The following is a 72,089-nucleotide window of genomic DNA, read 5'->3' as shown; positions in this document are numbered from 1 at the left end:
TGAACACTGGAGCGGCTAAATGTCAAAGTGCTTTTGTTTTCTGTTGGTATATTGACTGTGCTGTTGGTTCCTTTTCCAATTGTTTCTGTTGCACGATCATTATTCAATAAACCTTTAAAATACAGTTTGCTTCCTTGAGTTTTTGTGTGTGTATAGTAATAACATTCCTGTGTCAGGTAAAGCAAGCTATGTTTCCCTAGGTTATGCTCAAGGAATCTAATGCGTACATATGTGACTTTTCGTGCACAGAAAGGCTGGAGTGTAAATTGTCTGGCGAGTTGGTGTGATTTATCAAGTGTAATGTTCATTATACCAAGACATGTACAACGCCTTAGTAACTAGTTTACAGGTGTAAGCAGTTACCTCCCATTCCTGGCAAACGATTTGTCCCATTCATCTTTTGAAGAAGCCTAGGGGAAAGAGAAGCCTTTTCACACCTTCCAAATACTCCGATTCTCCTTGATATGACGTGGGAGATGAGACGTGAGAATTACGTTGAATATTTAAAGATATACATACAGTAAGAAAGTAATGCAGATCGTGTGAAGAAACTGTCAGTCAAATACAAGCATACGATCTTCAGCTCTACAAGAAGTAAAGCACCTATTTTCCAACCACATACAAGACAATGATTGTGCATAGATCGGCGGGTATATCAGCTCACCACCGGGTAGGCACTCTTGAAGGTGCAGCATATATTTCACCCACGTAGACCTGATAGAGCATTCATGAATATAAGAATAGCTGATAGACAATTCTACCTTTAACACGTGACATTATCCACTCACGAGAATCTGAAAGGATAAGGGCGAGAAGTTTAATAGATGTCTAAGTCCATTACATGCGTGTTGTCTCCATTATCTTCTATTTTATCTTGACTGGTTGCATGAACCTGACCAAAAGTACATTCACGAGAAAGTAAGAGTGACGTTTAACATTACAAACGGATATGGTTTATTCAGACATCAAATTCACAAGGTCAATAGCCGACGTACACAAAGAAAGCCATACCAGATGTGTGCTCGTAGGCTAAATGTACGAAACTTAGTATACTGTTTGTCAAGACGTAGATTGCGTAGTATAATACAAGATGTCATCATTAGATCCTACTGGTTCATGTCCACTCCGATACGAGAGCAAAAGACTCCTTGTATTTCAATTCAGCTTGGCGATTGCATGTTTGAAAATCCGTCATGTTTGCATGGGGTCAAGAGATGGATTGTTTGTATAATGGAGACGGATGTCTGGAATGACTGTAAACACTAACACGTTAGGGTGGTGTCAATCAGTCATGGCAAATCCACAAGCAATTAACTCCGATGTGTTTGGAAATTAATCTTTCAATCGCCATTCATGATACCAGCACTGACCAAAACAGTACAGGCAAATATTTTACCTGGTCGGGTAGAACCAAAAGTAGTGCTCGCCTAATTAACCCTTGACCACATCATTAACGGTGCTTAATCTCCAAGCAAAAGCATTCAATCACGGGACACTATTGGATGTTTGCTCAGCGGAGACGAATGTCTGGGATGGCTGTGAACACAGACATGTTAGGATGCTGTCAATCACTTGTCTTTGTTAATTACCCTGTATACACAACAAGCAGACTACTGTATAAAAGCGACCATGACCGTAGCCAGGCCATAGATCGAATTCGAAGGACCAGCTGACAGCTGCAGTTTGCTCCCCATAGTCTGGATACTAAATGCATATAAGCATTGGATTACAAACCAATCCTGCTCTTCTTGATAAACCATCAAGCGTGTATACCGATTTCCACATCGACTCATCGGGTGACATTTTTCACAATGAAGAGGGCTTCTGAGGTTGTGTATACCAGTGTCACTCCCTTTAGCTTGGACGTCCAGTCCAAGCCTATTCCTTCAGCGACGATGACATCGAATGTGATACAGATACTGAAATGCAATACTCCCTCCGAAGTCTCCAGTCCAGTTTGGCTCAACTTGGTAGTCCACTTCCTTCTGTGCAATTTAAGAAGATGCGACGACTGACACACACGCACCAGCCCTTCGTTAGAAACATCAAAACGCGAATATCGCTCAGCTTGAGAGAAGAAGAAGAGGCTGAACTCCGAAGAAAAGAACGTGTCATTTCCAAAGTTGAAAGGTGTCTCTTGACGTCTGGCGCTCATCTTTGCGAAGCTGAAGCTCCAGCTAAAAGACGTCGGTTAGACAGCAAAGTTAACATTTGGACAAATGTTACCTCCAGACGCTTCTCTCTGCGAAGACGGAACAAACTCCAAAAGACAATCACCAGAGATTCTTCAAAAGAAAGAGTCTCCTTTCCACAGAAGATTCTTGCATTTCTCCGAAAATAAAACAGACAAAAGTCGGTCTGTTACAACAAATGTTTTCATCCTGCCAGAGCTCCAGTAAACAAGAGACTTTCCAAATATTGAACACTGGAGCGGCTAAATGTCAAAGTGCTTTTGTTTTCTGTTGGTATATTGACTGTGCTGTTGGTTCCTTTTCCAATTGTTTCTGTTGCACGATCATTATTCAATAAACCTTTAAAATACAGTTTGCTTCCTTGAGTTTTTGTGTGTGTATAGTAATAACATTCCTGTGTCAGGTAAAGCAAGCTATGTTTCCCTAGGTTATGCTCAAGGAATCTAATGCGTACATATGTGACTTTTCGTGCACAGAAAGGCTGGAGTGTAAATTGTCTGGCGAGTTGGTGTGATTTATCAAGTGTAATGTTCATTATACCAAGACATGTACAACGCCTTAGTAACTAGTTTACAGGTGTAAGCAGTTACCTCCCATTCCTGGCAAACGATTTGTCCCATTCATCTTTTGAAGAAGCCTAGGGGAAAGAGAAGCCTTTTCACACCTTCCAAATACTCCGATTCTCCTTGATATGACGTGGGAGATGAGACGTGAGAATTACGTTGAATATTTAAAGATATACATACAGTAAGAAAGTAATGCAGATCGTGTGAAGAAACTGTCAGTCAAATACAAGCATACGATCTTCAGCTCTACAAGAAGTAAAGCACCTATTTTCCAACCACATACAAGACAATGATTGTGCATAGATCGGCGGGTATATCAGCTCACCACCGGGTAGGCACTCTTGAAGGTGCAGCATATATTTCACCCACGTAGACCTGATAGAGCATTCATGAATATAAGAATAGCTGATAGACAATTCTACCTTTAACACGTGACATTATCCACTCACGAGAATCTGAAAGGATAAGGGCGAGAAGTTTAATAGATGTCTAAGTCCATTACATGCGTGTTGTCTCCATTATCTTCTATTTTATCTTGACTGGTTGCATGAACCTGACCAAAAGTACATTCACGAGAAAGTAAGAGTGACGTTTAACATTACAAACGGATATGGTTTATTCAGACATCAAATTCACAAGGTCAAGAGCCGACGTACACAAAGAAAGCCATACCAGATGTGTGCTCGTAGGCTAAATGTACGAAACTTAGTATACTGTTTGTCAAGACGTAGATTGCGTAGTATAATACAAGATGTCATCATTAGATCCTACTGGTTCATGTCCACTCCGATACGAGAGCAAAAGACTCCTTGTATTTCAATTCAGCTTGGCGATTGCATGTTTGAAAATCCGTCATGTTTGCATGGGGTCAAGAGATGGATTGTTTGTATAATGGAGACGGATGTCTGGAATGACTGTAAACACTAACACGTTAGGGTGGTGTCAATCAGTCATGGCAAATCCACAAGCAATTAACTCCGATGTGTTTGGAAATTAATCTTTCAATCGCCATTCATGATACCAGCACTGACCAAAACAGTACAGGCAAATATTTTACCTGGTCGGGTAGAACCAAAAGTAGTGCTCGCCTAATTAACCCTTGACCACATCATTAACGGTGCTTAATCTCCAAGCAAAAGCATTCAATCACGGGACACTATTGGATGTTTGCTCAGCGGAGACGAATGTCTGGGATGGCTGTGAACACAGACATGTTAGGATGCTGTCAATCACTTGTCTTTGTTAATTACCCTGTATACACAACAAGCAGACTACTGTATAAAAGCGACCATGACCGTAGCCAGGCCATAGATCGAATTCGAAGGACCAGCTGACAGCTGCAGTTTGCTCCCCATAGTCTGGATACTAAATGCATATAAGCATTGGATTACAAACCAATCCTGCTCTTCTTGATAAACCATCAAGCGTGTATACCGATTTCCACATCGACTCATCGGGTGACATTTTTCACAATGAAGAGGGCTTCTGAGGTTGTGTATACCAGTGTCACTCCCTTTAGCTTGGACGTCCAGTCCAAGCCTATTCCTTCAGCGACGATGACATCGAATGTGATACAGATACTGAAATGCAATACTCCCTCCGAAGTCTCCAGTCCAGTTTGGCTCAACTTGGTAGTCCACTTCCTTCTGTGCAATTTAAGAAGATGCGACGACTGACACACACGCACCAGCCCTTCGTTAGAAACATCAAAACGCGAATATCGCTCAGCTTGAGAGAAGAAGAAGAGGCTGAACTCCGAAGAAAAGAACGTGTCATTTCCAAAGTTGAAAGGTGTCTCTTGACGTCTGGCGCTCATCTTTGCGAAGCTGAAGCTCCAGCTAAAAGACGTCGGTTAGACAGCAAAGTTAACATTTGGACAAATGTTACCTCCAGACGCTTCTCTCTGCGAAGACGGAACAAACTCCAAAAGACAATCACCAGAGATTCTTCAAAAGAAAGAGTCTCCTTTCCACAGAAGATTCTTGCATTTCTCCGAAAATAAAACAGACAAAAGTCGGTCTGTTACAACAAATGTTTTCATCCTGCCAGAGCTCCAGTAAACAAGAGACTTTCCAAATATTGAACACTGGAGCGGCTAAATGTCAAAGTGCTTTTGTTTTCTGTTGGTATATTGACTGTGCTGTTGGTTCCTTTTCCAATTGTTTCTGTTGCACGATCATTATTCAATAAACCTTTAAAATACAGTTTGCTTCCTTGAGTTTTTGTGTGTGTATAGTAATAACATTCCTGTGTCAGGTAAAGCAAGCTATGTTTCCCTAGGTTATGCTCAAGGAATCTAATGCGTACATATGTGACTTTTCGTGCACAGAAAGGCTGGAGTGTAAATTGTCTGGCGAGTTGGTGTGATTTATCAAGTGTAATGTTCATTATACCAAGACATGTACAACGCCTTAGTAACTAGTTTACAGGTGTAAGCAGTTACCTCCCATTCCTGGCAAACGATTTGTCCCATTCATCTTTTGAAGAAGCCTAGGGGAAAGAGAAGCCTTTTCACACCTTCCAAATACTCCGATTCTCCTTGATATGACGTGGGAGATGAGACGTGAGAATTACGTTGAATATTTAAAGATATACATACAGTAAGAAAGTAATGCAGATCGTGTGAAGAAACTGTCAGTCAAATACAAGCATACGATCTTCAGCTCTACAAGAAGTAAAGCACCTATTTTCCAACCACATACAAGACAATGATTGTGCATAGATCGGCGGGTATATCAGCTCACCACCGGGTAGGCACTCTTGAAGGTGCAGCATATATTTCACCCACGTAGACCTGATAGAGCATTCATGAATATAAGAATAGCTGATAGACAATTCTACCTTTAACACGTGACATTATCCACTCACGAGAATCTGAAAGGATAAGGGCGAGAAGTTTAATAGATGTCTAAGTCCATTACATGCGTGTTGTCTCCATTATCTTCTATTTTATCTTGACTGGTTGCATGAACCTGACCAAAAGTACATTCACGAGAAAGTAAGAGTGACGTTTAACATTACAAACGGATATGGTTTATTCAGACATCAAATTCACAAGGTCAATAGCCGACGTACACAAAGAAAGCCATACCAGATGTGTGCTCGTAGGCTAAATGTACGAAACTTAGTATACTGTTTGTCAAGACGTAGATTGCGTAGTATAATACAAGATGTCATCATTAGATCCTACTGGTTCATGTCCACTCCGATACGAGAGCAAAAGACTCCTTGTATTTCAATTCAGCTTGGCGATTGCATGTTTGAAAATCCGTCATGTTTGCATGGGGTCAAGAGATGGATTGTTTGTATAATGGAGACGGATGTCTGGAATGACTGTAAACACTAACACGTTAGGGTGGTGTCAATCAGTCATGGCAAATCCACAAGCAATTAACTCCGATGTGTTTGGAAATTAATCTTTCAATCGCCATTCATGATACCAGCACTGACCAAAACAGTACAGGCAAATATTTTACCTGGTCGGGTAGAACCAAAAGTAGTGCTCGCCTAATTAACCCTTGACCACATCATTAACGGTGCTTAATCTCCAAGCAAAAGCATTCAATCACGGGACACTATTGGATGTTTGCTCAGCGGAGACGAATGTCTGGGATGGCTGTGAACACAGACATGTTAGGATGCTGTCAATCACTTGTCTTTGTTAATTACCCTGTATACACAACAAGCAGACTACTGTATAAAAGCGACTATGACCGTAGTCAGGCCATAGATCGAATTCGAAGGACCAGCTGACAGCTGCAGTTTGCTCCCCATAGTCTGGATACTAAATGCATATAAGCATTGGATTACAAACCAATCCTGCTCTTCTTGATAAACCATCAAGCGTGTATACCGATTTCCACATCGACTCATCGGGTGACATTTTTCACAATGAAGAGGGCTTCTGAGGTTGTGTATACCAGTGTCACTCCCTTTAGCTTGGACGTCCAGTCCAAGCCTACCTTCAACTTCTCCCAGGGCACCAAACTTGTTGAATATTCCTTCAGCGACGATGACATCGAATGTGATACAGATACTGAAATGCAATACTCCCTCCGAAGTCTCCAGTCCAGTTTGGCTCAACTTGGTAGTCCACTTCCTTCTGTGCAATTTAAGAAGATGCGACGACTGACACACACGCACCAGCCCTTCGTTAGAAACATCAAAACGCGAATATCGCTCAGCTTGAGAGAAGAAGAAGAGGCTGAACTCCGAAGAAAAGAACGTGTCATTTCCAAAGTTGAAAGGTGTCTCTTGACGTCTGGCGCTCATCTTTGCGAAGCTGAAGCTCCAGCTAAAAGACGTCGGTTAGACAGCAAAGTTAACATTTGGACAAATGTTACCTCCAGACGCTTCTCTCTGCGAAGACGGAACAAACTCCAAAAGACAATCACCAGAGATTCTTCAAAAGAAAGAGTCTCCTTTCCACAGAAGATTCTTGCATTTCTCCGAAAATAAAACAGACAAAAGTCGGTCTGTTACAACAAATGTTTTCATCCTGCCAGAGCTCCAGTAAACAAGAGACTTTCCAAATATTGAACACTGGAGCGGCTAAATGTCAAAGTGCTTTTGTTTTCTGTTGGTATATTGACTGTGCTGTTGGTTCCTTTTCCAATTGTTTCTGTTGCACGATCATTATTCAATAAACCTTTAAAATACAGTTTGCTTCCTTGAGTTTTTGTGTGTGTATAGTAATAACATTCCTGTGTCAGGTAAAGCAAGCTATGTTTCCCTAGGTTATGCTCAAGGAATCTAATGCGTACATATGTGACTTTTCGTGCACAGAAAGGCTGGAATGTAAATTGTCTGGCGAGTTGGTGTGATTTATCAAGTGTAATGTTCATTATACCAAGACATGTACAACGCCTTAGTAACTAGTTTACAGGTGTAAGCAGTTACCTCCCATTCCTGGCAAACGATTTGTCCCATTCATCTTTTGAAGAAGCCTAGGGGAAAGAGAAGCCTTTTCACACCTTCCAAATACTCCGATTCTCCTTGATATGACGTGGGAGATGAGACGTGAGAATTACGTTGAATATTTAAAGATATACATACAGTAAGAAAGTAATGCAGATCGTGTGAAGAAACTGTCAGTCAAATACAAGCATACGATCTTCAGCTCTACAAGAAGTAAAGCACCTATTTTCCAACCACATACAAGACAATGATTGTGCATAGATCGGCGGGTATATCAGCTCACCACCGGGTAGGCACTCTTGAAGGTGCAGCATATATTTCACCCACGTAGACCTGATAGAGCATTCATGAATATAAGAATAGCTGATAGACAATTCTACCTTTAACACGTGACATTATCCACTCACGAGAATCTGAAAGGATAAGGGCGAGAAGTTTAATAGATGTCTAAGTCCATTACATGCGTGTTGTCTCCATTATCTTCTATTTTATCTTGACTGGTTGCATGAACCTGACCAAAAGTACATTCACGAGAAAGTAAGAGTGACGTTTAACATTACAAACGGATATGGTTTATTCAGACATCAAATTCACAAGGTCAAGAGCCGACGTACACAAAGAAAGCCATACCAGATGTGTGCTCGTAGGCTAAATGTACGAAACTTAGTATACTGTTTGTCAAGACGTAGATTGCGTAGTATAATACAAGATGTCATCATTAGATCCTACTGGTTCATGTCCACTCCGATACGAGAGCAAAAGACTCCTTGTATTTCAGTTGAGCCTTGCGATTGGATGTTTGAAAATTCGTTATGTTTGCATGGGGTCAAGAGATGGATTGTTTGTACAATGGAGACGGATGTCTGGAGTGACTGTAAACACTAACACGTTAGGGTGGTGTCAATCAGTCATGGCAAATCCACAAGCAATTAACTCCGATGTGTTTGGAAATTAATCTTTCAATCGCCATTCATGATACCAGCACTGACCAAAACAGTACAGGCAAATATTTCACCTGGTCGGGTAGAACCAAAATTAGTGCTCGCCTATTTAACCCTTGACCGCATGAGTAGCAGTCAGGCCATAGATCGAATTCGAAGGACCAGCTGATAGCTGCAGTTTGCTCCCCATAGTCTGGATACTAAATGGAAATAGACATTGGACTACAAACCAATCCTGCTCTTCTTGATAAACCATCAAGCGTGTATACCGATTTCCACATCGACTCATCGGGTGACATTTTTCACAATGAAGAGGGCTTCTGAGGTTGTGTATACCAGTGTCACTCCCTTCTTTTTGGATATCCAGAGACGTCTACCTTCAACTTCTCCCAGGGCGCCAAACTTGTTGAATACTCCTTTAGCGAAGATGACATTGAGTTTTAGAGGAAGAAGATGATATAGATTTTCTGAAGAAACTGTCAGGCAAATCCAAGGATGCAATGATGAGATCAATCAAATGTATAACCCGAGCATGTGTAGTAAATAGAGATATTATTAACAGAATCCAGTTTCATTCAAATATAACATGTGATCTTTAACTCTGTACGAAGTGAAATGCTAGTCTGAACACCCAGTCCAGTCAGTCACCTTTGACGACAATCATGGGTTATTGAAGACCAGTTCTAAACCGCATGCCTTTACTTGACACTGAACAGGTATCGTAGATTGATTTTACCATCCAGGTAGTGTGTTAAATGTATATAACTAAGCCAATAAACTCATATTCACAATTCTATCGTTTTAGACAAGTAGCAGATTCCTTTCTTTGTTGTTCTACACGGCCCATCCTCACTGATTTACACAAAATATAAAATAATAAAAATATTCGATCTCCAAATATAACTAATTCCCCAACCACCGACCCATTCGCTGTGTCTCCAGATATGATCCACATCAATTTATCGCGAAATACCCACCTATCGCTGTCAGTGATAACGACTCAGTCGTTATAGCGCAGATATAGTGCAGATAGCGTTTGCCACTCTAGGAGTGCGGTTACATTAACCCATGCACATCTCACTGTCCCGTCCATGATAGGCGATACCGCACGAAGCACTTGGTGATGTATAAAGTGTTAACTTCATTGTTGTGAAATTCAGTAAGTATGTCACCTATCAGGTGATAGCTAAGCCCAAAGCATCTCGACCAAAGGTGTTTAGAACTTGTGGACATTACTTTTGTCAGGAAGGACCCGTGTCCACATCTTGGCTCCTGTTCTGCTGTGGTAACTGTGACTCTGATTACTTTGTGACTGTACTCTTCTGTACTTTCATTTGACAATAGTGAAAAAAAACTAGCCTCCAGTATGGCGGGAGCTGGATATATGTCACCCGAAGATATGAGAGCAGCCATGCTGAGCATGCACCAAAAGATGGACGCGCTGAATATGAAGATAGAAGCAATGGCAGCTGAGGTGAGGACTGTATCAAATAAAATGTCTGCCATGGAACAAGCAATGGTGGCAGGAGCACAGGCAGGAGCACAGGCAGGAGCACAGACAGGCCCCGCAGCCAGCCCTCCCGATAGCCAGCAGGAGCTCAAACAGGCGATCAATTTTGCGTGTTCATACTCGCATATTTCAAGAATACGTTTCGTGGGAATCAAGGAAATTCCCGGGGAGAATGTTGATGAGGTTTTCAGGAAATTCTTGATTACAACGCTTGGAATAGATGAACCACAGGCACGCACAATGCCAATGACATGCTTCCGTCTCGCTCGAATGCCGGGTACACCTGAAGGATCGCCTGGAGACATTCTGATCACTTTCAGCAGCGTCAATGATAAGAATAAAATCTTGACTAGAGCCGGTAAGATAAGCAAGACTCTGATGGCTATGAACATCGGAATAATGAGATGGCAGTAACCACAGTAATGCCGACTGTGGCTGTACCGACAGGAGTTAAACGCGGGAAAAGGACTCCTTGCAACACTAGAAGAACCTGCTACTCTCCAGTTGTGCCAACATTAAATCCATTCAAGCGGACTTATGTTGTGACATTGTTGTTTGCAGTGACTTAATTCGTTTCTCCAGTTACTTATGCAATAGATGACATCGAGTGACATCCCTGGTGACAAGATGAACACTAATAATACCCTATGGTCTGTTTCCTCTAATTTAGTAACATGCAAATGATGTATAAAGCGATCTTAAGGCGATCGTAATTCACTTACCTCATCATAGACAACACTCGATGTAAGTATAATCTGTAAGATAGTAATATATGTTTCATTTCCAGTTATTTGTTCTGTTGTTTTCAGTCTCATATGGGGTAGGGAGGGGAGAGGGGGGTTGGGCTTCGATGCTAAGATGGGCTTTTTTAAAAATGCCTGTCTTCAACAACAGTGGAACAACCTTCTAACTTGTCAGTTCAGTAGTTTCGCGAGATCCACACGCAGGACCTATCTAATAATATATTGCTACATTTCGTCACAATTAGCCTGATATTATAGGTATATCAGGCTAACCTAATCAGTGCAGTTATCAAGTCTGGGCCAGGCAGCCAAACCAGTGCCTTTGACATAGAAGGTATGGCTGAGATGACATCCAATCCTCATTAGTCGGCACCATGGAAATGTGAGGACCTATTTCTACCAGATCCCCTACGTTTTGACAAGACATGGAACAATCTGGGAAAGCCAAACAAAAAGGACTAGGTGAGTTTGTGAGTTGATCTTGAAGCAACGTTTAACGGTATTTCACTTATAAGCCAGGATGAAGTGAGAAACAAGCCAGAAGTGACGCAAACTATAAAACATAATCAGGATGATTCTGGGATTCCAACTCAGAGCCAAACGTTTCTGCAGGCCTAGAGATGCATTTCTGGGACCCGATACATTACGTTCGTAGGGCTACAGTATTCGTAAGCCTATGATAAACTGTATAGTTACGACAGGTCGTAATGCTACGAACACTTTGTGGATCGAGTTCCATGACTACTACCCGTGTCTTTTTGTAAGAAACATTGAAGTCAGTTCGCTCGTTTGCACTATGTGCTATAGTATAAACATAGCACAGGAAGTCTACACTGATTGAAGGTTAAACATACACACTTCTATTTGACTTCCAGTCATAAAACGTCAGAAAGCTTCTGGTAAAGATATATTGTTCAGTGCTCACTGTGATCAGCCATGATTTTAACCCCCCATATGTCGAATTCGTTCTCGTCAGGATTTGGCTGAAACACTGTTGCGATAGATATCAACTCGCTCATTTTAACTCCAATATAGCCAATTAGATATATTTATCACATAATTATGTTGGTTTTCATAATTTTGTCTCATTTATATATGCACTTTAACGAAGGTTTTCCTTCAAGTCGACCACGAATGGTAACTCATAGACAGGATACAGATCTTCTCAGGATCACACACTTCATTCATTCATTCAAGTAACGTGTTAAAACAGAGTGACTTACATAACGTCGTTTGTCCAAGAAAACGGACGCCCGTTGTTTACCCCTGGGAATAATGATCACGACCAATAAAAGGATTTATGGATGCAAACTTCTTAATTGTGATTAATAAGATATGTTTCGGGGTGTATGCTTGCTCCCTCGCCAGGTTGTGTTACTCACAACAAAGAAGGTCTTCCATACATCATACTCTTCTTATGCAATCCACTCCTAAATGTCCCTCAAAGATTTGCCATTAGTGTCGTGCGGCGGCATGGGAAAACTGACTTCCGTTGAGACTATGTTAGGTCATATTGTGCACATGCCGTTGGTCATGTCATACGACAAGAGACGGTAGTAACTTTATGCTGGTCCGCCAGATGTCCAGATCTGAACCCCATAGAGCATGGCTGGCATATTGCAAGTCGCATATGGAATGGCCCTCTCAGTACAAGAAGGTATCAGAACAAGCCATCCATCAAAATTGGAACGCAATAACCCAACGTCAAATGAATCAAAGAACATGTCGTGAAGTTATATTTAGGATCGTGAAGTTATATTTAGGATTACACTTTCTTAAAGAACAGGTTCAAGTACTCTTTTGTATCACGTGACAGTACCTTACCAAGTGTGCATTCAAGACCATTCAACACACTCGTCTTTGCTAGCAAGTGTGACTGAAGGCAACCAGTTCTACACTGAAATGAGGAACTTCAACCCTTCAGCCAGTCCTACATTGTCAATCCAGTTTCACATTCAATCCACCAGTTAGTCCTACATCATCAATCCAAGTTTATTCAATCCTTCAGCCAGTCCTACATGGTCAACCTAGTTTCACATTCAACCCTTCAGGAAGTCCTATATGCTCATTTTCACACTGAGCCCTTCACTCAATCCTATATGGTCAACTCAGTTTCACATTCAACCCTTCTGCCAGACCTAAGTGTTCAACCCCACAGTCAAACCAGATTCATCTCTCCTACCAGAAAGAAACAAACATAAGACACCAGATATTGTTACTATTTCTTTTGTAAAATCATGTAAATATACATTAATTTTATCTAAAATCCTCACCCAGAAAACTCTAACACATGGTATTGCATGGTATTTCCTGGCAACAGAGTACTGCTCACAGTGCAATGCCAAACTCAGAAAAATATAGCTAATGAGTCGAAGAGGACCACTAGATTATATCACAATAGTGTATCTTTCACATCTTGACATGTGAATGGCTTCACAAGAATACATGGGGTTCTCATACACAAATCACACATGATGATGAACCTAACCTGTGGTATACAAATCACACATGTGATGATCAAACTAACCTGTGGTATACAAATCACACACATGATGATCAAACTAACTTGTGGTACATAAATCGCACATGATGATCAACATCACTTGTGGTATACACATCCTGCACGTGATGATCAACCTAACCTGTAGTATACAAATCATACGTGATGATGAAACCAACTTGTGGGACATAAATCACACATGTGATGATCAAATTAACTTGTGGTACACAAATCAAATATGTGATGATAAACCTAACCTGTGATGCACAAATCATACGTGATGATCAAACTGACAAGTGTTAAAAAAATGACACATGTAAGAACAATGTTATCATCAACAATCACTCTTCACTACTGATGACGACACCAGCACGTACAAACAAACACATATTGTAATGACGTGGAAGACATTACCTGGAAACTAGACATTCATAAATGTTTAGTTTTTCATTCAGAAAGTCATACAATGAAGTGACAGACAATTTGAATTGGAAGTGACTAAGTATGGATTTTAGAAATATTTCAGCAAGGAGAGACCAGAAATTATCGTCACATATTGCATCAACATTCAGAATCAAAAAAGGCTCTTCAGTGTGACAAGTGAACGCTTTAACCACAAGGCTACCTCACCACCTGTCTCCTTTGAATCGAAAAAAAATTTAAAAAATGAAACTCATGAAACTTAATGTTTCCAAGTGGTGCCACTTAATCAAATCCTCGATATCTCCAGGGTATACGTTCCGATAAGTCTCCACTATACCCTGGACGCATCTATGGTTCTGCCTGATAAATTTATTACCTCCCTTTGCTGGGTCCGCCTTCTCACAGTAGCCAATCATCTAGGCCGCCGTTGTAACTCATCTTGCCAGTGTCAACAAAGGTAGCAGTTGCGACTGCAAAGGTTTGCTCGCAGTGCGTCCCAGATTTTAGGGAAATCATACAAACAAATTGACAGGTCCAAAACTTTAAAACAACATATGCAAGAATGCCTTCTACCTCTTCCAGAGAACCTCTGCATGGTTTCTGTTGCCAAGTATAATCGGTTAGATAATTCAAAAAACGGAAGTGAGTTGTGATTGGTTCGCTCAACTTCCCAGCGTAGACACCTGACTGGATCAAAAGACAGTCAAGGGAGGTAATAAATTTATCAGGCAGAGCCGTAGATGCTTCCAGGGTATAGTGGAGACTTATTGGAACGTATGCCCTGGAGATATCGAGGATGACTTAATCAATGCTCCAACATTTTGCTTCATCACAATTTCACTTCGAAAAATATTTTTTTACCCAGTTCTTTCCATCTACTGCAGCTCACCTCTGTAAAGGAGCTTCACAATACAATCACAGTGCTTTTGTGTAAAACAAAGGTTCTTCAGAAAGCAACCAATTATTATAGCATGCACATTTGCATTAAGAAAATGTTAAAGATTGTGTACCCAAACATAAAACATAAAAGTGTTAGAAAAGCATGTGAAGCGGTTGACTGTGTGGCATATTTGGCAAATGGTCGAGTACACGTATAATTGAAGAGGGTGGGTGTGGTTTTACACATTCAGCAATATTCCAGCAATATCATGGCAGTTCACACCAGAAATCTGCTTAATACATTGTATCCATGTAGAGAAATAATCAAGGTTATCTGGAGTAATGAGCAAATGCTGTAACCAGAAGGCCACCTTGTCGCCCTTTACATAATTTAAGTGCCAAATAAGGAACAAGTTCAGAGAACAAGTAACAGGTTTGGGTCAGGTTAACTTGTATATTTGACAGCATGAAAGCAGTGCCTCTGTTTTGTTAACGTTAATTTTACTTCTGGGGATGGCGTAGCCTAATGGTTAAAGCTTTAAAGCTGAATTTTTCATAGATGATCAATGGTGATTTCAACAACATGCTGCATCACAATTATCATGAGTATTTACATGAGATTATTACAATGTACAAGGGAAATCCATCAATTATGATGAATAATTGACAAGAAGCAAACCATTTTGAAATGACAGACTGCCATACACCAAAATTCATGCAAAAACAAGAATTACTTTGTCAGACCAGTAACATAAGATATTAAATCTTCATATAGATAGTAACTTTGTGATATATATCACATGTATTACTCAATGAGTCAGTTTCCACTGTACGACAGTATTTCAAAACATATCTAGCGCATGTACAATATAACTGTTTGAAAACAGCAAGATCTCCAAAATGATGAAAACAATGGTAAGTTGTGACCTGAGGTAAAACCTGTCTTCACAATCATTAAACTGACTTGAAATCAATACAAATAGGAACTGAAATATTTCAGCCTGATGAAAGTAATTTCTTATTTTCTATTATCTTAACAATACAGATAAAAAAGTATACTGTAAATTAGCTTTATTTACAATTTTTACAGGTTTTTTTTGTAAACACTTGAAAAATGGATCAGTCTGACAGGTAATATAATTGTTCACTGGTAACAAGGGGAGCATGGGACGAGGTACCCTCAATGTTTGTTTATTCTTCAGGTTGAGGTACCCTCAATGTTTGTTTATCCCTCATGGACCAGTGAACTACGTATTTGTCTTACCGAACACCTCAATGTTACGTTTGAATTGTCTGAAGCATGGGCATCGAATCGTACACTTCCGTAAACCTGTGTGAATCAAACGATATTTTTCTTGCATCTTATTGTTTTTTCCTGTAGGTATAGTCTCTTTAGAGTTGCTGCAATGTAATTCCCTTCTTAATATTCACAGGGACTGCATTTGAACATTTTGACAAAATTTATTGTTGGAAAGAGAGTCAAATGTTTTTGTAGCCATCACTAGATTTTGTGCATGACACAAGAAAAACAGATTTAGCGTTATCTCCCTTCCATTGATTTCCGTTCGTAAAACATCAGTAATTTTGACATGAGTCCTTTAGTATTATTCAAGATAAAAAGGTAACTACAATGAAGTACTGAATAAGTTGCTATTGTATTGCAATGTACCTCACGTATAAGCGGGGCACATTGAAAATAACAGTAGAGCGCTGAGCCAATCAGCAAACAACATTTGCGTGTGATGTAAGATAAAGGAAAGTGTTGTCTTTAAACATGATAATTGAATATCACAGAGTGGTGATCACTGATGAATGTGGTTTGTCTGGGACTGTGTGTAGATGAAATAACTGGATATCACACATGGACAAGAATAACCTGAGGACACAACTATTAACATCCTAGGGGCACCTAAGTAAGATACTTTTAAAGTTACATACTTTGTTAGTAACTTAACTGATTGTCTTTTCTCTTGTATTGTCAGTAAACAAATGTTTTACATATACAATGAAAGCCAGTTGGTCCCAAAGTGTACCATTGATGTATGCATCATCAGAAGATATCACAGTTATATCACAACTTTGAATAATGCACTTATCCTAATGACAATTTAAATGTTCTCAGTTCCATTGGTGGCACGTGCATCTCATATGATGACATTTTCTTCTTGATCTTCAATCCGTTCAAGTTGGTTTCAAAGGCACTAACGATATTCACATCGTCAAAAAGTTTCACACTTGGAGATTCCTGCAAAATAAGGTCAACATAGAGCTAGTGAGTTTTATACTAGGTTGTTTGTTGGTTGAGAACATTTAACTTTATTTAAAGAGCAAAGCATTAATGCTTAGCATTTGAGAACCAAACACGGCTAGTATTATTTTTCTTTGAAGAATAAAGTTTGTTGTTTAACGCAGCACTCAGCAATATTTCAGCTACATGGTGGTAAGTGATCCAGTCTGGACCAGACCATCCACTGATCCACAGCATGAGCACTGATCTACACAATCAGGATATGATCACATGTATCAACCACGTCAGCGAGCTTCACCATCCAATCCTGTTAGTCGCCTCTCAAGACAAGCATGGGATACTGAAGACTTGAGGCTGTTATTGGACATGTAACCAGAAATACTCCACAGGGCTTGAACTACAGACCACCAGGATGTGATGGCAGTTCAGCCTGCTTTGATGAATGCAGGAAGTGTGCAGAATAAAGTGAAATGATGATATCATTGCCTTTCTGCTTTCTAATAGTATTTGTTGGCAAAACGTGATGATGATTTGAAAATCAACTTGATATTTTCCTTCACACTCAAGTGCATATTCAACAACACTCACTTGCACATTCCACATACAATCGCCTGCATATTCCACATCTGCTCACCTGTATATTGCACACACACTCAAATGCATATTCTACATCCGCTCACCTACATATTCCATATCTGCTCACCTGCATATTCCACATACATCCACCTGTATATTCCACAACTGCCCACCTGCACATTCCACATCCACTCACCTGCATATTCCACATCCACTCACCTGCATATTCTACATATACTCACCTGAACATTAAACAGACACTCACCTGCATATTCCACATACACTCATCTGCATATTCCACATTCACGAGCCTGTATATTCCATGTATACACACCTGCATATTCTGTTCATCTTCCAGGGTCTCAGTGACATCACAGTCAAGTCCTGCATGGTGGACTATAAGCAAGCTTGTCACATCCGTGGTGTCATTCACCCTGAGTGTACGCAGGTTGACCAGCCCCAGGGCTGGAGGTAGGGCCTTATTGACTAGAGACAGCTGGGGCAGGTACCTGGTACCCAGACCATCTCCGCCTGTATTGACCACACCCACTGAGAGAGGGTGGAGTAGACACTGGGACAGAAGGTGGCTGGTGGGGGAGGGGAAGCAAGCAGGTATTTGTGGCTGCAATATATAAGCATTATACATTTCAAAATAATTGAATAATCTACATAATTTGGAACTTTCTGAATGGCTGAGCATACTTTTATGCCATTTCAGACAACATGCAAATAACACCACCAAACAGATTCAAACAGTTTGCACATGTTTTTCGATTCACATCTCAGTGGATAGAAAACAGTCTCAGTGTCAAAGCTTCATGTGTGTAGTGCATTAACATTTCGCTCTCAATAATATTACAATGTGAATTATTGAAAAAAAAAATGACAAAAACTATAATAATGTTCAAAATGGTAACTGTTGTCATACCTGCATTCAGTCATTGTTACCTGCCCATAAGCTGTTGCCCGCTAACTTACCCCTGCGTCTAGCTTCCTGCGTGACTTCTCCAGCATTAAAACAAAGTGACTAGGGGTAGGCATGTTGTTCTTGACACCCTCATTCAGACCACGCCAGTCTCCCTGCATGAGGCGGCGGTCCAACACCACCTCTAGCCAACCTGACAGGGGGAACAAAGGTGGATGTTAAAGTCTGACATTTATATACACCACTTTTTGAAGACAGTTCATGTTTAGGCCACTACTTTGTGAAGTCAACTTAGCACTATCATAGCACAATGAGCGTTACTATCAACTTAGTACTACCATAATGCAGCGGTATCACCATCAGCTTCGCACTATCATACCTCAAGAGATGTTATAATCAACTCAGCACTACCATAGCAAAGTGGACGTTACAATCAAACTCTCACTATCATAATTTTGGGCTACAAAACCATTTGTCTCCTGTCAAGAGTTCCCTAGCTTGCCAACCCTATGTGTCCAGTATACACTTTACCTGGCTCTAGGTTGGCCACCCCATGTGTCTCTGTGGTCAGGAGTGTGAGGCGGGACCCCAGGCTGTCCTCTATGTAAGCTGCAGTGCTCAGGGGATGGAAGTTACCCTGCATCGTCAGCTTTGACTGGTACTGCTTCCTGTGCATCTGTAAGAAACTGGTTAGATAACACAGGCAACACTATTTCCATTTGCATCCTTCAGCCTGTTTGGGTTCAAATGAGAACAATGAACGATTAAATAACTCGAAACAGGACAGCACAAAACAGAAATGAGACACATGGCCCTGAAACCTCTGTGCACAACAGGATCTGAAATCTGACACTTTACAATTGATCACAGAAAACGTCTCAGAAACTATCGTGTAACACTGTTCTTTTGTCATGCTTCACACAGAGGAGGGACACACGGTTTGTGGAACAGCGCCGACTGTTTCCTGACTATTAGGGGGTTGTACTGAGATGCACCTGATTTGCATGTCGGTGCTGTTCCACCATGTGTTTTGCCATCCCTCTGTGTTAAGAGTGAAAATAGAACAATGTTACATGACAGTTTCTGAAACAACTACTTCCATGATCAATCATACAATGTCTGATTTCAGATCCTATTTTGTAAAGAAGTGTCAGGACCATGTGTCTTATTTATGTTTTGTGCACTTATCTGGTTATCAGGTTAGATATTTGGATTCTACCAGCAACACTGTCAATCAAATCTGGAGCAGGCCAGTCAAATTTTCATGTACATCTATCTGAAGATGGTTGGATGGCATTTTCTTTGTTTGGAAACAAAGCTTGGACGAAGTGTGAGTTCCTGGGAAGAAATACAAGTAGAAGAGCCCTGGCTTCATAAGATGTGAGTATGCTGTACGCCGTGATGGGCAGCATCAAAGATCTTCACCTATATGTGAATTCCATGACTAAGATAAACGATGATAATATAATGAAACTCATCACTAGGGGAGATAACCAAATATGTTGGTTTTCAGCAAATCTCAAGTTGGGAGGTGAGAACACAACTGACCTGGAAGCCATTGAGGTCGGTGCAGATGGAGTGTTCCCTGTTATAGATGCTGGAGTCCAGCCTCATCACCAGCTCCTTGTTATCCCAGCGCTCACTGTTCAAGTTTACCAGGTTCTCAAGGTGAAGGCCAGCCACAGCAGGACCTGAGAAATACATTCAATGGATGAATGATGTCATGTGACAGTCAGCAGGATTTCCGTTTGACTGTACATAATGTGAGGAGTAAGCAAACAAGTGATAGATATTATGAGCAACATTCTATTCAGACAGACAACAGTTTTCTATAGGTTCTCATTGTAACCATAACATCGTGTTTTTTAGTGTTTACTTACATGGTAGTGAGTTTAGTTTTAGGCTGCCCTCAGCGATATTCCAGCTATATGGTGACAGCCTATAAATAATCAAGTCTCCACCAGACAATCCAGTGATCAACAGCATCAACATCAATCTGTGTAACTGGGAACCGACGACATATGTCAACCAAGTCAGTGAGTAATACCAGCCGATCCCTTTGATCACTAGTTACGACAAGTATAGTCACCTTTCATGGCAAGCATGGGTTGCTGAAGACCTATTCTACCCCGGATCTTCACGGGTCTACTTACATGGTAAATATGGTTTGGGGAACATTTCTGCAATGGAATGTCCACAGGACATAGATGTAATAATGGCTGCAACCTTGTAAGGCATTTGGGCATGACGTAAAATACCAAATATCATCACAAACTTCATGCAGGGTTTGAACTAAAAATGATACTCATCTACAATCTTCCTTATAGTTCATACACTGTAGTTCCTAACACAGGCATCATTACAGGACTGTCCAGGGGGAACTATATCTTACCTTCAACCTTGAACACCGTGGCAGAGTGTAGTATTCCTGGCACCGATGTATACACAGTAGACATAACCGGACCGTCCACCATCATCATCTCAGGGTACTCTATGTCCAACTCCTAAAGCAAATTAATCCATTTTGTTCAAAAAAACGTCACCTCATCTTTGGCATCTAAAGAATCAAGTTGTTTATATAAACAGAAGACTCAATCTTCATATGTTTGCAGCACATTACTAAAGAATGTCTTTTCATATCACCAAACCTGTGGTATGACAGCACTCAAGACAAAAACATTTCAGAACGGCCAAACCAACACAAATTTGAAACATCCATAAGGTACTATTCACCTGCCATATTCACTACCTATATTTCCTTTAGCATGATTCTGGCAGTTTCATCGTATGTTTCCCTAGCTCCTGAAAGGTTAAAAAGGCTCCCTGTAAAAGCGTTCATTTCATGTCCTTGTTAGTGATATTGTATCTTTAACTGGGCAACACCAAGTGTGAAAGACCAAAACCTGACTCAATACTAGGGCTTTTTTAAACCATCAGGCTCAAATCTACTGATAGATATTTCCTGACATATGTTAGGTGTGCTTGTGGGACACATATTCTTTCCATGTGCAAATTTAGACACCATTTCAAATAAAGGTTGAAATTGTTTCTATTTGTTACCTGTGAGGATACTTACTGTTGCTGGTCCATTCGGTTGGAATGTGTAGGCTCCACTCTTGTCCTTGAACCAGGACCCTGTATCATATGTCATCATCTTCAGCTGCACCTCATACATCCAGTCATCAACTTTCCTGTGTACATGCTGAAAAGCATGGAGCAGATGTCACACACACAAACATTCAGTCATCAGTATTCCTGTGAATGTGTTGTGAACAGTGGAGTGGAACGTCACACATGCATCTAGTCATCAACCTTCCTGTCTACATGCTGGAAACAGCCGAGCAGAAGACGTCACAAACATGCATCCAGTCATCAATATTCCTATCTACATGCTGGAAACAGCAGCGCAGAAGACGTCACAAACACGCATCCAGTCATCAATATTCCTATCTACATGCTGGAAACAGCCGAGCAGAAGACGTCACAAACATGCATCCAGTCATCAATATTCCTATCTACATGCTGGAAACAGCAGCGCAGAAGACGTCGCAAACACGCATCCAGTCATCAATATTCCTATCTACATGCTGGAAACAGCAGCGCAGAAGACGTCACAAACATGCATCCAGTCATCAATATTCCTATCTACATGCTGGAAACAGCAGCGCAGAAGACGTCACAAACATGCATCCGGTCATCAATATTCCTATCTACATGCTGGAAACAGCAGCGCAGAAGACGTCACAAACACGCATCCAGTCATCAATATTCCTATCTACATGCTGGAAACAGCCGAGCAGAAGACGTCACAAACATGCATCCAGTCATCAATATTCCTATCTACATGCTGGAAACAGCCGAGCAGAAGATGTCAAAAACATGCATCCAGTCATCAATATTCCTATCTACATGCTGGAAACAGCAGCGCAGAAGACGTCACAAACATGCATCCAGTCATCAATATTCCTATCTACATGCTGGAAACAGTCGAGCAGAAGACGTCACAAACATGCATCCAGTCATCAATATTCCTATCTACATGCTGGAAACAGCCGAGCAGAAGATGTCACAAACACGCATCCAGTCATCAATATTCCTATCTACATGCTGGAAACAGCAGCGCAGAAGACGTCACAAACATGCATCCAGTCATCAATATTCCTATCTACATGCTGGAAACAGTCGAGCAGAAGACGTCACAAACACGCATCCAGTCATCAATATTCCTATCTACATGCTGGAAACAGCCGAGCAGAAGATGTCACAAACATGCATCCAGTCATCAATATTCCTATCTACATGCTGGAAACAGCAGCGCAGAAGACGTCACAAACATGCATCCAGTCATCAATATTCCTGTGTACATGCTGAAAACAGCCGAGCAGACATCACTCACACTTTCAATCATCAACATTCCAGTGTAAATGCAGAAAAAAGCAGAGTAGACATGTGTACAAGCTGAAAAAGTGAAGCAGACATCACTCATACAATCGGTCATCAGCCTTCAACAACTGACATTTCAGTGTAGTTCTAATACAGTTATCAAGCAAGTGAATTACAACCAACATCAAAGGACAATAAAGAAGTTGTTCATCCATACACTGTTATCCTTCCTTAATGCCCCAACTTCTAAACGCCTCTCAAAGAAGTAATGACTAACCTGCAGAAAGCCAGTGCATGGAGAAAAAGATAGCCTGTAGTAGCCATTGTCCAGTTCTAGCACTCTTGGGTGCTGACCAGTAATAACGCGGAATCGAGATCTGGGAAAATAAGTAACATAAACAGCAAACATATAGAGTCACTGTGCTTACAAGGAGCATAACTGATAATAAACTGTGTTTGTCAATGATAATAAACAATAGTTTTATACTGAGCAAATTATTCAGAGTGAGGATTGATCAGGATGGCCTTGTCTGAAAGTTTTGGTAAGTCTATTCTTACATGCACTGGAAGCTTACTGGATGCAGCCAAAAGCAAAGTTCTAAGAGTATAGACAGAGTTGTGTCAGAACCGTGATATGCAAACATAACTCACTTCTTAAATTCTTCTGCAAATTTGGTGTTGAATGCTGAAACTCTGGCAAATGATCTTTCAGCATCCTTTGATGGTGTGAGATAAAACGTCTTCATGGAGAGCGGGGGCATGTCCACAGTGAAGGCCACCTGAGTCAAAGACCTTCTTTACAATAAGATAAGTTGGATTTAATGCCACTTCAAACTGTATCCCTGTTATGTCAGCTTGTAATTATTGTGGCAGGAAAACCCAAAGTGATAAAAGCCTTCATAGTCCGGACTTTTGATGTCTAGCATGACCAGGGATGATGACTACTATACCACTTTCGAGTGACGACGGAGTATGGTTCTACATCTTTTCTACCAATATTCCACCAACATCATGGTGGAGGACAAATGAAATGGGCTTCACACATTGTAACCATGTGGGGAATCGAAATACCACTTTAGAATTGATGAAAAGATTCACAGTATTTATCACTGTACTGGCCATACATTGTAAAATAATACTGGTAGTACCTTAGTAAGAAATATGAATATCTTAGTGAGAGATAATTCGTTTTTCTTTTCAAATTAAATTCAAATTTCTAAAATGTTATAATGTAATTAGTTATTTCAATTTTCACAGAAAACTATTTTATCTGAAGATGTTTTCAAGATCCTCAATCTTAATCTTACCTCGAATCTGTTGGAATCGATGTTGAAGTCTAAGGTCACCACAGGGTTAATCTGATGTAGGACAAATCCCTGGTCAGCATCAGTGACGGTGATGTCGGGGGACAGCGTTGTTAGCCGTACAACCTCTCTGCGACGTGTGGTGAGTGGGTTACTGATGATAACAGTCCTGGATAACAACCAACAACAGTAAGCAACTGTAGAGAGTCATCACATGCCATGATTCTTGCAATGACAACGATTCAGGCATGGACTCATAACAGTGTCTGTCCTAAGGGTTCACTAATGGTGTTGGTCTTAAAGGTCCATTAATATTACATGAAACTGTTACTAATGAACACTGTAAGCTGAGTCGCACTAATGTAGTGCAAGCATCATGTTCAGGACACTCCATCAGAACACCAAGACTGTCTATTCAACCCAAGAGATGTAAGAGATTATGTGCCGTTATTGCATGAAAGGCAAAGATATGTTCAGCTGAAACAATAATATCACTAACCTCCTTTCGTTAACTTTGAAGGCATTTCTCATGAGAGGTTCATCAATGTGTTTCCATTCCTCAGTCTGAAACACAACAAACATTGTCAGTCTGAAACACAACAAACATTGTCAGTCTGAAACACAACAAACATTGTCAGTCTGAAACACAACAAACATTGTCACTAATTATTCAACTGTCATACTGAAACTCTTGAAAGAAATTGCATCTTTACAAACCTCAACACACTGGATATAAGTTTACAATGTTTACATTTGTTTCTGACATTAAACTACTTCAACAGCTAATTCAGAAATTATAGTGTAAACCTGTCAGATTAAATCAAGTGGTGTGTGTGTTTTGTTCCTTTTTCTTTGTTTGCATTTTTGTGGTTTATGTTGCTGTCGTCTTGAGGCGGGAGGGTTGAGGAGAGAAGGAGAGAGGGAGACTGGAGGGCACACAGGTTAAAAACACTGATATACTTAAAAAATACCTCACATATTCTTCTGTTTATTTCATATCATCCAATCACAGGTGATACATTTTCACTACCACCTAGTATTGCTTGAGCTGTGTGATCGCATTAGTCTATAATGCATGTGCCAAAATGAGGCCATTTAGTTAAAACCAGTCACAAGTTAAATCTGATATCAGCGATTGACTGCCTCACAACAAACTTTGTTTATATCTTTAGCATTTTATACAACAAAATGTGACAGCCTATCTTCAGTGACCACTCTGTAGTCATGATCTTTGTGTGTGGAATTTTGGAACGCAAAACATTATGAAGAACATGTACACCCTTCTACACAGCTGTGGCTTCAGTAGTAAGATATATGTGAATACCGGCTTGATGTGTGAAGTGATGTTCTCCTCCTCCAGAGGCCCATCCATCATCAGGATGGTGGTGATGGCACCTATGATGGCGTCAGCTTGTTCCATGGCATACAACAAGCTGCAAGAACAACATATACAACTACATTCAGTAGACTGACACTTCCTTGTGAGTTTTACATCATCTTGAAACTTATCATAACAAACTGTCAGTCTGAATTTACAGCCTCCATAAAGCCTGAAGCTACAGAGACGTTATCTGTGATCAGTGTGCTCCTATCATTACAGAGCAATGTGACTCTTTAGCAATCATACACACTATTCAGACATGATAACACAATCAGTCAAGTCAGACAGTCTGACTTCACAATCCACACACAATCAGTCAAATCACACAGCCTGACCACACAATCCACACAATCAGTCAAGTCAGTCTGGTCACACAATCCACACACAATCAGTCAAGTCACACAGCCTGACTAAACAATCCACACACAATCAGTCAAGTCCCACAGCCTGATTACACTATCCACACACAATCAGTCAAGTCACACAGCCTGACTAAACAATCCGCACACAATCAGTCAAGTCAAACAGCTTCACTATACAATCCACACACAATCAGTCAAGTCACACAGTCCGACTACACTATCCACACACAATCAGTCAAGTCACACAGCCTGACTAAACAATCCGCACACAATCAGTCAAGTCAAACAGCTTCACTATACAATCCACACACAATCAGTCAGGTCACACAGTCCGACTACACTATCCACACACAATCAGTCTAGTCACACAGCCTGACTACACTATCCACACACAATCAGTCAAGTCACACAGTCCGACTACACTATCCACACATAATCAGTCAAGTCACACAGTCCGACTACACTATCCACACACAATCAGTCAAGTCACACAATCTGATTACACTATCCACACACAATCAGTCAAGTCACACAGTCCGACTACACTATCCACACATAATCAGTCAAGTCACACAGTCCGACTACACTATCCACACACAATCAGTCAAGTCACACAGTCCGACTACACTATCCACACACAATCAGTCAAGTCACACAATCTGATTACACTATCCACACACAATCAGTCAAGTCACACAATCTGATTACACTATCCACACACAATCAGTCAAGTCACACAGCCTGACTACACTATCCACACACAATCAGTCAAGTCACACAGCCTGACTACACTATCCACACACAATCAGTCTAGTCACACAGTCCGACTACACTATCCACACACAATCAGTCAAGTCACACAATCTGATTACACTATCCACACACAATCAGTCAAGTCACACAGCCTGACTACACTATCCACACACAATCAGTCAAGTCACACAGCCTGACTACACTATCCACACACAATCAGTCAAGTCACACAGCCTGACTACACTATCCACACACAATCAGTCAAGTCACACAGTCCGACTACACTATCCACACACAATCAGTCAAGTCACACAGTCCGACTACACTATCCACACACAATCAGTCAAGTCACACAGTCCGACTACACTATCCACACACAATCAGTCAAGTCACACAATCTGATTACACTATCCACACATAATCAGTCTAGTCACACAGTCCGACTACACTATCCACACACAATCAGTCAAGTCACACAATCTGATTACACTATCCACACATAATCAGTCAAGTCACACAGTCCGACTACACTATCCACACACAATCAGTCAAGTCACACAATCTGATTACACTATCCACACATAATCAGTCTAGTCACACAGTCCGACTACACTATCCACACACAATCAGTCAAGTCACACAATCTGATTACACTATCCACACATAATCAGTCAAGTCACACAGTCCGACTACACTATCCACACACAATCAGTCAAGTCACACAATCTGATTACACTATCCACACATAATCAGTCAAGTCACACAGTCCGACTACACTATCCACACACAATCAGTCAAGTCACACAGTCCGACTACACTATCCACACACAATCAGTCAAGTCACACAATCTGATTACACTATCCACACATAATCAGTCAAGTCACACAGTCCGACTACACTATCCACACACAATCAGTCAAGTCACACAGTCCGACTACACTATCCACACACAATCAGTCAAGTCACACAATCTGATTACACTATCCACACATAATCAGTCTAGTCACACAGTCCGACTACACTATCCACACACAATCAGTCAAGTCACACAATCTGATTACACTATCCACACATAATCAGTCTAGTCACACAGCCTGACTACACTATCCACACACAATCAGTCTAGTCACACAGCCTGACCCATCCCAAGTCACAGAACCATACTGACCACTTAACCCTCAAGTAGTCCAATCACATGGTAGTCAATCAAAATGTGTCACCTTGATGGGACCAATTTTAACCAAACCAGAGTTAAGAGACCAAAATACACCAATCATGTACTTACATGTTTGCATAATCCTTAGTGACTGATGAAGAGGAAGTCCCAGTGATGGCATCGTGGTGTTGGAAGTGACCATTGGCTCTTCTTATGGACACAACAATGGGGAACCTCTCACGGAGGAACGACACCACTGCTGTTTTCTGTCTCCTCATTGCACGGGCGTAACACAGGGTGTACCATATATCGAGTAACCTGTAACAAGTATATACCATGATTCCTCTCCACATCAATCAATCTGATATAGATCCAAAATCACCATGATATGGAGTCCGGTCCAGATGAAGCAGACACATCCTAACCTTTTCTTGAAAGCACAAAAACTTTCCCATCACGGGAACATGAGAAATAATTTGGATCTTAAACAGTATCTACTTCTGTTCAACTTCCATTTCTGTTGTTGTTTTCTGAGGTATAACTCAGTCCGAAGCCACTACCCTACAATCCATAGGTCAGTTCTGCTTTAATGACATCATTTTTGAATATTTTAATTAAAACACTTGGTTCACATGTCACGGAACAAGTCTATTGTGGGGGGTCTTCCAACACCATTTATTTCCAACACAAGAAAACATGGATCATGGACTTCTGAAAGTGAAACAATGATGTCTCATAAGTATACAATAACTCTATATTTGCCATTTGTATACTCAAAAACCTCCTCCTAAGTCAGAAACCTTGCACTCAATCTCTTATAGGAACGCTTAGATAATCTCTCATATGTTGAAGTAATCATTAATCTCTCTGATGTCATTATTATCTTTATCTGAATCTATGACCAATAAAATAATAAAATAATTCCCCTAACTTCTATGCCACTAGATATAATCTGTCATACACAGTACATTGTGTATATGTATGGAGACAATGAATAACACCCATTACAACTCCGATCAACTCTCAAAGAGTGAAATACACTCCTAAACTAACATCGCTGTCAAACAGTACATCACAGACTCTCAATTCAAAGAAATGGACGTCTTACACTGTTGACAAAAGGGGTGACAGGTGGTCAAAACATATTGAATTTTTGGGTCATACACTGAAAATAATTCCTAACTTGAAACACTACAAATCATAATGTTTTTGTTAATATTCTCAATAGACAAACTTGACATGGAAATATGTATAAAATGTAAATCTCTAACAATACCTGTAGTCAAAATAATGGACTCTTCCAAAACACAGAGTGTTTCACTGCACTCACATATAAATGCAAAACAATGAAAACTCTAGACCCTCACAGCAATAACAAACTTCATTTTCAGATTCTACAGCTGAACAAATACCTGAAGAGTGTGTCCCCCAGCAAACCTGACATTTAGGAACAAGAAACAATATGGCGCCAAGCAAGGGCACGATCATTACTCAAAAATATCTATGGGAGAAATCATTAATCTAATCCTTGATATATAAGGGAATATACAATCCCAACTATTCAAAACAACACTACTATGCGAGTTTGAAACGCACAGTCCTCCATAGTTCACTGTCTTCATCACTGTTATAAAATTCATGCCAATTTCAGTACAACCATAAAAGAAAATATAAACCTCACATGTCACATTCACGCCGTTTTGGAGATTATTTTTTTCTCACGTAAATATCCTTTCAGGGTCATATACAATATCCCTGGGACATTCTATACAATACCCTGGGACATTCTATACAATTCTCCACACATGGCCCTGAAAGTAGATTTTCACGATATGAATTCTTTCAACATCAACATTCAAGTGTTTGATAATCAACTGAAAAATGTCGCCAAACATCAAATTGAAGGTACAAATGCAAGTGAGGATAGATGATTTTTAAGCAAGCCATACCTGATCTTGGCCTGAAAGACACGGGTGATGTGCTTGTACAAGGGTCGGGATGTGAAGTACCCGGACCAGTACTGGTCACTGCGGTCAGTGTAAGGGAAGAAGTCGCCACTGAGAGACGGGAAAGGGGACTTGCCCAGGAAGTGAGTCTTATCCTTCTCCAGTGCTGAGAAATAGTCATGCAGTGTTCCGAACTCTATCTGCAATAAGTGTATTTTCATATTTAAACATTCCTAAGTAACAACCTATCACAGCAAAAATAACTTGGTTTCCGTTCTTGCGGAAACCTGATGGATACTGGGTAATGTAGGTTTCCGCTAGGTTTCAGTTTCAGGAAACGCGCAATGAGAGTTTCCGCATAGTTTCCACAACTGAAACTAACAAGTCTTAGTTTCCGTCATGTTTCCGTCAACTGAAACTGTAGTTGGAAGTTTCCATTTAGTTTCAGTTTACTGAAACCTTTATAGCTGGAGTGAGTAAGTTTCTGGTCTTGCGGAAACCTTGTGGATCTTGGGTAATGTAGGTTTCCGCTAGGTTTCTGTACAAGGAAGATGACAATGAGAGTTCGCTTAGTTTAGAAAGCTGAAATATGTTGTATTATCTTGTTATATTTATTACATATTTATTTGAACAAAAAACAAACGCTGGAAATATTATGATCCAACTGTTTCATTTCTTAGAAAAGCTCACATTTTAATGCAACAGGGCAGTTGCAGTAGTACACAATTCGCTGTATTAAGAAACTGGGACGCTCAGAGAAGCGTAACAGAATTCTCTGCACACAAGCATTGCTCAGGAAGTAGGCACACTGAATGAAGACGAGCTAGCCAGTACACAAAGTACTTTGTTCTTCTGTTGATGTTTGTTGGTGTATGCGAGTCCTGGTTAATATCTGGCGAAACATCTGAATCCGAATCAATCAGGCTCTCACATTGTGGTGGTAATAGCTCGCAAACCTTGAATGTGCTGTTAATATCTTGGTCACTGTCAGTGTCTGGAAAGGAAAAGGACATTCAGTTTGAATCATCAATTCAACTGAGAGACAATTCAATGAATGAAACACAGCAATATATATGATAATGCAGATAACATGTATTACAAATATTAAATACGTATTACCATTTGCTCACTTTCAGTTATTACAGTTACATGTATGATACATACATTAAATATATTAAACATGGATAGCAAAGTGACAGTGCAAACTCGATTTTTAGTGAAATCTAAAAATTCTTTGATGACTAACCTGATGAAACATTTGTCATTCACCCGAAAAATCTTTACAAACTAACAAACATCTTGTTACGGAGATTTTTCTTGAAACAGACTTCTGGCAGTGAGGACAGAAAAGCCGTATTTCTCCTGGAATTTAAAACATATGTATATATTATGCTTGAATCCATGTACAGTTACACTTTGAGTGAGGTCAAAAAGGTTTGTTGTATGTATTAACATAGTGTCAGCTTCATTATAAAGCTATATGAATAATATTGTTATAAAAGGGATTCCCTTACCGGGCATCATTCTCCGAGTTTGTTGGTCCACAATCCATATCTGTAAATCAAATAACTGACACAACGATTCTTTCAGAAATATGAAACTTGAGGTGTGATGATAATGTCAATGCATTGTAGGGCTAACACATGCAACATGTACTGATGGACAAGGTTTTAATGGTTATAAAACAAATATCAAACCATGAAATTGATTAACTGGTACAACTGGATACACAGAACTGACACAGAACATAAGATACTAGATAATTTGATGAACTAATAAATGTATGATGTGACTTGGTTGAAATATTTCTGGAGTACAGATTATATGAATAGATATAACGAAGACATATATGCGGAATATCTCTGGGTACCCATGTTAAAACAAATATTGTAGAAACCAACCATATTTCAGAAACGTATTTCTCGTGATTTTAGGTTGTTTTTCTTGACAATTACTTGTCGCAATGTCCACAAAGAACTGTGTCCCTGCAGCAGAAAGTGCCACGAATAGTCTACAGAAATTATGCATGTACAAATCATAGCCAAAGGGTCAGTGGGATTGTGCTTCATTCTTCATTCACATTGACAAATGAATTAAGGTTTCAAAGAAATTGTGACACATCACCAAATTATATTAGTAATAGTAGTAAAGTTAACTTAAAGGGTAGATAGGGATAGTAGCTATATAGATCTGGGTGTATAACTGAAAAGAACAAACAATGTTAATATTTCTAACCCCCGTGCATGTTGTGAGCACAGTGCATAAATTACTTACATGGTACGTGGGGGGGGGGGGGGGGGGGGGTTCATCCAGCAGAAATATATCCGGATAATACCTTCTCCTGACAGGATTTTAGAAAATAACTTATTTGCCACAATAAAGTTTCCCATGAGTGCTAAATCAGTAGGACTCATGACGCTCGGGCATGTTAAAGTAAGGTGAACATGTTTTCACAATTAATCACTGTTAATAATCACAAGGTCTACATATTGATGCTTGACACTGAGAAAAAGCAATCAGTGACGCTAATGCGATGAAAAGACTGCTAAAACCATAACTGCTCACTGTTGTCACTTTGAGTACTTACATTCAATCCGCTGAATTCCACTTTTCACACTCCCCTTTGATGTCGGCAATGTAAACAAATAAACGAATGGCGACAGGATCACGTCCACGCGAGACTATCTAATTGTTAACAAAACAACTCACAACAGGGTGTACCTTCCTCTTTTGTTGTAGAACGAGGAAATCTACTATCAAATGGTCACATTAGATTTATTTAAAAAAACACAATGACAAAACTGTCTATTTCCCGTGAGTGTTAGCGAGACGCCATCTTGTTTGGCGGGTAGGAACAAATTTGTTTTCCTAGCAATTATTTTTCAAAACTTTAAGCATAAGATGGCTGCGTCGTGTAAACTTTGCCATGGCCACCTCACTTTCCCCAAAAGCACTCGACGAAAGAATTCGCGACTTGGAGAAGAAAGCAGAGAACGGATGCGAGCAACTCGGAGTACCTCGGATGTGTCAGGTAAGACCGAGGGTATTTTATTGTAAATAACGTTTAAAGAAATATTGCGTTAATGACAGAAATCCGGATAGATTATAAAGTTTATCCCGCGAATGTATATTTTCGCTCGTATTATTTTTAACTGTTATCGTTAAATCTAAGTAAAATAGGCCTGAAAAATAAGTTTGTTTATATTCCATTTCAATAGATCGACATGGTATAGAATACACCAAGCTTGTACTTGTAAGTAACTATCTTAGTACTAACCACAAGTATCTATTTAAGTTTAAAGGGGCAGACTTTTGATTTTAGTGCTCCTGTTAATAGTTTGCAAATTTTAGCGTTGCAACTCGGTTAACACTTGTACAAAAGGTGTGTGTGTGTGTGTGGTGGGGGGGGGGGGGGGGGATGAATTACGATCTGCATCAAAAAGATCCGCCATATGTAGTGGTTCACTCATGGGTTTACTGGGTATTGCAAGATGTATTTCACCAATTCAGATATATTTTAAAGAATGATATAAATGATGGGCTTTTACAATGGCAACATTTCGGTGTAATTTATTAAATGCAATCCTGGATCATTAGTGAAATGAAATTGTTTACCCCCAAATTCGCTCAGAGGGGTCAGATGTGTTTCTGAACTATTTGAGGCAAACACTAAATTCATATAAGAAACTGTTAGCTCTGCGTAGGATACATTTAAAATTTCATGTAATTTTTCAATAATTTAATACATACGTGTTGAGCATAATCATATATATATACCTGTTATATTTAACGTATTTGATTTAATCTTTTGGGCTGTTGTGAGAAAAATCTGGACACGACTGCTCCTGGAGGATCACCCTTGTCTATCGAAGGTATGTGCTCATGTTACTAGGTAATTTCACTTTGAATATTTCATTAATTCACTTCCCTACGAACGTTTTCTCAAAATGAAAAATACATGAAAGTATCATTTGCAAATGGATTTGAATAGCCGGTAAACTAAATCAGTTTAACATTACACCTGTGTGAAATTGCCATCAAACTGACCCCTTGATTTTACAATGCTTAATTGCTGCAAGGTTATGTCATGTGATATAACTAAACTTCTTTTATCATGATCTTTATGTCAGTTGTTCACTTACCGGTTGCATAACTTTGGCAAACAGGATGTACATAGAATTTGCACGAAATAACACAAAGGATGGTTAGCCTTTTTGGAAGTTATTTTAAATCATTTAACTACAAAATGGTAAACTTTCAGAACAATATATGTATTCAAAGTTATAAATCTGCAGTTTACTTGGTTGTATAATTTTCACTGACGATCGTTAATTTTAATAGACATTGTGTTGAATGCATGATTGAATGAAGTGCAAGAAAAATGACATTTGTTTTTATTTCAGTAAAGCCGATGACGAGGACTCTATGAATATAGTAGTCAAAGAAACAAGTGACTATATCACGACCAAGGATGGTCAATAGGATCTTGTGAAGGTAATTTTCACTCACCTGCCTGTCATTATAAATAGTTAGTGATTTAAATAATAGTGTAAAGACAGATTTATGGATGTTAACTTCAGTAACCAAGCCAGCATGGCATATATAAATACCTTTGCCTAACAGATGAACTAAAATGTGTGAAACATGCTGTATAGTACTTTAAACATTTATTTTCAGAAGCGCTTTGTAGAGTGTGGCGGAACAGACGTGATGATCTCAGTAGACAAGAAACCGGAAAGAAAGTGTCACACAGAACAGCAGCAAAAAAACAAAAAGAATGAAATCCGTAAGTATATCTATTCGAATAATAACATGTAACAATTCTTCTCATTACAATGTGTGACAGATTCTAAGTTCCGGAAATATACATTTAAAATGTTTATGGATTATTGCTTTTTACATTCTTAAGATATGTAACACATGATTCAGATCATAATTTCATAAATCATAACATAAGAATCAAGTCAGTTAATGGTGATATATAAACATGTTATTACACTTCAGTGACTTCATGTCACTTCAGAGCAACAGATTGTGTGTCCATAAGAAAATAGGATATGTCATTAAATGTGATGAACTGCTTAACTTGTGTTGGGGTGATTAATGAAGTAAATAATTTTTCACGACACTTCCTTTTTAATAATTTGCAATCCATCTTGGCATTATGGCTTATCTGTTGATTGATTTTTGTTTCATTTTCAGAAAATTGCACTGCGCATGAAAAGCCTGAAAACTATTGACTGGCCAGATCGACGAAAGGAAAGGGTTTCAACTATACTTACCTTGGAAATGACTTCACCAGTTGTGAGTGATGAAGAAGATGCCAATTCATTGCTCTCTTACCCCTTTACCTGGGAATCTAAACTCAAGATGTCTGCACTGGACTCAGCCACAATTTTCAACGCCACCACCAAAGCTAAGGCCAACATGAAGACCAGGATGCGGCATCCAACCACAATGACAGAGATATCCGCTCAAGGATGCCCAAGTGGGCTAGTAAATAGCTAATCGATCACATGAACGTAATTTTATCTGTGATCAATTAAATTTGAATTATTCTCAATTTAAAACTTTAATAGTTTTGATATTCTGATTGTATTTCAATTAATACAATTTTATTCAATCTTAATTTTTATCTATTTTCCAAGAGACCTTTATTTACTTTAAATACATTTTTTGTACTTTCAATGTAACCTAAGTTCTTTATTGCATTTTATTTCATTGTTGTATTGTATTGCATGGCGTGTGTTATTATATGTTTAGCATTGACTGACTGGGGTGTGTTTTTCTGTGTCAGCGTGAGGAGGTGCAGGAGGAGTCAAGGGATGCAACTGTTATAGCATGTTTTTAGAAATATTTTTGTCGTAAGTGACAAATATTGATCTGTTATCTAGTGCTATATCTTTTTATTATTTATTAGATATATGTTTGATCCATATTTGTCTGAAAATAAAACAGTGAATCTTATTGTATCTTTTGTTTTTCTTTATGTATACGTGATGATTGTACACAAACTCCTTATATTGTCTTTGCCAACCAGGAGTAACAAGAATGTTATATGCAATGACACACATTGAATGACTCCTGTGAACCCGAGTAAATGAAATGCTGTGGAAAGTTTTCTGGCAACAGAAACTCTGCGGAAACCTGATGGAGTCTTGGTAACTGAAACTCTGCGGAAACCTGATGGAGTCTTGGTGACTGAAACCCTGCGGAAACCTGATGGATCTCTAACTTAACTGAAACTCAACGGAAACTTGTTGGAGCATGGGTAACGGATACCGTGCGGAAACCCTTAGAAAGTGGGTAATTGACAGTTTCCGTCATTGCGGAAACTCAGTGTAAAAGAACGGAAACTCACTGGATTCTTGGTGGAAACTGAAGTTTCAGTCCACTTTCCATCAGGTTTCCGCACTGCGGAAACCAGGTTATTTTTGCTGTGTATCAGAGTCAAATATAGGTGTTGCATGCTACCATGTCATTCAGTGATATACAACAGGGAACAGATAACTGTGAAGAGATAACAGGGACCACAAAGGTGACCATTAGGGAATTCGGCCCATCAGGGGAACAAAGCTTGGACTAATCTAATGTCCTAGTCAAGAATGTAGAAACACTTTAACTAATTTGAGGCAACGGTTTGTTGTCTTGGCGCAATGAAACACTGATGCTGAGTTTGAGATCCACTTTGAAGACTCCAGCAAAGGTGCAAAATAGTCCTGAATGTCTACTAACATGCAAATAACAATCTTCAACGCATCTTAGCATCTAACTGAAACAAAGAAAATGAAAACCAGTCAAGCTAAGGCCACTTGTTAATATGGTATAGACACTGTGTAATACTGTATTGTCATAAGCAGACTTGTATGTGAGTGAATTTAAATTTACACTGCTTTTGGCAATATTCCAGCAATGTCACGGCAGGGGACATCAGATAAGTGCTTCACCAATTATACCCATGTGGGGAATCGAACCTGTGTTTTCATCATGACGAGTGACAGCTATAGCCACTTGGCTACCCCTGCGCCCAAGGTTTGTTTGTACCTGTTTTCACCAATGTTGAAAATATCTAGATACAGGCAGATAACCATACTTAAAGTTTAAAAATCTCTTTGATTAATGAAAATCAATACCATGTTTTACCTTTATGTGGAAATCACTCTTGCTGTTCATGAATGTGAAGAGTTTTTCCAGGTTGGTCAACTGTTTGGTCCATTCCGATGCAGAGGAGTAACGGAAGTCGTCACCATGGGGTACCAGCAGCACGTTGCTCTTGTACAGGTGAGCTTTCTTCTGTAGCTGCTCCCAGAGCTCCCAAGATCTGCCCACAGGTCAACATAAGTGAGTGAGTGAGTGGTAGGTGAGTGGGTTGGTGGGTGGTTGAGTTGAGTGTGTGAGTGAGTGTGTGTGTGAGTGAGTGGTGGGTGAGTGGGTTGGTGGGTGGTTGAGTTGAGTGAGTGAGTGGTGGGTGAGTGGGTTGGTGGGTGGTTGAGTTGAGTGAGTGGTGGGTGGGTGAGTGGGTTGGTGGGTGAGTGAGCGAGTGAGTGAGTGATTTTCCAGCTATATGGCAGTGGTCAGCTGTTACAACAAGCATGGTTGCTGAATTTCAGTTCTGACCAGGATCTTCACGGTCTCCACAGCTTGTTCTAATTACCCTGGTCATGTGAATACTAATGCATTGCATGACTGTGTCACAACTGGTTGGGTCTATTATTTTGTAGCAGTGCGCCTTTGTCAGTTTATTGTTAACATGTCCAAACAACCTAGATGAAAAAAAGAAGCTACATGTGGTTTATTTTTTCCAATTTGGGATTTTAGCCAGCCAGCAGCAGCAGCGTTTCCTGGGCTGAAAAGAACAAGAAAGGAAAAGGCTCCCCTATTTGACCTGACATTTGTGCCATTTGACCTCCTGGGTCATGCATATGAGGAGTAGCTGAGGTTAGGCTGTAGTGGAAGGCAGCATGACATGACACAGACCAGCACACGAGCCACAAATTATTGGCAGCAGAACACATGACAGACACGTAATATGGTAGGATTAAAAAAGAATCTTACTGTGAGTTTTTTCATGACAGGTGTAGTGGATTAGTCTAGCAGTTAAAGTGTTCAATTGTTATGCTAAGACACAGGTTTGATTCCCCACATGGGTACAATGTTTGAAGCCTCTTTCTGATGTCCCCTGCCATGATATTGCTGGAATATTGTTAAAAGCGGCATAAAACTTGACTCACTCATACACTTTGATAACAAATATAGCAACATGAGTCGATAAAATAGTCCTTGCAGAGTGTTCGCATATTTCATATCAAAAGAAAAGAGGGCAAGATCAGATTGGTCATCAAAACTCATTCTCCAAAGTTTTTCAGTTAGTGACCAGTTATATGCAATATTTGATTGCACCATCAGGAAATCAATGACATCACAATTATTACCAAAGTAATACCTGCTGTGACAAGAGAAGAATTGAGCTTTAGATAGGTATCTTCCGTATTGTGCAAACAAGACAAATTCAAGTAATAATACTGATAATAATTTAATTGATTTCTAGAATGAAGATGAAAATGCAGCAGAGAGGGCTTGAGTGATCCTGGCATCGAGAGGCCGGTAAGGCTCATCATCAGCTCAAGGCCCTTGCTCCTCGACACGCAGCCCAGAGACAGCGAATGGGACTTCTCCCTGAGAACACTGCCTAGTCAAACCCACCAAGAACTTTCCGGAGAACATAGAGGCTTCTCAACACTGCCTTCTGCATTACCTAGATTGTCAAAAAGGCCGTACTCCAGGTGGGAACACAAGCACTTTCCTGATCTGCCAAAATCAGTACCAAACCAAGGGCACAGAGAACAATAGGAAGCCTGACAACAGTGTACTTTGGATACAAGCGGGACATTTCAAAGGTGAGATCCGCATATTTATCATGCTTTTCCTGAATCTTGCCAATCACGTTGCTGTCAAAAGGGAGCGAAAATGTCTATAGTGCCAGCTGTCCATCATACCTGTTACAGTTACAATTTAGCAGGCTCCTGACGGATATGCCTTGTCTGAACAAATATATTTTAGAAGTAAGCTGAATGTTTTACGCGTTTTTTTTGTTTGAGTTTGATGAATACACAAACTGAACAAGCAAGCTGAACATTAACACTGGGAACAGGACATGCAGTGATATAACCACACACAGGAGAAGTGCAACAGAATTGATTCCTAGTCCAATACATATAAATGAACAAACATTTAAACCCAATACATTTGTCGATCATCATGATGTAATAGTACAGATATATTAAAGGATGTATAGTTGTGCATAAGTGGAAAAAGAAAGTAATTCATATAGTCTTACGGGTTTTCTAAACTTAGTATGTCATTGCTTAGACCACTGTGTTAGTACAAAGTTGACAGTATGATTTATCTTACTTCACACATAAATGTTGCTCTCTGATTGGCTGAGCTCTCTTCTATTATTTTCAATACACCCCACTTACAAGTGAAGTACTTTTCAATGTACCCTGCTGCCAAAGGCAACTCATTTGGTACTTTGTGGTAGTATTTCTTGAACTTGAATAACATTAAATTACATATGATGCACGAAAATTACCGATGTCCTGCGAATGCAAATCAGTGGAGGGGAGATAACTCTGAATTCGTTTTTCTTGTGCTGTCTGCAAAATCTAGCAATAGCTACAAATAGATTTGCCTCTCATTACAATAAACACATCTGGACAAAAGGTTCAAATGTAGTCCCTATGAATATTAAGAAGGGGAATTTCACTGTGGTGATTTTACTAAGGCAATACCTGTGGGAAAAACAACAAGATGCAAGACTCAAATCGTTTGATTCACATAGGTTGACTGAAGTGTACGATCTGATACCCATGCTTCCAAAAGTTCAAAATTAACATTGAGGTGTTCAATAAGATAAATACGTTGTTCACCGGTACCCAGGGGTTGATGTACGCTTGATGTGTGTTTATATTCCCTGAGCCCGAAGAGCAATACAAACATCAAGGGTACTGAAGGGCGAGGGGAACAAACACACTTCGACGGTACATCAACCCTTGCCCCCTCGTGACCAGTGAACAACTTATAATTAAGCATTATATTTGAGTGAAACAGATGGTGGGCCCCGTCGGAGTGGGATACGCACAGTATGTAAGAATAGTGTAAGTGTGTGTGTGCGTGCGTGCGTGCGTGCGAGAGAGAGAGAGAGAGAGAGAGATAGAGAGAGAGAGAGAGACCCGTTTCGTTCAAAATGAACTCGTCAGACCATTCCGCAGTGGCTGTGCAGTCCTTTCTATGCTCCATATGCGCCAGTGGGCGATGGTGTGACATCACAGTGAGCAAGTGTTGGTGGTTGACGTTTATGACATCATTAACCATTGCACATATTGGCAGTGGTTCAACACCAGTTTGGTGGGCTCGGGGCCCACTTCTTGAACTTTAACTAGGGGCCAAAGTTTAATTATGTATGATGACTTATATAAGTATAAGTCTATGGGATTGAATACATACTGCAGACAAGAAAATTCTGGTCCGGGCAATATTGACAGCTTAGAATAATTAGCAATAACTATTACCAATGTCACAGTTTATTTAGCCAGCTCGGTTGGTGACAGTAACAGGCTAGTTCAGAATGTCATTATGGCTGGCATCAGGGACCAATTCCTTGTACTCCTCCAGGATGGCTGAGTTATATGTGTTGGGGATTGGTGCGGGTGCCGTGGGGGAGGCTCCATAGGTCGTCCCGGCATTGTGAGCAGTAAACTTGCTAGGGCTCTGATGAGATCTTGAGTGTCAAAATTCCGGTTGTCCCAGTTCGTGAACGGTGGCTTCAGCACAGGGCCGTGGAGTGTCAAACGGTCCGTGTTGCCAATGTTTGTTTGACACAAAGTGAACCACCTTGTTGTCCACTGTGGTATCGGAGGGTCCACTGTTGTGGACAACTTGCACTGTGTCATAGTGGTGCCGCATTATAATGACTGTGGGTGCCTTATGTGTCTACTAAACTGTGTGTTCAGAATCAGAACAGAACAGTAGAGAAGACTAAGAGGACACCTTGTCATTGAGGCCTTGCGGGGCGAACGTGTCGAGTCTAAATATCCAGTTAAGTTTGAGGGATCTCCTCTTTTGGATGGACAGGAACACTCTTCTGATACCCCACAAAGAACCTTCCAAGACCAAACAAAAAGTCATGGTCTTTGTGTGCGACTTTAACCCTATGAACATGGAGCTCAATGCCATTATCAGAAAGTGATCTGAAATATGCCAAAAAGTGCTCAAAACACACCACATTGCGGCCTACAGCAGAAACAACACCCTCAAGGATCACCTGGTACGAGCCTCACTAGAATAATAATAGAAATAAAAATGCCACAGATCAGCGACCAGGTGGTCACATTTGTTGACGATCTGTGTGATAAACACAATTGCAAAACCTGCATCGTATTAAATCGATCAGACACTTTCCATTGTACAGTGTCTGGTGTCAAATACTGCAAACAACAATACAGATGCACCAAAAAAACTGTGGTTTATCTGCTTAACTGCCTAAAGTGCAAAAAAACAATATGTAGGGGAAACTAAATAATGCTTCAAAATGAGGCTGAATGAACACTTTGCCAACATCATTCACAACAGAGACAAACCTGCTGCAATTCATTTCAATTCAGAAAAGCATGGCAAATCAGATCTCACCTACGAGATCATTGCACAACTCAGAGAAGACCCTGAACTTGCCATCATCACCCAAAAGAGGTGATCCCTCAACCTTAGGTGGATATTTGCCAGGGGGAACCTCAATGACAAAATATTTGGTTAAGGTGTTCTCTTAGAGGATAAACATCATGTGTTGGCCAATTTCCGGGTGCTGTTGAGTATTTGAAGCACAGGAATATTTCATTTGAAACCTTCGGCTGACACCGTCAGTTCACAATTAGTCTTCTCTACTTTATATTTTAGTTCAATTCAAACAATCAATAAATGTTATATGATTTAAGGTTGATTAGGAAAATTTGTGAAATTATCTAGTTCATGTAAAAAACTTACAGTTTTTCCACATTCTTCTCCGTTACAACATCCGGCTTGATGGTCTTCTTGCCACGCAGACACTTCTCCTTCTCGAAGTCAAACTTGCAGCACACATGAGGCTCTGGTCCACAGGAATGCATGATGCTATAGCTGAGGAAGGGCATCACGTGGCAGAACAAGTCATTCTCCACATCCGAGGCTGGGAACACAACACAGAACAGTGTGGGTCCTCCTGTACATACTTCTCTACAATGCTGCTCACACCATTCAGTCCTGCTTGGCCATATAGCGATCTTTTCCGAAACATGTCCAAAACATTTTCAAAAACAAAATACTACAAAGTTGTTAATCTGCCATCCTGTCTCTAATTCAGTGTGTGGGCATAACACTTCCATTTCTTAACTGGGTTTAGTTCTTGTCTAAGTTCCCATTTTTGTTTAGAGTGAGTGAGTGAGTGAGTGAGTGAGTGAGTGAGTGAGTGAGTGAGTGAGTGAGTGAGTGAGTGAGTGAGTGAGTGAGTGAGTGAGTGAGTGAGTGAGTGAGTGAGTGAGTGAGTGAGTCTTTGGCATGACCACTGGGTTCTCCCACCGCCATTTTTGTTTTGGAAACAAAAGAGACACCTGTATGTAGTTATTGTAGTTATCTCCCCTTATGCTTGTCTCATGCCCTGATATGTAACTCCACCTACCCCATGCTTGTCTCCAGTTAAACTCCAGGTTCTGTGCTGCTGCCAGATGCTTCTTGACGGAGTAGTGAACTCGCTGTATGACCAGATTCTCTATCCCTGTGTTCTTCATCAGGTATGTCATTGTTGGGGAGTAACCAAACTGATCTACAGACCAGCCTGTCTTGGCCTCGACACCTACACCAGAATAAAATATCCCATCATGCAAGTACACCGAAATACAGGCCAGCCAGTCTTGGCCTCGACACCTACACCAGAATAAAATATCCCATCATGCAAGTACACCGAAATACAGGCCAGCCAGTCTTGGCCTCGACACCTACACCAGAATAAAATATCCCATCATACAAGTACACCGAAATACAGGCCAGCCTGTCTTGGCTTCGACACCTACACCAGAATAAAATATCCCATCATGCAAGTACACTGAAATACAGGCCAGCCAGTCTTGGCCTCGACACCTACACCAGAATAAAATATCCCATCATGCAAGTACACCGAAATACAGGCCAGCCAGTCTTGGCCTCGACACCTACACCAGAATAAAATATCCCATCATGCAAGTACACCGAAATACATTCCAGCCAGTCTTGGCTTCGACACCTACACCAGAATAAAATATCCCATCATGCAAGTACACCGAAATACAGACCAGCCACTCTTGGCCTCGACACCTACACCAGAATAAAATATCCCATCATGCAAGTACACCGAAATACAGGCCAGCCAGTCTTGGCCTCGACACCTACACCAGAATAAAATATCCCATCATGCAAGTACACCGAAATACAGGCCAGCCAGTCTTGGCCTCGACACCTACACCAGAATAAAATATCCCATCATACAAGTACACCGAAATACAGGCCAGCCAGTCTTGGCCTCGACACCTACACCAGAATAAAATATCCCATCATGCAAGTACACCGAAATACAGGCCAGCCAGTCTTGGCCTCGACACCTACACCAGAATAAAATATCCCATCATGCAAGTACACCGAAATACAGGCCAGTCACTCTTGGCCTCGACACCTACACCAGAATAAAATATCCCATCATGCAAGTACACCGAAATACAGGCCAGCCAGTCTTGGCCTCGACACCTACACCAGAATAAAATATCCCATCATGCAAGTACACCGAAATACAGGCCAGCCAGTCTTGGCCTCGACACCTACACCAGAGTAAAATATCCCATCATGCAAGTACACCGAAATACAGGCCAGCCACTCTTGGCCTCGACACCTACACCAGAATAAAATATCCCATCATGCAAGTACACCGAAATACAGGCCAGCCAGTCTTGGCCTCGACACCTACACCAGAATAAAATATCCCATCATGCAAGTACACCGAAATACAGGCCAGTCACTCTTGGCCTCGATACCTACACCAGAATAAAATATCCCATCATGCAAGTACACCGAAATACAGGCCAGCCAGTCTTGGCCTCGACACCTACACCAGAATAAAATATCCCATCATGCAAGTACACCGAAATACAGGCCAGCCAGTCTTGGCCTCGACACCTACACCAGAATAAAATATCCCATCATGCAAGTACACCGAAATACAGGCCAGCCAGTCTTGGCCTCGACACCTACACCAGAATAAAATATCCCATCATGGAAGTACACCGAAATACAGGCCAGCCAGTCTTGGCCTCGACACCTACACCAGAATAAAATATCCCATCATGCAAGTACACCGAAATACAGGCCAGCCAGTCTTGGCCTTGACACCTACACCAGAATAAAATATCCCATCATGCAAGTACACCGAAATACAAGCCAGCCACTCTTGGCCTCGACACCTACACCAGAATAAAATATCCCATCATGCAAGTACACCGAAATACAGGCCAGCCAGTCTTGGCCTCGACACCTACACCAGAATAAAATATCCCATCATGCAAGTACACCGAAATACAGGCCAGCCAGTCTTGGCCTCGACACCTACACCAGAATAAAATATCCCATCATGCAAGTACACCGAAATACAGGCCAGCCACTCTTGGCCTCGACACCTACACCAGAATAAAATATCCCATCATGCAAGTACACCGAAATACAGGCCAGCCAGTCTTGGCCTCGACACCTACACCAGAATAAAATATCCCATCATGCAAGTACACCGAAATACAGGCCAGCCAGTCTTGGCCTCGACACCTACACCAGAATAAAATATCCCATCATGCAAGTACACCGAAATACAGGCCAGCCAGTCTTGGCCTCGACACCTACACCAGAATAAAATATCCCATCATGCATTGAGCGAGGGAGGATCATGATGATCCAGGCTAGAGCTCGTCTTCAGTAATCCATGAAACGGGATCAGGTGGTCAGGTTTATTGAATTGGTTCATACATGTAACTATGTGGCAGATCAAAACACGACATCAGTCACTAGATTGTCAGGTCCAGACTCCATTATACACACACTGCCATCATATAGGTGTAAAATTGTTGAGTACAGGATTAACAAAAAGGGACAACCAGGTACTGACTCAGCGATTTACACTGGTGCTGTTGGCCATTACATTACAGTAAAATGAGACCTGTTGGTAATACTTGGACGACAGATTCACTCCATAACTAAATTACATAAATGATTTAAAGTGTAACAGAACACACTTCCTGATATCATTGTAACAATTATTTCAACCTAAAAGCAAGAAAGTGGCTTGTTATGACATTCAAAAATAGTTGTCTGGTGATAAACAAAAGCTGATACATAATGTAGCCAACATCCCATACTCAAATACCACTGACCTATGTTTGAGTTCAGCCACTGTTGTCCTTCAATAAGTTGGTCAAGCATGGCCTCGTAATGGGCATTCGCTTCATCGCTCATTACCCAGCCTGCTGTCACAATCTCAAGACGTCCCTCGGACACCAGTCTGTAGAATAATAACAACACAATAATAATAGTGTATTTCTGTGGCGCTATTTACAACCATAAGGATGTTCCAAGTGCAGTCTGATTATTATTATTACCTGGGATAACCCAAGCTTATGCGCTAGAAGGGTAATAGTTACATGACTAATCGCACTGGGTACCCATTTTCTGCAGGGTGAACAGAGGCAGTTTCACTCAAACTCTAGAGTTAGTACATTCACAAAATTAGTGCCATGGGAAACTATGGTAACAGCCTAATTCCATAATGCTTTTTACATCACTACCTCCATTACTCAATAACACTAACTTAATCTACTAGTGACCTTGTTCAACATCAACTAAGTAGAGTCACATGTCAATGACCTTTGATGTTTCTTGAAAAAATAGCTTGGCCTGTACATATTCCTCCTAAAGTCAACAGTTTCAGGTGTTGTTGACTCTGAGATAACACCTAGCTTTGTAGCATTTTTCTAGGTCACTTCAACTTCAAAACAATGGTGTTTGCGCATATAAAATAAGTAAGTCAATTGACAGGTATAAAATATTTACACATGCTTTTGTTGACATACTTCAGAAACTTGTCCTTTGTTTCCTGAGATGCAGTTCCCCACCATTTTGCCAGAAATATCATCTCAGCCCAGATAAACTTCCATGTTGGATTCTTGGTCAGTTGTTCTACCGCATTGTTCAGAGTACCTACAGTGTAGGAGTTGTAGTACTGGGTAAAGGTACTTAACCATCCTGAAATACACAAGGACAACATTTTAATATTGCATGTAGCTAGATATTAACTCCTGCACCAAGGCTGACATTCAGTCTGCAAGCAAAATGTCTGAAATTTGAACTGCAATCATTTCAGGACAACTAACAAAATCATTAGGAATCTGAGTAGGTAGGGTGAGTGAATGGGGCAGGTGAATAGGGTGGGTGGATGAATAGAGTGGGCAGATGAATGAGTGAATGGTGCAGGTGGGTGGGGCAGGTGAGTGGATGAATGGGGAGGGCAGGTGAATGAGTGAATGAGGTAGGTGGGGGGCTGAATGGTGCAGGTGGGTGGGGCAGGGGAATGGGGCGGGCGAGTGAATGGGGTGGGCAGGTGAATGAGTGAATGGGGCAGGTGGGTGAGGCAAATGAATGGGGTGGAAGAAAGGGGCAGGTGGGTGACAGGGGCACATGAATGGGCCAGGTGTGTGGGGAGGATAAATGTGGTAGGCTGGTAGGGCAGGTGAATGGGGTGAGTGAATGGGGAAGGAGAATAGGGGCAGATAAATGAAGCAGATGGGTGGTTGTGCAGGGAAGCAAGTGCCTTAGCCATATCACTACAATGTAATGAGAAACGTAAGTGCAACTACTTGCCTGGGTCCTGGTGTGAGTGGGGCACCACTATGACATGCAGGGATCTGTCCCCTCCCTTGACTGTGTAGGAGGGTACTTGGAGATCTGGAACCCACCCACTCACAGTTAGGATGAACTTGGGGTAGGCTACCTTGATAGATGACCATTCCCTCTCCATCTGAAGCCATAGCAATAGTTATTAGTCAATGACATGAAATAAGTCAGACAATTTTGTTTAACAAACCTTTGTGTAAATACTGCAAACAGAAGAAAATGGACCAATATTCAGGACTGGCAGATTGCTTGCTGTTAAGTACAGCACTCAACACTATTTCAAATACATCATGATGGCAGTAAATCAAGTCAGAATTGGACAGTTCAGTGATTAACATCATGAGCATTTATCGGTGTAATTGTTGTACAATGACATGCATCAACCAAGCAGGTTTACAACACAGCCACATAATCCCAATTGGCGCCTCTTTAGACAAACGTATATGCTGCTGTAGAACAGTTCAGGATCTCAGCTGAAGTCTTGATAGGATGTATATAATTTTTAAAGGTTCCCAAGCTCCTTTCAGGCTGTCTTACTGTACTGTAATCTAGTTATCGCCCAAAGCAATATTCCATATAGTAGACTAGTGAGCATCAACCTTAATGTTAACAAATGAGATGTCTCACTGGTGTTGCAAGTGATTCTCACCAAGAAATTCACTGGCCATTCTAAACGTGCAGTTTAAACAAGCAAAACTGATTAAAGTTTATGCCGTTAATTACAAATCCTAGACAAATTTGATATAGAGATGTTATCAATCATCACATGGTGATCAATCAAATCTGTTGGTAGAGATGTAGAGGCAACAAGTGATTCCATATTACAAAAGAAAAATTGTTGATGAATCTGAGATTGTTATCTGATATTTCTCACCTGAATATCAACTCCATGTTCATAGGCTTTCAGTTTGGCTTGGCAGGTCGGCCATGTTGTGGAGATCTGCCTCACTGCTACCGTGTTCCCTGAGAAGTGAGCATGGCGGGGGGAGTAGGCTCTTGGGCACTTCTGATTGAATACAGATACAAATAATATCAGGATTGCAGATAGTCACTAATGGAAGTTTATCCAAAGTGTATCACATGAAAACCAAATGTATCACAACACAAGTATACTGCATAGTAAGTCGGAAGAACCAAGCATTATCATTTTGGATAACACCAGTCACGATAACGTGCATGTCCTGGTACCATCACACGCACCATGAGCAAGCTCAAGGCTCATTTACACGAATTTCTCTCTTCCTGTAACGTGTCTCAAAGGCAATCAGAAACAAAGTCCCAGCTCAGCACAAAAAGCTTAGTACATCACTGACAAACTAGCTGCAAAACAAGGCCACATAGTTCTGCATACACCAGTCAGCTCTGTCCCATCAAACTGACCTGGAGTAAGAATTTTACTGCTGTCAGTCATACTATATTCAATCTTTCAGATGTTAAAGAGCTTGTGTATGCTTCTTTTGCGAGAATTACCCCTGAAGTGTGGCAAATGGCTCAGGAATGTGTTCTAAAAAATTGAGAGCATATCCCATGATCCCTGACATGCACTGCCCATGTTCCACGAAGGCTGACACCCTGGCTGCCTGCCAGGTGGGTACAGTAAAGTTTGTTTCTTACAGCTAGGAGTGTTTCTACCATGGAAGCATTTCGATATTTTATGAATAATAATTATGATTTGGGAATGGTACATCATGATTACTCAAGGTGGTATGAATGATTATATATGAGTTTTTAATCTGAAACAACAACCATTACCAAATAATTGCCCAAAAGCAATTTCCAAGCATTTCTAGCATTACTTCAGTGAGCACGTGTATGGAATCACAAACAAATGTATCACATAAAAACAAGGTTCAGTATCACAACAACATACAACAACATGAATGTTGGCAAGATGAGTTTATGCCACTTTTAGTTATATTCCAGCTATGTACAGAAATACTGGCCAAGGAATAGCAACTGAGTGTATCATATCCTGGTTTGGTGTATCAAGACATAAAATTGTGCATTGTAACATACTAACAATCCTACCTCTTCCTGTTCCTCTAGACCGACTGCTCTTGACAGCTGAGACTCGATTCTAAAGTAGATCCAGAAGCTCAGACAAATGTAAATGATCGACACAACGATAACAGCTGTCCAGAAATCTCTCTTCTTCATCCTGACCAGGTCTGGTCATAATTGCTGCAGATCAGAGCTGAAAACAATACCAGGAGCATTCATTCTAAAAATCCAGGTGCTTGGCACTAGTAATATACAACGGTTCTTGTGAACAGATTCAGGATTAACAATAATTCACACTATATATTTCCAGTGTAAAACATTTTAAGAAGGAAAATGTAATGTGAACTGTGAGATAAAGATCTCCTATCACTGTTACCTGATACCAAGTCTATCCACCTAACAATATGTTACTAGGAATCTGTTTTTACAGAGACCATATAATATTATATGGTCTCTGGTTTTTACTTCAAAACCATGTGTCATTAGAAAGCAAGTTATGTGGGTTCGCATCCTGGATGGGACTCAACCCAACAAAAGCACTGGAATCTATAATTTACTTTAAAAGGGTAACACCCAATTTATCACGTCAAACCGGGATAGATATCATATTCTCAGATGCAATTTTTGCTGTGGGACGTGGTGCTAATGGTAGAGGGATGTGGAATTGGTGGGAGGATGAGTGAGTGCACCTGTTTATCTCATGCATGCCTGTCTGTGCACAAGCATATGTCAGTACCAAGGTACCTGATACATATTTTATTCCAAAGAAAATAATGTTTTAATGCAACACCATATCAAAGTATCATTTGCCTGACAGAAGAGCCGCTATACCAAGTCCATGTATTACGATTGCAATCCTGGTCTACCAAATTATCGCATTAATTCACGTTAAACGTTCATGACCTAAATCTCATCAAAATCTAAATAGGTAATGATACAAAGGAGATTATGTAGTGTTTATTTGATCGAATATAGGACAACTGTCAAAAAATACCTCTCATGTGATATGTTGCCTGGTTAACAGCTTGACAACCGATCACATTGATGCATATTCCTATTATTGATAAATTTATCATACATTATATAAATTCGGACTACTTGTCACTGTATTGCGTACCTGAACATCGAATACGTGCTTCCACATGGAGATTTCCTTCAGTTCCGCTTGACTGCCAAGGTTCTTTGAGTAGCGATGATTTCATTGGTGGATATCCGATTATCTGGCCAATCATTGCACGAGATAGATAATTTACGGAAGACTAGTTTCTTGGGTATGAAACGCCGGTGATAACTGTGTAGAAGGATCCCAGTCTGACGCAAACAACGTGTCATGCCTGGTTGCAACAGGTAGTACTCATATTATGTGGCGTGTTCTTCTTTTTCACAACACCTGTATGAAAACGTGTCAACTCTTTCCCAAGTATTTCACACAGTATGTAGGTTTGTTACTTGCGACAGTGTGCGAAATGTGTATCAGTCCAGTGAAATGTGACATAAGTGCCAGTGATAAGAATTAGAGTCAAATTCCCGAGTCATCCTAAGAGTCTTAATACCCACTAAGTTACGTAACAAATATATTTTTGTTCGGGTACTTTCCAGAGCATTGAGAAAAATATCTACAGACAAGTAATGAGAAAAGTAATGCCTAACTGCAGAAACACAGTAACAACAACAACAAAAACAAAAAAAAAGCAAAACAAAAAAAATAGATGATGCGCATGTAAAATCTCAACGAAGAAGCGAACTTCGGCCCAATCCGGAAAATCAGTAGCCATGTAGCTCATTCGTAAATACTCGCCTCTTTCCGTAACCTCATTTAGGTGAAGAATTTTATCTCCTTTATCTCCTTTAGTGTATGTTTAGAAACATTTTCTATATCAAGAGTTGGTATGATATTTCCCGCTACGAATTAAGAGACAAGGGCATTTTATGTGTCTGTTATCATAATTTCGTACATTGAAATCGTAGATATTTCCCATTTTAAGACTTACTGCCCGTCTACTGACAACCCGAGAATCAGTTAATTCCCTGTCCCTTACCTCTTATAGAAATAGGAGTGGCCCATGAAATAAAGAACAGAACCGGGGCTCTTTTCACGAAGTAACCTAAACTAAGGTTATCCTTAGCCCCTTCATATGGCGAAATATATCGCTTGAAACGGCAAGAGCTGCCTAGAGTTATTCCCCTTTCAACACCACGTTTCTCTGTTCACCGGTTGACAAAAGGCGCGTAGGTCACGTCAACACAACCATCATTATAAGTGAAATATGTCAAGCACACGTACTTCCAAGATGTCGAGTCTTGACGACGATGACAGTTCACGTTAGTGAGTATGTATGGTGGATTAAATCTAAATATAGTAAACGACAATGCTTTAAAAAGTTGGCCAAAGTAACGTCTCAGACTAAGTACCGGTGAAATTAAAATTTATTCTCTGTGCTAAACGTTCCGTTGCTATATAAATGCTTTCTCAATGTAACCAAAACAAAACACAGATATATTCATATACATTAACTTAAACAATTAATGCCTAAACTATTTTGAGTATCCAGTTAGAAACAGGTGTTTACACTGCAGTGATCGATCAAGTCAAGCACGCTCACGACGTTACCCCAAGTCCTCCACCCCGAGGAGCTGGCAGGAGGGATGGTACCCTGCACAGGTCACACCTATATCATCCGACATATACCGGGTTCATTACATCGGCTGGGATTCCAAGTATGATGAGATAAAGAAGAAAAAGGATCTATGCGCGTGCCCGTTTTTCTTCACAGATCCGGGTTTTCTGCGGAATCTACAGATAGAGCTAAAGGAAACACTTGTGTCTACAGTTCGACAAGACTCAAAAGTAAGAGTCACGCTTCAAATCTCAGATGAGGATTTCAACCTCCTAGCTACCAATGGACGACCATACAAGCATACCAGATCCAAAACTATTTACACTATCCGGTGGCGATCTGACTTCAATCGTTTGATGGGGGTAGGGTGGGACTATCGGATACTGAATGAAAATGGGGACAACATGTACATTAAAACTGAAACCGTCCGTTTTTACAAAAAAACACCGAAACCGCTCACAGATTATATCGTTTTTCCTGACCACGTAGAGAAGGTTTTTATCCCAAGACCCCAAGTCTTGTGCTTGTCTTTCGTCAAAGTTGCAGGCAACAGATCGCACTTTGACGTACTTCTGAATAGTGACTGGATGTAGGAATAAGCAGCCTTGAGTCACAATGGTGATTGTGTCAAAGCTAACACTTTTTGAGATTCTCTGTAATGAGAAATACTGGTCAAAGGCATTGACTGTTGATTTAGTTAGGATGTTTGTATGTGACCTTGAAGATAATTTGTGTGTTTCTTTCAGGCCTTCAGGCCAAGATTTAAAAAGACTTAGAGCTGAACTTTTTCGTTTACGAAAAGCTGGCTTGACGGCACGAATAAAGGGGGGTCTTCAGTTTTCTAAATTCAAGGAGAGATTATCACAATGCAAGTTTTCCTGGTGTGTTGAGGTCAGCAGACACGTGTCAGTAAAGCACACAGAGAAATTACAGTCTGTCATCCAAGAACAGGAGGAGCACATACAGAAAGTTGAACAGAAGTTTGCACAGTATGTTCAAACTCAAAATGAAAATATTGATAGACTGAAAAGAAAGTTACATTACTGAGCAAAAAATTAAACTTTGTACACGGAAACAAGATACCGGAAGACAAACTGATAACGTCCTTAAGGACTCTTCTAGCACGTTGTCAGAGAAAGTTAAAAAACAGGATAGTTGCAAAAATAGCAACGGCACTCAGACACCCAATGAACATATGAATGGATCCGATAGTGATACTGATGTTTTGACAACTCTCATTTACATATTAGATGCATTCAGGATTTCGCAAAAGGCTTACCACGAGATCTCTATGTTATTCCCCACACTACCAAGAAGCTACACTGTCGCCGATGTTGTTGCTAGAATGAACCCATCCTACAACATTACTCCTACACCTGACGGTAATGGGATCCAACAGTCTCTGCGTGATTCTCTCCAGCGAGTTCTATCTTCACATTCTGAAGGTTTAGGTGAAACTGTTCAACTTAAGATATCTGGGGATGGTACTAGAGTCGGGAACAAGATTCGAATATTTAACTTTGGTTTCAACATTGTGAATGCAGGATACTCCAATCAGACAACGTATCCTTTATGTATATCACGCATCAAGGAATCCTACTCTGATATGAAATCAACGCTAGCAGATTTGATTGAGGAAATCAATGAACTTCAGAATTCGTTTGTACTTTTCAAGGAACGGAGAGTTTGTATTTCGATTTGCCTAAGGGGTGATTACAAGTTTCTTTTAACTGCTATAGGAATATCTTCCATTGCTGCAACACATGCGTGTGTGTACTGTAAATGCAGTAAGACAGAGATGAAGGACCTCTCCTTGAGCTGGTCTATGGTGAACCCCAGTTGTGGTGCACGAGTATCTTACGGGCGTGACCCGAGCACTCGTAGTAGGAGAAACAACAACAATTTCTCAATCACAAATGATCCTTTATTTTCATCGATTCCTCCAACGATGGTCGTCATTGACCACCTCCATTTATTTCTACGTGTAACAGACAAACTGTTCAACTTACTTGTCGCAGAATTGCGAACCTTGGACAATATCAGAGAACAGAGTACGTTTAGCTCTGTCGACAGGAACAAGTTGAAGCATATGGCAGGCCTGGAGAACCTCTTACGTAGTGTCGGCATACCGTTCGAAGTATCGATTAATAGGGACACAAAGAAGTTACAGTTCAGAGATCTACAAGGACCCGAAAAATTAACCTTCCTCGAGAAGTTCCAGGCGCAAGATCTGATAGCAGACAGTTGTCGGGCTAGAGACGTTCAGTTAGTCTGGGAGGGATTTCGTGAAATTAACTGTTTACTGAAAACCGCTTCTCCCGACCCGGATGATGTAGCCACAAAGACAGAAATGTGGTGCAATAACTTCGCCAAGACGTTTCAATGTAGAGATGTAACACCCTACATGCACAATCTGAGATACCATGTTCCTGAGCTCTTGAGATTACATGACGGTATTGTTCGTTTCAGTCAGCAGGGTCTCGAGAAGCTCAATGACAGCATAACCAAACACTTCTTCTCAGCCTCTAACCACAAGGGTCTTGACTCTTGGCAACAAGTGATGCGCAAACAAAACAGATTATTGGAACTTTCATCAAAGCGTCGACGACCAAGACCATACAAGATACAGAAACGCGTGGAGGTAGCGAACGCTTTTTAACTGCTACCGGTCACAATCAGGACGTTATTTCTTCAGGTTGACCAGTTAACGAATGGTTAACGTTTTAGTAACATTTTGAAGCTACACTTCCCAAGATTTGCCGCCTCACTGTAGTAGTTTAGCGGTTTCTTTTTACGTATATGCACCTGTACTCAGAAGTAACCTGAGTAGTAACGGAGGTGATTACTTATGAGTTACGATATCATATTGGATGTATGGATAAATCTCTAGTAGAGTGTTAGTAGACTTTATCATTTGTAAAGTTCATTTCCGCACATGCTTAGTTCTGTTGTATCACCATTTACTGTTGGAAATTAAAAACAGAAATAGGTGTTCCTTGTTACATTGTGCTCAATGCACGGTGAAGTGATCAATTTCTTGGGGAACAGATTCACGCAACACCGTTTGATGATAACACTATTTAGAATTAAAATTTACGTATGTTATTTTTGTAATCTATACCTTATTAGAACGGATTCGTGTGAGAAATAATGTAAAGATCTTAAAAGTTTTTGGAATAGGACCATGGCCTATTAGTTTCAAGACTGCAAGCTCAAAACTGGGATGAATCTTGCGATTCAGGCAACTTCATGTTCTGAAATAGCTGTGCCTTATTTTTTATAAACTCAAAATTACGTAAGTTATATCTAAATAACTTCTGGAACCATTTTTCCACAAATATTTTAAAGTTGTGTGGATGAATAACTTAGATGTAATAGGTCTAATTCTAAATATAAATATTTTAATATGTGTGAAAACACCTGTTTTGGGGCAGAGCAAGTAATGTAAATGTCGGTTCATATGCATTAAAGGGAGACAACTCATTTTTACTTAAAGAAATTTGGCCATATGTATCACTGCATCAAGGTTACCTAAGTGACTTACGATCACCCTCGTGTTTTGTGAAAGGAGACCCTGGACAGTTGTCGTTTCCAACATAGAGTCAAACATAATTAACTATTAAACCGAATATATTTCTTATATATTCTGTTAGAAGACAAGGCTTTAGATATTTTCTAAAGTCACTTTTGGGACATCAAGAGATCTTACATTTTCCACTTAGCCTTTCTTCTAGCCTTTTCTTTAGTTGTGAAAGTCGTTCTCTAGCAACATTTCCTTTATATGACGATGTGTAAATAATCGAGTAGGGACAAGAGTTACAGTGATTGAAATCATGAGCTTCGATATACGCAGTTTGGATTTTATGGTCCCGTTATCGGCATCATTGGTTGCAGAAGACCAGTTTCACAGATCCTTGGCGTAATTTTAACAGGCGGAGTATACTGACGCCTATAGTCTTATACAAACATCTTTTACGCACCAGTGGTTTTCAATGTTACAACTTTCAACCTTGACTGTGCACCTTTGCCTACAGGAAATACAGGAAAAGACTTTCTATGCTGACGAACCATTTATTCGTCATTCATTAGTGATCATTTTTTCTTTTCATTCATTTTTCGTACATCAATTTTGTGAACCTATTTCACACTGTTGAGCAAATCTCTTTTATCTTTACTTTTTACACATTTTTCAAACTGTCATAACATTAACGTTTTACACAATTTGCATACATTTCTGCTAATTACGTTGGTAATTAATTATAAGTGTCCGGCACCTGACAGGAATTCCAGTATCGCTGTCACAGCAAACTTTGTCGCTATTATTCCCTGTAGCTATTTTGGTACCGCAAGTTTTTCCAGTAGGTATATATTAGTAGACCTAACGTATTGGCATGTATCGTTTTTAAGAAATGAAACGAACGAGCATTGTAACATAATTCGCTATATCAGTATTAGGGCTGTAACGATGCATCGAACTATAGCTATTGTTTCAAGTTCCATGTCAGTTGTCAAAAACTGTGAAACTATTTCAACCTGTTTTTATTTCATATAAACTGTACATTTTGGGAAATTACTTCAATTTAGACAGTGCAAAGCTGCAAAGAGAATGTATTTTTATTGCAATAGTATTGCAATAGGCTATAGCTAGCGCAATACATGTTGTCTCCCTATCAGTGGTCACCCCTATTTAATAAAACGAGGACACACGAACTGGACTTTACACTTTGAAACCATAGGGAAATTCTAATTCGGCCATTCCGACTGACGAACAAATACTTTAACCACAAACCTACATCAACCTACCCATCAACCTTCTTAAACAGCTAGAGGTGTAGCTGAACGTAATCACAGGCTGGTAACCAGAGCAGTTCTACCAACACACGCCAAGTAGGATTGAGGTTATTCGTACAGAGAAATAATATATTTAATGGAACCTCAATAAACCGTCATCGGTATAGATCAACTGAATGTTAGCGCTCGTTAAATAGCCATTATGTCATAAGTTATACTGGGATGGGACGTCTCTGTCAAGCATGCATGCACATGCATTTGGACGAGTATTTCTGCTTGTGCGTGTGTGCGTGCGCGTGCATGTGTATGTGCAGTTGTTCATGAAAGCTCTACTCTGTGTACACTAAGCCGACTCACGGCACACCTGTTCCTGTTTTATCTATGCAGGCCCTACCATCAGGACCTGTGAAGGTCCGGGGTAGAATAGGCCTTCAGCAACCTATGCTTGCCATAAAAGGCCACTATGCTTGTAAGTGGCGACTAACGGGATCGGATGGTCAACACATGTTATCGGTTCCCAATTTCGCAGACCGATGCTCATGTTGTTGATCACTGCATTGTCTGATCCAGATCTGGACCTGCTTTATATAGGGCTTTAGCACTGCAGAGAAAGCTTGGCAGTAGGGGAAAATGATATGGCTCAGGGACTGAGACAGACTAGACTGGTGCCTAATGTCTCTAAAATCTCCAAGGTTAGTTACTCGATATTCACTTACTCCCTCACTCACACTCCAGACAAATAGTTACCCATCTTTATTCAGGCCCGTGAAAAAACATATTATAATCAGAAAACGACATGACATTTTGCCTTTTCAAGAATGCTGCATTGGATATAGAATCTAAAATATTCCTGGTTGTTATATGATAAGAATGTTAGAGATAATCTGCATGTGTCACTCACAATGATTGACGTATACATACATAAACTCGACTAATAAACTTCCAGTGACGTCATACTTTTGTCCTCCAACCGGATAAAACCAGAAACATGCGGGATATGGTGTCACATCCCTGACACTTTATGAGCTAATTAAACATACATTTTCTGAAAATATTCTCTTTGCTTTGATTGGAATGACATTTATCTAATGATTCTCAACTCGCTATCCCCTTATGCAGCGGGATGACAGGCACAGCGGGAAAGTATGACATTTGCCACAAGTGATAGCGTTTAAATCTGCTAGGCAGAGGGGTATACTTAGTGCGCGGTCCAGAATACCAGTTTTCGGACGTTTGTAGGATTGGTAAGATCACTGGCATTGGATGCTGGGATGTTTCTGCCTCATTCTGAGATCGTGGGTTCAGATCTCACATTTAACTCAGCTCTAATCATGAAATATTTTCTGTACTAACAGAGCATAGTTCCCACTACCACACGTTACATTATGATCACTTTCTGAAAGTGAGAGCAGCTTTTAAAGTTGACCTCGGCCCATAGACCCGAAGCAGACTGAAAACCACTCAGCTCTTGCTTTCTACAGGTCCTTATGGCTTTGTTAGCTGGAAATTACTTGTACTGCAAGTAACATATACAGCTTACACAGTCTGATCAGGACCCACAACTTTTTGTCGGTATACTCATGGGTGAGATTCTCTATACATTTATAGAAACTTTTGATAGAAACAGACCATTCCTTTAAAACCAAGAACGAATCCGAGTGAGAGGGGAGATTCAGCATCTGAGAAAATCTCGACTTGTTTCACTTAGCGCTTTCGCGTTGCAGGGAGGGGTGGGCAGAAGGGGAAATAATGTGGTTCGGGGTGTCTAGTGTCATTCCGAATTTAACCTATATTGCATTTGACCACTTTGGAAATATTCATGACCTTGCAGACCCGTGAAGGTCCGGGGTAGAATAGGCCTTCAGCAACCCATGCTTGCCATGAAAGGCGACTATGCTTGTCGTAAGAGGCGACAGCGGGATCGGGTGGTCAGGCTCGCTGACTTGGTTGACACATGTCATCGGTCCCCAATTACGCAGATCGATGCTCATGCTGTTGGTCACCGGATTGTCTGGTTCCGACTGGATTATTTACAAACCGCCGCCATATAGCTGGAATATTGCTGAGTGCGGTGTAAAACTAAACTAACTCACTCACTCACTCACTCACTCATAACCTTGCATTGTCCGAGGATAGCCTGTCATCCGCAACAGTTGATGGCTTGACCGGTGTTGGTTATGGCTTTCAAATTCCCAGAGCGGTAAACACCTTCGGTATCATCCGCAGTTGATTACATGTAATATTAAGACTCAATCTCACTCACTTCGTCAGGGGACTGGGGATTGCAGCTTGAGGAGATAAGTAAATAAGGCTTACGAATTAATTAGGTCCACCTCGTTCATGCTAGCTTCGCCCAGAAACCTGCTGTCAGGATTTAGTGTTTTGTCATAATTTGTTACTTAGTTCTATTTCACAGACGCATTTCAAGTGCACCTTTTGTGCACCTTTTGTGCACTTCGACAATATAAGTTATGATAAAGTGAATATTTAAACTACAGTTAAAAAGAACACAAAAATGTGTACAGAATATCAAGTCTTTAACTGGAAATTCGAAAACTAGCTGTTTCAAGAGAGGGGAATTCCAGAAATCAGCGTCTCCAATATACCCACCTTCGGCATGGCGAGCCAACACTAACGGGTACTCATACAAAGAGATTAATGTTTATCGCCAGCCGTCTAATTACGAAATCAAGTTGCAAGCAGGTTAGCAGGTTACCTGCTCCCTCCACCGTGACTGACATAGACTCTGGGCCACTGTCCACCTTGGCAAAATTTCTTCAACCTAAACAATGCGGTATTTCTTGTCTGCAATGAAATGTCGCAACAGTGTAGGCTTTTAAAAGATTTTTTAATGCTGCAATGGTATAGTGACTGAGCCAATTTGCTCCTATTCCTGTGGTTTTTATCTCGATACTTAATCATTTCATGTACACATATGATGTCTTTGAAAACATACACGTAGACACTTTACTTACGAGCTGTTTGAGACACAAGTCACGATAAAATCTACAATAAAACATCCTCTGTTTATCTTTGCGGAAGAAGAATAGCTAGAAAGTTCTCATTTTTCACATCATAACGGATTTTCAAATCATAACGCATTGAATGCATAAAAAAGTAACATGAAAGAATGAAACAGGAAAAAAAGTAGCACCGCCATGATATTGTGAGACCATTAATAACATACGTCTCATTATCTTTTTACTACGTTAGTTAACCAAATGAAAAGTGATTAAACAACATTTTTCAACTTCAGGAAAAAGCAACAGTATCGACATAGGACTGTTTAGTTTTCTCGCTTTGTATGACGAACCTGCCGATTTGTGCGATTTTACGGCTGCTTCCAGCAGACCTCAATGTTGCACTGACAGCGTTGATCTTGAAAGGATAAATAAGAAATCTCGCCATGTACAGTTAGGGAAAGTTTTATGTTTCCGCTGAGGAGTAATTGACTATAGATCAAGGAAGGTGGTATTTTCAGTAGCCGTTTTTATTGAACCAACCGGTGATGTGAGGCATAAAAAAAATAATCGATGCCCTAGGTTCGTGACCACATATAACCTTTTTCAGTCCCGACGGTCCGGCCATATTGAGACTGCCCTTAAATGCCTGGCTATAGCTACAAGATGTACGAGTGAGTGAGGTGGGTAGTGCTTCAGTCAGGACGCGCTAACTTAATGAGAACATATGATGTGGTTGTTAGTTGCTTCAGCAAGTATTTCCATGGAAACTACCAAAGAATCAAGAAAATTTGAAGCTACACTACTTGACCATGTTAAGCAGACCAATTCCTGAAAGCCCACAACTCACTTCGTCTCGTACGACGATATCACAACACCTGTACGTGGTGGACATTTTAAAAGATAGCCAAGGGAATGACTTCGTCGAAACTTCGATGATATCATCATTGGCAATTATTGTATCATGTTGATTCCTTTTACGTTGGGTTCACAGTTTATCAAATAATTTAAGAAATCGTTCAGGTGCGAAAAAATGCGCTCATAAATCTGTTAAGAATTTTTTTTCGTTCCAAAAGAAAGATCAGGTCCTAGTCTGTTTCTAGTTTGGTTTTGTGCATGAAGAACCAGGGTAACAGAGCCCTATCCACGGGGCTGGATGACTGGTCCTGTCGGGCGGTGTCCCTGCAGTCACGGTCTTTGAAGTTTGTTGTTCATGATTTTGAGGTATTCACTGGCGTTTTCTCTCAGGATTTTAGGGTCGTTTTGTACCTCTGTTTAGCAGGATGCTCAATCGGGGCCTCTGGGGGTTTGTGGATATGAAACGAAGGTGGAAATCCTCCAGCTATGTTCTTCAACGTTTTCACAATCTCCTTTTTAGTGTCTTGTACACTTACGAAACTCGTGAACTAACTCAGAAACAGCAAGAGAAACGGACACAGTAATTCTGCTTTTGGTGTACAGTACAGAACGTGCATTAATCGTTGTTTAAATGGCTTAACAATACAGCAAAAAAGATGCACGTAATTCAATATAATGGATGATATTTACATGTCACATTACTGTGAAATTAAAATCCGAACGTTTCAGTCGTTTACAATTTATTTTCAATAAATCATCCGAGGCAAACACGCATAATCAAGCCAAATAGATGGCATGCATGTTTTTACATATTTAATGTAATAAAACCACATCTGGAATTCTTCGTAAACATCAACTGCAATATGACGAATGTCAGATCACCAGTAGTCTGCGACTAACCCGAGCAAGCTGAGGCAATATCGTCAAAAGTTAAGTCTGTTCCAATGGTCTTTCTAGAATATTGCACAATCCACACGCTATAATTGACCATGTCCTCAGTTTCTGTCAAATTACCGTTAGTTATTTGATCCGCTCGAGACAAAACCCCGCAAACGCCGACAATCGTTCAATTAATATGACATTTCCCGTGAAAGAAAAACTCCCCATGCCATCTTAACCCAAGAATTTAGCCATGTTGACCAGCCAAATCCCTTAATTCCGGCCAACAAATTGTACTATTGGCCTCAGCTAGACAGTTCAACATGCGCTCTCGCCGACAGTCAACAGCCTAGAGGCATTCAACATTAATCATATCGGTATCATTTCCACGCAATAAAAAGTCAATTGTTCATGGGGACCGATATTCAGAAGAAAGAGTTAATCTTTCCCTTAATGGCGCCGTCCTTGGAGGCGCGTTGCCTGTCTCCCCTGTCTAAAACCCGATTAAGAAAGAACACCTTCGGAAGCGGGGTCGATAATCTGTCAATAATTTCTTGTGTGTTCTGTTCAAGATGAGAGAGGGGGGACCTGGGGACCGACCCGCTCTCAGCGCAAACATATCTGAGATTGACTCCCGCATTTGGGAGTTGAAACAGTCTCTTGTGTCGTAGGATTTATTAATTGGAGTGACAGCTGGCGTCCCATCACACTAAATTCTGTTCCAAAAAATGTCTGCGCCCTGTGAGAGACAGTTCCGAGTTTGGAATGGTTTGAACATCATGATTCAGGCAGTATGTAATTAAATACGAGACACAATTCGACTGGACGATTGGCCATCTCCGAAATCTATCACCGGGAACCCTGCTTATTAAGGCGAAGGGGACGGTGGGGTAGCCTAGTGATTAAAGCGTTCGCTCGTCACGCCTGATACCCGGGGTTGATTCCCTACATAGGTAGGAAATGTTACAACGTGTGAAGCCAGTTTCTGGTGTCCCCGTCGTGACATTGCTTGATTACTAAAGAACGGCGTAAAACCATGATCGCTCACTATCTCACTCTTGGGGCGAAGCAAACGGGGTTTAAGGTCGCGCGCAGGATTATTAAACATATAAAGAAACATGTAGTGAATATGTATGTAAAGCTGGTTGCTTGCACTAGTTTTGCCCGGGCCTTCTGAGATAGCCCATGCAAAAGATTAACATACACCACATAAACAGTAGGAGATCGAACCGAGCAGTCCTTGTTTACTACTTAATACTAAAAACCAACAAGAAACAACACGCGCCAGTCTTTTGATTCGACGCAGGGGTTCGAATTCCTGTACACCCTTTCAGGCAGACACTCTACCGACTAGATACACCGCATGGATTAAAACCCCTTATCTACAATACTTTTTCATTACTGTAGGTGACCAACTTAGATATGACTCTTCTAACTGCCCATATGGAACCGGAGCTTTGGTTACTTGGACACCAACAGAATCGGGATCCAACAAGAAAATACGTGGTGGCACCAGGAACAAAACAGGCAAGGGCTGGCACATAGAAGGACTTTATGGATAACAACCTCCATATTCCGTGAGTGCGACGTTTGATACAGATTCTCGTACCGTTGTCAAGGTGGAGTGATACATGAAGTGGAGTATATATACTGAGTGAAATAAAGGAAGAAGGTAATTAACAAAGTAGTCCATCCTATTATGATAATTATGGTAATTATATTGATTTCTTTGTTACACTAGCCTATTATGCGTATAATGGCCATTGCTGTGCCTCCACCTATTGTTACATTCCTCCTTGACAACGGTACAAGCGTCTGTATCGAGATGTCGCATTCACGGAGTAAAGAATTTGTTACCTAGTTCATACCGCTTTTAGCCGAATCCCAGCAATATCACAGCGGGGGCTATCAAAGGCAGGGGCTAGGAAGACTGGCATCACCGTCAACGCAAATAGCGCTGGGTTGCTGAACCCTATACTGCTGTTGCCTTTAGCGCCCTTTACGCCTTTAATAGCTGATATCAAGAACCATGAAGACAGTGCTAGGTTGCTTGAACAAAAAAAACAGTGACTCAGAGAAACCAATAGTAACGAACAATGCTTCTATACCAAGGTGTCCTGATTATGTGTGCGCTAATGACATAAGCCACTGACCATTACCGCTGAAGACTGTTCCGTCTTGTGAGCGGTAGAAAGGTGCTATGTATATAGGCTCGTGACAGACTTCCGGGTAGCCCCCGGGTGAAAAATATCGACCAACTGTGACGTTTATGGTGGTGTGTATTGAATGCACCCAGATTGTCATATGGCATAAACGGCAGGAAAATGGTAATTAAATTCCTATCACAAACATATCAAACAGGAGAACGTGCAGCATACAAGCTGTCACCATTCCACTGGGCAACTCGGGTCAGATATATATATAATGTCCAATTCGGCACAATACCGGTCATGGCCGCGGAATGGTGCGGTCATTAAAGACTAATAGTGGAGCTACGGTAATGACAGTCATAATTGAATATATTTATGCCCAATAAAATCTCCATCACCAGATTGGATCTGGTGCATTAGGTCATGGCTTTCAGCACACAATTTTCAAATTGCATCCATCTCCGAGAAGAGTTCGTTCACTCGATCAAACTTATCTCTGGAGCCTCGAAAAGGGCACTTGGCGGAGACAGTGTAAAGAAAAGCTTGACGTGTCGGACATAATCCTGTGGATCCCGTTAGTTCGGAGAAACTAAAGTCAGTGGTTCGATCCCCGTCAACGCCATACCAAAAGAGATTTAAGATTATGTTATCTGTGCATTAAAGAAAGGACTTGACCACTTAGAGTCAGTATACTGTGTCTTTTTGTGGTATTCATTTCAAACTGAGGCATGGTATCTCGACATGGTGTGCCCAAAATAGAACAGCAATCTGGACTAACGCTAATTAGTCTCCAATAAACTATATTTGAAGCGTTTATAACCAGCAGGCGGATGCAACGGACTATTTTTGGTCCGGACACGAGGTTTTGGCACAAATGAGCGAACGAGTGAGTTTAGTTTTACGCTGCTTTTTAGCAATATCCCAGTAATATCACGGCCAGACCATCAGAAAGGCATGGGCTACCGCCTTGTACCATCGTGACTGAATCGAACCAGGGTGTTTGGCGTCACGAGGGAATGTTCGGAAATGGGGAAATTAGAACTACGGTTAACACGAACTCTACTTCATGCGTCGGTTGAGTTCGTTCTAAACGCACTGTACTATATGCAGAAAACAGTGGAGGGGGATTTAGTCTGTTAAGTGCATTTCTCGTTATTGCATACAGGCATATAAAGGAAACGGGAGTGAAACACGCCAGTGAGTGAGATGGGTTTATATTAGCAACATTTCTGGATGTCACCTTGACGTGAAAGGAATGGTCATGCATGGCTTGCTTGTAACTTCAACACTTGAACAGACAAGCGAACAGAGAATCTGTGCTGACTTACCGAGACTCCAGTATGGGAGTCGAACCCTTAGGTTTCCATGTGAAAAGTAAGTCACATTTTGAACAGAGAACCAACTTCTTTCACTCAGTGATAATGAGGCTTTTCGTCCCGAGTGAGTCTTTTTTTTCCTCGTTGAAAACGCGGTTTTATATTTCAAGTACATTTCAAATAGGAATTTTGAAAGCGGGCTGGGAGCAGGGGAAGAGAGGTTCAGGGCTCCGCCCATGACTCCCCAAAAGCATAAAAAATCTTCATTGAGTTCTTAAGCCAGTTTCAAAACGGGGAACCCCACCCCCACCCCACCCCTTGAACCCGGCCATGGATCAGTATCCAGTGGTTCGGTGATGACCATTTCTCAGATTAGAAACAAGCTACGAAAATGACTGTAACAGGTTAGCGGACTCTCATAGCAGACAAGCTCCGTCGCGGAATTTAATTAGTAACTATATTGATTGCACACGTTAAAACATTTGTGCAGTGTTCATGATAATCAGTTCATGTCAATTCGATGAATATAAATGTCATGCTTTTGTTAATGGCATTCAGCAAAATAGGCGATGTGGCGATATTCATCATTCGTACTTGTATACACTTCAACTACACTATACACACACACACATACATACATATATAATAATTATATATACTACACTATATGTATACACTATATGTATACACTATATATATACGTGTGTGTGTGTGTGTGTGTGTGTGTGTGTGTGTGTGTGTGTGTGTGTGTGTGTGTGTGCGCGCGCGTGTGTGTGTAAGTGAATAAAATGTAAATTCAGTGGAGTGATTCAGTGAGTTTAGCTTGACGCCGAACTCAGCAAAATTCTAGCTTTATGGTGTCGGTCTGTAAATAATCCAGTCTGGACCAAACAATCCAATCATTAACAGCATGAGTATCGATCTATACAAGTGGTAACCGACGACATGGCATTTTAAACACATGTTTTGAACTTTGAACCACACAGTTTCAGAGACATGACACATGCTTAGGAAATCATACAATGTGCTTTACTTACTGGCAGAAACATTCATTTTGGGAAGGTTGTATTTAATACATTTGTTCTAGAAGTACTCCGTGTAAAGAAATAGACATATTAATTAAACGTTTAAAAAGTACAGGGGTAATCAGATCCCTTTGTCCTTTTCATACAACTATGACTAGAAACTAAAGCTTCTTACAATTTTGTTAATTCCAGGTCACATGGGGTTTCCTAATATCCCTTACTTATTTTCAATACTTTATGAGCACAAATCCCAGGACACCTTGACTCTCCTCATTCTAGGTGAACGGAGGGAATGGAAACTGGCATTGCCGGTGTTCACGCCATTCGGAAAGATATCAGTTGTTGAGTGCAAACGGTAATTAAAAAATAATCACATCAGTTCTGTATGGCAGGAGAAATCCCTCGTAACACCTTGGGAAGGGATCACATCACGTCTAGACGAGCATTGCTAGATTATGAGAATCAACTGCCAGTGACAATTCGGAAAAAGTCGATGAAATAGAGACGGCGTTCCCTTTGTAGGTTAATAATGACAGTGTAAGATTTACACCGCCAGTCCTCTTGACGGCGATGGTTTACACTGATACGGTCCAGAATACGATGGGGACGTGTTCAACTGCTTTGGCTGTGCGTTGTACTGGTGGCGATTGAAGAGACAGATTTTTTTCTTTTTTCTCAAAGCTGTATATATTGACAGCGTTAAACTGTTTTTGAATTAATTACAAATATGAGGTAACAGTGTGATTTGGTGGACAGATTTTTACGCCGTTATCAGCGATGTCAGCGATGTCACGGCTACTTTTCGACGACCAAAAATGTCATGGATCATGGATGATGTGTGTGCCGAGTCTTATTCTCAGGGATTAAAGAAGCACACCCAGTCTGATGAGCGCTACGTCTCTGTAATCACCAAACTTCCGTCATCCATGGTAATCAACCGTACAGCCATTCTTGTCATGTGTTCGCCGTTTTCTTACCCGGCACCGGCATTGATATGTCGTATCTCACTGACTAGACTATGTACTTGCACTTGAACACGAACTTGTAAACATTCTTATTGTATCAGATCAGTATGGAATGGAAGCTCCAATGAGTGAGTTGAGTTTTATTCTGCACTCATCAATATTCCAGCTATATGGCGGTGGTCTGCAAATAATCGAGTCTAGACGAGACAATCCAGTGATCAACAGTATGAGCACAGATCTGTGCAACTGGGAACCGATGACATCAACCAAGTCAGCGAACCTGACCACCCGATCCCGTTCGTCGCCTGTTATGACAAACATTCTTGCCTTTTATGGCAAGCATGGGTTGCTGAAGACCAAATATGGAAGATCGAAGTGATACAGGCACCAGACTAACTTGATTAAACCTATAAGAACGGATCTAATGCCTTCAAACCTAGAACAATAATCTGGACGAAACGAGATTCGAGCCAAAAACCACAGGGCTCTTTAATCCCAGGGAGCTGTACGGAGCAAGTCGTACCCCAGGGAACGGAAAGGAGCCCCAGGATCAAGCTGCCCTCCTCCGTTGATTCCCTTCCAGGAAGACATACTTGAGAAACATATTTGCGTATTTTTTTCGATAGACAGCGGACACCCACTGTAACTACGATTACAAAGAATTTAATGTTTTGAAGCAAAAACCAACTGCATATTTAGAAGAGCAATATCGATTAAATCAGGTTGTCTCACAAAACAGTTGGCCGCTCAAAAGGAGAGCCAGAGTAGTTGCCGTTTCGCTTGGTGTAATGCTTAAAAAATAATTTGTTGAGTACCTCGCAACCTTTGCCACTTGGAAACAGTAGCCTGGAAATAATTAGCAATAAAAGCCGGACTATGGTGTGGATATGGAGGAGATATTGGACGTTCATTGCGAATATACGGATGTTTCTTGCTTACAGATTTCCTCCGGGACTAGATGCCAGAGGATAATAACAGGTTGACAGCTCCTACAAATGCACAACCATGGTATTATGGTTTCACGACGCAGATGTATGTTTGTGTGGAATATTGCTAAAGGCGGCGTAAAACCATACACACTCACCCGAAATTCATCATAACCCGCTCCTACATTTAAACAAAACATTTATTTTTTTACCGCTGCTTCCGCTGAATCGCATCCATTATTTGCATTATTTATAAAAGGGATTCCCCTTCATCAGATGTGTTCTAATAGTCACTCTTAATTAGTGATGTTGCTGTATGTCTCTTACATGCTTGCACATCTGTTTGAAAACATAAAAAATTATTTGATTTTTTATTTAATTTTTTAATTTATTTAATTTTTTATTAATTTGAAAACATGACACACTATCCGACAACATCACCTCTGCTGCATCTTGTCCTTGGATTGGGTTCTACCGCTGTCAATGATATTTGATTTTAGGTGTTGCTTAAAGTCATATTCAGCAATACTTGTAGCAATAAATAATCGCATTTTGGACCAGATGATCCAGTGACTGACGTACTGAATATCAATCCGTGCAATATCCAGTTGACAGATTATGTGAATAATGAAGACGGAGGATATTTCGACTGGTGTATATTTTGAGAAAACTTTGTTTCTTGAAGAAAAAACAAATTAAATGGCAGCAAAAATTTGATTGTGCCTTGTACAATGTCTATGGCATGGCAATTAATCCAATACTTTGACTTTGGCTGTCATGGTATTAATGCACAGTCTATTCCTGTACTAGTTTTACTACTTTTAAACTTGGAACGATACTGATTCAATCATTTTAAATTAACAATGATTTCAATGATTATAAGTTCCTTTAATAATTTTTTTCTCAAACATTGTTTTCGTCTACAAAAGCATTTTCAATACATCTGTCGAGTATAAGAAAGAATATACAAATCTGTTATGTTTCTTCTGAACAAGAAATGGTTGTCGACGGTGACTGGACATTTAACCCCGAAAGATCCCGACCACAAATGATCTTCAGCAACTCATGCTTGTCGTAAGAGGCGACTTATGTGATCGGGTTGTCGGGCTTGCTGACTTGGTTAGCACATATCCCATTTTGCGTATTGCAATGCTCATACTGATCACAGGCTTGTCTGGTCCAGACTCGATTATTTACAGACCACATAGCTGGAATATTGCTGAGTGCGGCGTAAAGTTAAACTCACTCACTAACTTTTGTACCTTCAATTACCTACGTTTTGATTACTCTTGTAGTTTATTGGTCAAATCCAGTTTATCAGTTTAGTTTGCCTATCACCTAAAACCTGAATCAGGTGACCTAGTACATAAACCAACTGAAATACGCCAATATCAGCCCAACATTAACGTGGCGTTCATCGACTGTAAACTGCCAATTGTAGTCGCTTTAGGTGACTTTGAGCTCAAGCCCACCTGTCAAAATCTGATGACCACATGTTACTTCTTGTGCCTGAAGTCAAATCATTATCCCAGTATATTATCCCATTATGTCTTGTAGATATGGATCTGTCACAAAGTGAATATTGTTTAAATCAGTCACAGCAGAGATAACATACAGCTAGATTTATCTATTCTATGTGTGCAAATGAAACGATGTCGTAAAAGGTATCAAGGCATCTGTTCTTGGTTTTCAAAATGTACAAGAAACTAGAAAACCTGGGTCAGCACTGTAGTAAACACAATGAAACGAGTTTGCATACCGATTTATCTTTAAGCAATAGGAACAAGCAGAAGGAAAATTGGCCGCCATCTTGGATTTCAGGAGGCTGATTTTATTTTTTATGAATTCAGTACTGCTTACGATGCATCATCATATGGCAAATTGCAATATCTATCTACTACAATACCATCCTGTGCAAAATCACTTATAGTAACCATTTTGTTGCTTTGTCTCAAGGTCGGGGTCCGGCGTGTAGCAACATGAAAGATCGCCTTAACGAACTCGCTCGAATGGCATTAGCGTCTAAGCAGATCGGGAATGACGGGAAAATTACACACTGTCTACCGCGGAGTCAGTTATTCCGAATCAGTACCGTAGCTGGCGACCTTTCCTGGAGATGCCAAGGTGTCCCAGGGGACAGGGAGTAGGATAGTGTTCTCCAGGCTATAATATCGGATAAACGTTACGACGTGGCGACTCGCACTTGAACTATTTACAGTTATAATTGATTACATTAGAATACATTTGAAAGAAACGTTTCATTCACTTCATTCACGCAACACGTTAAGCAACGCAGTTGAATTATTTCATTCTTCAAAAGACAGTTTCAGAAAACCTTTTTCGTATTTATCATTGTAATACAATGCGACGTTTGATTAAATAATGCATATTTCCGTGTTTGCTTTGTGTAGGCAATCATCATAAACTGCTGTTTGTAGTAACTGTTTTAATAAAAGTGAATATAGGTTTATTGTAATATACTAATCCACCGCCGAAGACTGACGCGACATGAATAAAGGTTTCACTAAGCAAGATAAATGCTCTAAATAAACCAAGAGCACTGGTGCTGCCAAACTTGAACGAGAGCTGTAATTACAGACGATCAGCCCAATACGAAACGCTAACAAAGGTTACAGCAAAGGCTACTAAGTGCTTGACCAATATACGTGGCATGACCTATGTACGTGGAGATCAACGTCATGATCAGCTGTCGATATTATTGGATTGACAAAAAATCATCAATGGCATGACTAACCCAAGTCACTTGCTTGACTAAATGCCAACAATGGTTTGGCTGAACAATGGTCGATGTCAAGCAATGGTGTGAGTAAATGCCCTTTAAGGGCTTGGTTACAACGATGGTTGGTAAAGGTGTTAAACATACCAGAGTGAAAACCTTAATGGACGGAACACTTTGAAGAATTTTATATGCGGCAAACCCGACTTACGATACTTGGAACTGTACAAAGAAATGTTTTATTTTACAACTGAAAATGAAAATAAACAAATATCAATACAAATTCGACACGTCGACCTTGACCTTAATAGATGTATACAGATAACTGTAAGCCTATTGCAACAGGAGAAAACATGGAGCGTGTCGAATTCGTACATATCCATCTGCTCATATCATTGTAGGTCCCTATTCTTTTCCCAACGTGGGTACAGTGTGTGGAGCCCATTTCCGGTGTCTCCACCGTTATATTGCTGGAACATTGTTAAAAGCGGCATAAAATCATAGTTACTCATTCACTCACTCGAAGTTGATGGAACATTGTTAAAAGCACCGCAAAATCCAAATGACTCTTTAACTCACTCGATATTGCTGGAACATTGTTAAAAGCGGCATAAAGTCATAGTCACTCACTCATTCACTCACTCGATATTGCTGTAGTACGAAAGCACCACCAACCCATATTCTCTCAAGCACAATAAAATCACAATAAAATCATATGTATTTTACCAACACATGCAACACCAAAATTGATTAACGTTCGTGCATTGTGTGAACAAGCAAGTTTGATATATGCTGACATGTTCCGCATAATTAGTTTCTAACAATTTATGCTAAAATTATGTTGCCAGTACAATGTGTTGCCAGCTGGATCGCGGTTAATACTATACTGTATGTGTATCACCATTGAAATATTTTCTGTATTTTACACATGCTGCAAGTGGGTGGGACGCAGGTCATATACGCTCTCGTGTTATCGAGATATGGGCATCAAAACAATCGTCCCGCGAGGCAAGGCCTAGACTTGTGTCCAGCTGATTTCGTTAAGTATGAAGATCCTCAAATCTATTTTAAATATTGAATTATAGATTCCAATTAATAAGGTCTGACAAACGCAAGGCAGTGTCTCGCGCAATGACATAAAAAGCTTGGGTGATTAGCAGTTCCGTGAATAGTGAAACTTCTACAAAAAAAACTGCCAAGACGTAGCCGTTCGATAAATTGCCATGATCAGATATAATCTACCTTTTCAACAGGAAATTGCAGAGCCGTTATCTTTATCGGATAGTTTGCACTGATCACGGCGTTGGGTTTACTCTTCTGAAATAGCCTATAGACCGAATTCGCTCGCTCGGATCACAACTCGATAATTTCACACTGCAGATCTTCGATTTCACGAACGCGGGAGACACTGGTGAATTTGGAAATTTCGATAAGGAGTTGTTTAGGACTGGAGGGGTACTGGAAAGTTTGGCGTCAGTTATAGAAGGCGAGAGAGGATGGTGTCGCACCTGTTCCTAATTGGATTGTGTATCCTCGTGACAGGTAAGATCGTCAATATCCCTTTCTGTAATCTACTCGCAGGTAGTTCCTTTCATCGTATGCACATGTTATATACATGTATTGCATGTCCTCATGCACCATATTATGCAGGTAAAGTTTCAAGTCATCAATATTGTGTCCTTCAAATGACAGCATGTACTTATTACTGCATCGTATATGAAATTATCTACACTTTGGTTCTGTGAGGTGGGATGTTCACATATGTGTTCTAACGAAACACGCAAAATTAATACCTGATAATAGACTGCCATTTGTTCATATCTGTTAATCAGCAGTTAAACCTACCGAACAGACGGTTTAAATATTGTAAAAGGCACGATCGGAAACGGAACATCCGTGACTATGAAAAGACTTAAACTTCAACGAAACGTCTACTGCCTTGTTGCTGGACGAAAAAACTTTTTGATTTCAAGAAATATTTTAGTTGTCTGCTGTGATGTCATACCTTTGACGTGTGTATCCTGTGTATAACGTGTGTTATCATTGAACATTCGCGCCATGACCTCGTGCTCATATTCCTCGGTTCGGAGCCATTGGAATATGCCTCTTATTGTACTGGTTGATTTTCAGTAGGATTCCTTTAAAGACTCATTCATAGTGAACACGTA

The 72,089-nt window shown here is 40.5% G+C and overlaps 2 protein-coding genes across 2 annotated transcripts in view; one reads left to right on the top strand and one right to left on the bottom strand.

Annotated features, from left to right (window-relative positions):
• Window positions 1–16,700: 16,700 nt before the first annotated feature.
• Window positions 16,701–49,896, bottom strand: LOC137293619 (alpha-mannosidase 2-like). The gene is made up of 23 exons (XM_067824265.1): window positions 49,814–49,896; window positions 48,724–48,889; window positions 47,570–47,701; window positions 46,663–46,819; window positions 45,876–46,047; window positions 45,180–45,307; window positions 42,416–42,589; window positions 41,746–41,926; window positions 36,850–37,027; window positions 29,710–29,906; window positions 27,890–28,078; window positions 25,432–25,540; window positions 24,607–24,671; window positions 24,111–24,276; window positions 23,455–23,582; window positions 23,081–23,180; window positions 21,497–21,622; window positions 20,813–20,924; window positions 19,969–20,111; window positions 18,952–19,096; window positions 18,474–18,613; window positions 17,830–18,117; window positions 16,701–16,916 (listed from the first exon to the last, which is right to left on the bottom strand). The coding sequence occupies exons 2-23, from the start codon at window positions 48,850–48,852 to the stop codon at window positions 16,764–16,766; spliced, it is 3,312 nt and encodes a 1,103-aa protein (XP_067680366.1). The 5' UTR covers window positions 48,853–48,889; window positions 49,814–49,896; the 3' UTR covers window positions 16,701–16,763.
• A 20,945-nt stretch (window positions 49,897–70,841) lies between these two features.
• LOC137294530 (lysosome-associated membrane glycoprotein 5-like) overlaps window positions 70,842–72,089 on the top strand; it is a 25,271-nt gene continuing 24,023 nt past the window's right edge. Inside the window, exons 1-2 of the mRNA XM_067825566.1 lie at window positions 70,842–70,965; window positions 71,302–71,463. Of these exons, the coding sequence (XP_067681667.1) occupies window positions 71,418–71,463 (46 nt within the window). The 5' untranslated portion in view covers window positions 70,842–70,965; window positions 71,302–71,417. The remainder of the gene's footprint in view (window positions 70,966–71,301; window positions 71,464–72,089) is intronic.

This window comes from Haliotis asinina, chromosome 8 (assembly GCF_037392515.1).
Source record: "Haliotis asinina isolate JCU_RB_2024 chromosome 8, JCU_Hal_asi_v2, whole genome shotgun sequence".
NCBI lineage: Eukaryota > Metazoa > Mollusca > Gastropoda > Lepetellida > Haliotidae > Haliotis > Haliotis asinina.
Note: the sequence above shows the minus strand (reverse complement) of the source record. Positions and strands in the feature narration are given on the sequence as shown.

Bases quoted from the DNA above. Each gene is read 5' to 3' on its own strand.
- LOC137293619 (XM_067824265.1), bottom strand. From the start codon at position 48,852: ATGAAGAAGAGAGATTTCTGGACAGCTGTTATCGTTGTGTCGATCATT. The intron at 21,623-23,080 runs GTTAGTCATTAC...CATGCTTTTCAG, and splicing joins CATGCACTGGCTTTCTGCAG to CATGTACACAGGAAAGTTGA. The intron at 20,925-21,496 runs GTAAGTATCCTC...AATTTGCTTTAG, and splicing joins AACCGAATGGACCAGCAACA to GAGTTGGACATAGAGTACCC.